This window comes from Ailuropoda melanoleuca, chromosome 17, assembly GCF_002007445.2.
Source record: "Ailuropoda melanoleuca isolate Jingjing chromosome 17, ASM200744v2, whole genome shotgun sequence".
Lineage (NCBI taxonomy): Eukaryota > Metazoa > Chordata > Mammalia > Carnivora > Ursidae > Ailuropoda > Ailuropoda melanoleuca.
This window is the reverse complement of record NC_048234.1, coordinates 9,366,711-9,433,238: the sequence shown is the minus strand read 5'-3', so window position 1 is coordinate 9,433,238 and position 66,528 is coordinate 9,366,711. Positions and strand designations below refer to the sequence as shown.

Below are 66,528 nucleotides of genomic sequence, written 5' to 3'. Positions count from 1 at the left end.
ATAGACCGTATCAGCATCTTTGGCGGAAAAAGGAAATTGGATTATATGATGTGTATGGCAGCATTGTGACGAAGTGTGAATGTTCTGCGAAGGCCAAAGTCAGGGTACAAGATAGCACGGGGTACAGGGCGTGGGCTCTGTGGCTGGGATGCCTGCTTCACATCTGGCCTTTGCGGTTTCCTCGTGGGGTGGGGTGTCCTGAGAAAGACACTCAAGGTCTTGGTGTGCCTCAGTTTCCCCTCACATGGAAAAAGGATGATCAGAATGCCTGTTCATAAGATTGTTATAAAGAGGGGCGCCTGGGGGGCTCCATCAGTGAAGCTTCTGCCTTTGGTTCAGGTCACGATCCTGGGGTCCTGGGATCGAGCCCCGCATCGGGCTCCCAGTCTGCCTGACTCTCATCGTCCTTATTTATAAAATGGGCAGAAATAATAATAGAAGTGAAATACCCCTGGGGGATATTCTCCATGGCCCTGAGGATGCACTGGTCAACACAGAGGGACTGGGGTTTCCTTTGGCCGAGGAGGGCCTCCAGAACAGGGGAGAGAGAGGCCCAAGAGGAGGCAGAGAGCCTGGCGTAGGGACAGGTGTCTTGGTGCCTGATGGATCGGCCGGTGGGGGAGCACAGCAGGGGCCCGCTCTGCTGCCACGAAGCCTGAAGGAGCTCCTCCAACAGGTCTTAGCCAAAGCCCGCGAGTTTTCAGGGCTTGGTTGCAGGCAATGGGCGTGGTCGAAAGAGACAGAGGGCCAAGAGAGCTGGTCCTGGAACATGGAGCTCTTGGAAGAATGGAGGGCTGATCAGATTGGCGCCATCCAGCCAGAAGAAAAAGCCATGCGTCCCGCCCTCACCCTGCCCTATGCTTCTGTCTCTGAATTCTTAGCCCTTGGAGAGAAATGACGTCAGATGTCTCAGGCTTAGTCCAGCCTGAGGGACAGCAACCTCGTCCTGTGGCCTTCAGGTAAGATCATGGGGGACATCCAGGAAGGGGGGTGTCTGGGGAAGCCCAAAGTCATTCTCATTGGGCCCCCCCTCACCCTCTATGTTGGAAAGGATTGAGGGAGCTCCTCTTTCTTTCTCTCTCTCACACACACATAGAACATACACACATGCACACACACGCACACCCCAGATATACACACACGACCCTGTGTTACCTGGTAAGACTGAACCATAACTTGTCTAACCCTGCAGCCCATGCTGGGCCTTACTTCCATCTGGGCTCCACGACAGAAGGCAGCTAGAAGGAAACCAGGGGCCATGTGACGCCTTGTGACAATTTGGCTGGACCCTGGAGCATCTCGAGAAATGTTAAAAATTACCCACACCTGACCTGCATCCCAGACCACTGAGTCAGCCACTCGGCACACAGGCCCAGGCCAGCGGTATGCAAAGCTCTCTGTCGTTTTAACGAGCAGTCAGATCTAATGAGACCCAAGGCCCGGTTACACTGTTTCACTGGAGCTGGAAAGATCCAGGCTGGGAGCAGAACAGAGAGAGGGCCTTTGGGACCCCCTTCTGCCTGTGGAGCAGAAGAAACTTTGTGGCAGAGAGACTTCCCCAGACTCTACAGAGAACTACAGTCCTCCCCGCCCGGCCCCGACATAAGAAGTTGGGGAAATTGCCAAAATTCCAAGGGACTCCTTCAATAAAACCAAGTGCCCTTGTCTTGGCGCTTCACCCAGGAGAACTTGCTAGAGATAGAGGACCCTTTCTGAGAGCTTGAAGGAGCATAGAGGGCAAAGAGCCTGAAGAAGACGGCATCTTCGTTTGTCTGCCTCTCCATAACTCTCGCCATTGCTCCCCTAGTCTGTCCTNCAAGGTCTTGGTGTGCCTCAGTTTCCCCTCACATGGAAAAAGGATGATCAGAATGCCTGTTCATAAGATTGTTATAAAGAGGGGCGCCTGGGGGGCTCCATCAGTGAAGCTTCTGCCTTTGGTTCAGGTCACGATCCTGGGGTCCTGGGATCGAGCCCCGCATCGGGCTCCCAGTCTGCCTGACTCTCATCGTCCTTATTTATAAAATGGGCAGAAATAATAATAGAAGTGAAATACCCCTGGGGGATATTCTCCATGGCCCTGAGGATGCACTGGTCAACACAGAGGGACTGGGGTTTCCTTTGGCCGAGGAGGGCCTCCAGAACAGGGGAGAGAGAGGCCCAAGAGGAGGCAGAGAGCCTGGCGTAGGGACAGGTGTCTTGGTGCCTGATGGATCGGCCGGTGGGGGAGCACAGCAGGGGCCCGCTCTGCTGCCACGAAGCCTGAAGGAGCTCCTCCAACAGGTCTTAGCCAAAGCCCGCGAGTTTTCAGGGCTTGGTTGCAGGCAATGGGCGTGGTCGAAAGAGACAGAGGGCCAAGAGAGCTGGTCCTGGAACATGGAGCTCTTGGAAGAATGGAGGGCTGATCAGATTGGCGCCATCCAGCCAGAAGAAAAAGCCATGCGTCCCGCCCTCACCCTGCCCTATGCTTCTGTCTCTGAATTCTTAGCCCTTGGAGAGAAATGACGTCAGATGTCTCAGGCTTAGTCCAGCCTGAGGGACAGCAACCTCGTCCTGTGGCCTTCAGGTAAGATCATGGGGGACATCCAGGAAGGGGGGTGTCTGGGGAAGCCCAAAGTCATTCTCATTGGGCCCCCCCTCACCCTCTATGTTGGAAAGGATTGAGGGAGCTCCTCTTTCTTTCTCTCTCTCACACACACATAGAACATACACACATGCACACACACGCACACCCCAGATATACACACACGACCCTGTGTTACCTGGTAAGACTGAACCATAACTTGTCTAACCCTGCAGCCCATGCTGGGCCTTACTTCCATCTGGGCTCCACGACAGAAGGCAGCTAGAAGGAAACCAGGGGCCATGTGACGCCTTGTGACAATTTGGCTGGACCCTGGAGCATCTCGAGAAATGTTAAAAATTACCCACACCTGACCTGCATCCCAGACCACTGAGTCAGCCACTCGGCACACAGGCCCAGGCCAGCGGTATGCAAAGCTCTCTGTCGTTTTAACGAGCAGTCAGATCTAATGAGACCCAAGGCCCGGTTACACTGTTTCACTGGGGCTGGAAAGATCCAGGCTGGGAGCAGAACAGAGAGAGGGCCTTTGGGACCCCCTTCTGCCTGTGGAGCAGAAGAAACTTTGTGGCAGAGAGACTTCCCCAGACTCTACAGAGAACTACAGTCCTCCCCGCCCGGCCCCCACATAAGAAGTTGGGGAAATTGCCAAAATTCCAAGGGACTCCTTCAATAAAACCAAGTGCCCTTGTCTTGGCGCTTCACCCAGGAGAACTTGCTAGAGATAGAGGACCCTTTCTGAGAGCTTGAAGGAGCATAGAGGGCAAAGAGCCTGAAGAAGACGGCATCTTCGTTTGTCTGCCTCTCCATAACTCTCGCCATTGCTCCCCTAGTCTGTCCTGCCTGACGGGTTGGAATGTCTTCAACAGAGCCTTGTTTATTTGAATTGGCTCATCTCGTGGAGGTCAATGTTATCCGTGCAACGTCGGAGCTCCTTAAAACGACAATGTCGATTCAAAATGAGACTCAGTCTGCAGGTAACACATGTGACATGACGCGCACAGACCCTTCGTACAGTACATTTCCTCCTTGTGGAATTCCCTGGAGGGTGAGAGGTGGGGTGCTGGGACCTGGGGGCTCTCAGCCATCACATAGGCTGCCACAGTGGGAATAGGCTTGGCTTCCGAGGCTGCAGATGTACCCCAAGTCCCTTCCCTGTTGATCCCAGGTTCTCCATGCTCCGAAGGGCCCCTTGGGATCATTGTACCCTGGCAAGTACACAAAGCAAGGCGCTGTCTCTTTAAGTAGTAAAGGCTGAGATGCTCTCAGGCCACCATGACATATCCCAGCATTGGACCAGCCCCTGAATAAACTGGAAAGGCGCCTGGTCTGGCTTCAGTTACAGGGAGCACCACCAGGGAACATCTCAGGGAGCCTGGTTGCAAGCAGTGGGGCTTAGAGTCTGCCTGCTGGTCTCTCCGCCGCCCTGTGGGGAGGGCCTTGCCTTGGCATCCCTTGCGTGTGACTGCAAAGAAATCCGCGTGGAGGAAGGGGTTACGCCGTTTGGCCGGGTGAGTCTTCTTGGCAAACTGTCCCTCTGGGTAGTGTGTGCTTAGGCTTCTGGGAGAGCTGCCCGATGCCCCACTCCCTGCAAATCATGACTGGAAGGGATTGGGGTTTCTTTTGGCCGAGGAGAGACGGTGTGCTGTGTTGCAATTGACAAGAGTCAGAGGATGCTTTAAATCCCTGATGAAGAACTGGCTGTATGGTCTGGCTGGGGAGGTGAGAAGGACTGACTATCTGAGAGCATCTAGGAAGCCCAGCACCTCCAGATTTGAAGGGAATAAGGGGACCGACCTGCAGCTGTTTCCCATCCGCACACACGCCTGGCAGGGGACCTCAGGTTGGGAAGCAGGTCAGGGAGAAGTTTCCACCTGTAGCAAAGCGCTGGCCGGGCTCCGGGTGTGGCCAAGCCTGGTCCACACTGCCCTGGGCAGTGTTTTCTTTTCTACCCTGGGAACCGGGCAGGTGGGAGGTAGGCGAGAGGCAGTGAGGGCTGAACCAAAGGGTTTAGGTTCACGTGTTCGAAACCCACAGCGCAGTGTCATTGACTAAAATAGTGAGTTCAAGGCAGAGGAAGAAACAAGCTATGCTTTACAATGCGTGTGCTTTTCTAGATGTATTTACTTCATTAAAAAGGTTACTCGGAGCAAAAAAGAAAGAAGAGAAAGAAAATCCCGAGTTCAGTATGCTAATATTTGTGAAGTGCTTAGAATAGTCCTGGGGACATAGTGACCACATAAATGTTGGTTAAATAAATACAATTAAAGTCTGATTGGTATAAGGTCAGGCCATGAATCCTGGGGCACTGCTGACCTGTAAAATGACCCAGGAGGAGAGAACACAGCCCTATTCCTCTGGTTGGTTTTTCTACTTGCATGTGAACATTAGACCTGTGGGATTTCTAAGCTATTTTAGGTCAGGGGAATCTCTCTTGCCTTGAGGGCTAAAGATGATAGAATAATAACCATGGTGACAATTTACTGAGTCCTGGTCCCTATGTTCTAGGCACTATGCTAACTTCTTCACACACTTCAATCCCTTTACTCACCACCATAAAATAGGCATTACCAGTCCTGCTTGCCTGCTTGCTTCGACGAGAAAATGGAAGCTCATTGAACTTCAGCTGCTCACCCAAGTTCATAACCCTGAGTAATCAGGTTTGTCTGAGCCCAGAGCCAGAGTGCCCAAGCGTTGCCCCATCCCCCCTCTCCCAGAACATGAAAAAGTTCTGCTAAAGTGCTTGCCACACAAGAGGCATTGAGTGAAGGTTTTACACATCATCTTTTTAAATCTCATAATACAAGAATTTTTAAAAGACCATTCATTATTCGAGGAATATTTCAGATGCTGTGCTTTCACTTAAAGATAAGAATATGCAATTGGCTACCCTAAGCAGCTACTTTCAAAGAGTATAATCCTACAGAATCGATGGACTCATTTAGAGCGATAAAGTTTTATGACACAGGACACTAGCAGGAGGCGGGAGTGTGCCTGTGGGTGCGAACGTGCGGCATTAGTAAGCAGAGACATTCAGAATCCACACGAAGGCTCCTTGTTTCCATCAAGGCTCTGCCATCGGACAGCCTTCCTCGGGCCCACCTGTGCCACGCCCAGAAGGGCTAGCCTCTCTCCCTGTGACGCTGCGCGGACCGCGTTCAGGCGACTATGAATCAGCGGATTTCCCTGGCTGTTCTTCCCCGACCTCCAAAGGCCAGCTCCCCACCCTATGGCCGGGGGACGCCAGCGAAGGCCGGGAGCCAGGCCAGGCGAACTTCGCCTGGAGCTTCCCCGGTCGTGGTCTGGTTTTGACCAGGCTAGGAGGAGCCAGACCACCCCCCGCCCCCCAACCTCACCGGGCACGCCGTTCTGTAGTCGGCGGGACTCTCTCCTCCCGCTGATTCTCACCCAAGCAGGGCCCTCCAGTGGGTCCCCTCGAGTCCCGGGAACCCGGCACACGGCCTAGGTGCAGACACTGACAGCGCGGGGCGGGCGCGGGGCAGGGGTGCCCAGGGGAAATGCCGGGGCAGGCCAGGCGCCCCGGGACCCTAGAGGAGAGGGACGTCTTTCGGCGCTTAAGTGCCAGCTCTCCCCTTCCCGGAGGAGAGGAATCCAGCCTTGGCCCCCGCGTGGGCGCAGTCCGCGTGCGTGCGCCCCAAAGCCCAGCTCTGGGCACCGGCGGGGGCGACCTCGGGAGGGTTTTTCCCACGTGGCCGAGGGGGCGGAGGGACCAGTTTATTGGCCAGCACTTGGTCTCCAGGAACTTGGGGAGCCGGAGGAAGCGGAGGTGACAAAGCTCAGCGGCCGCCTAGTTTCGAGTAAAAGTCGCAGCGGTTTTGCAGTGATCGACTTTCTCCCGGGGCGGATTGAAGGCCGAGTAACTGTCTCCTGCCCTCCCTCCCTCCTGTCCTCTCTCCGCCCTGAGGCCCGCCCCCCTGCACAAGCTGACCCAGGGACACACCCTATTGCAGCGACGCAGACAGGGCGTTGTTCCCGTTAAAGGGGAACGCCGGGAGCCTCCCTCTGGCCCCTCGCTTCGCGCGCGCAGCCTGGCACCGCAGCTGTCTTCGCGGACGCCAGCAGCCGAGCAAACGCACCGAGCTTGTTCCGGAGGCCACACTGAGGATCGGGGACAACCATCCCTTTGGGCTGTAAGTGCTTTGGTAGGGAAAGTGGAGGAGATGGAGGAGAAACGTGGGCATCTTCCGTCCATGGTGCCAGCAAGCGCAGAGCAGGCGCGGGCTTTGGGCTGGCCAGTTCTCCGAGCTGTCTTTCTGAGCTCAGACAGACCACGATCTGTCTAGTATAGTTCTTACACGGCTTGTAGGGGTACGGCGTGGCCTGCTTTATGGTCCCTAAGTCGTAAAGGGCGCGGGTGGTGGTGTCGGGATATGGGGCAGGGGCCGCGCAGTTTTCGTTTCGCTGGAGAAGCGCCTACTTGGAGAGTCATTGGCAAATTGGTCCCTGCGGTGGACACCTTGGGGGAGGGCTACTGGACCTCGGTAGTCCCCCAATTTCTAGCCACATAACCTATCTCCGATTATCCTTCTCTATCCCTCCCTGGCTCTAGGAGCCACTGGATTTAATTTAAACCTTCTGGGAGACATCGGAAAACCGGGCTTACTTCTTCCCGTACATTCCAGGGTTCTTTTGAATGTGTTGCTTATGGAAAGCAACAGAGGGGCCTGGTACTGGGTAGTTTTAAAGCTGAGTTATTGAAACGTCGTCTCCCTGGCCCAGGGCCCTGTACTGAAACAGTCCCCCCAAGTGCAGCCGGGTTTTCACAGTCATAGGTATCCTCTAACGGGTCACCCGGCTCTTCAGTTCCCCAATGGCTGTAAAATGAGGGGCTAGGACAGCACAACTGCGGAGGGAAGATGTCCTGCGGGCTCTGGCGGGCTGCAGTTCTCCTGGGACCTAGCCCTTCATCTTCCGCCTCTCTTTCCCACCGGACGTCTGGCCCCCTCCATGCAGGCTCCCGGGCGCGCGTCCCGGAGCGCAGAGGCTGGACCGGGTTGCGTCTCGGCTGTGCGTGCGGGGGGCGCGGCCGGGACCCCGGCGATNATAGACCGTATCAGCATCTTTGGCGGAAAAAGGAAATTGGATTATATGATGTGTATGGCAGCATTGTGACGAAGTGTGAATGTTCTGCGAAGGCCAAAGTCAGGGTACAAGATAGCACGGGGTACAGGGCGTGGGCTCTGTGGCTGGGATGCCTGCTTCACATCTGGCCTTTGCGGTTTCCTCGTGGGGTGGGGTGTCCTGAGAAAGACACTCAAGGTCTTGGTGTGCCTCAGTTTCCCCTCACATGGAAAAAGGATGATCAGAATGCCTGTTCATAAGATTGTTATAAAGAGGGGCGCCTGGGGGGCTCCATCAGTGAAGCTTCTGCCTTTGGTTCAGGTCACGATCCTGGGGTCCTGGGATCGAGCCCCGCATCGGGCTCCCAGTCTGCCTGACTCTCATCGTCCTTATTTATAAAATGGGCAGAAATAATAATAGAAGTGAAATACCCCTGGGGGATATTCTCCATGGCCCTGAGGATGCACTGGTCAACACAGAGGGACTGGGGTTTCCTTTGGCCGAGGAGGGCCTCCAGAACAGGGGAGAGAGAGGCCCAAGAGGAGGCAGAGAGCCTGGCGTAGGGACAGGTGTCTTGGTGCCTGATGGATCGGCCGGTGGGGGAGCACAGCAGGGGCCCGCTCTGCTGCCACGAAGCCTGAAGGAGCTCCTCCAACAGGTCTTAGCCAAAGCCCGCGAGTTTTCAGGGCTTGGTTGCAGGCAATGGGCGTGGTCGAAAGAGACAGAGGGCCAAGAGAGCTGGTCCTGGAACATGGAGCTCTTGGAAGAATGGAGGGCTGATCAGATTGGCGCCATCCAGCCAGAAGAAAAAGCCATGCGTCCCGCCCTCACCCTGCCCTATGCTTCTGTCTCTGAATTCTTAGCCCTTGGAGAGAAATGACGTCAGATGTCTCAGGCTTAGTCCAGCCTGAGGGACAGCAACCTCGTCCTGTGGCCTTCAGGTAAGATCATGGGGGACATCCAGGAAGGGGGGTGTCTGGGGAAGCCCAAAGTCATTCTCATTGGGCCCCCCCTCACCCTCTATGTTGGAAAGGATTGAGGGAGCTCCTCTTTCTTTCTCTCTCTCACACACACATAGAACATACACACATGCACACACACGCACACCCCAGATATACACACACGACCCTGTGTTACCTGGTAAGACTGAACCATAACTTGTCTAACCCTGCAGCCCATGCTGGGCCTTACTTCCATCTGGGCTCCACGACAGAAGGCAGCTAGAAGGAAACCAGGGGCCATGTGACGCCTTGTGACAATTTGGCTGGACCCTGGAGCATCTCGAGAAATGTTAAAAATTACCCACACCTGACCTGCATCCCAGACCACTGAGTCAGCCACTCGGCACACAGGCCCAGGCCAGCGGTATGCAAAGCTCTCTGTCATTTTAACGAGCAGTCAGATCTAATGAGACCCAAGGCCCGGTTACACTGTTTCACTGGGGCTGGAAAGATCCAGGCTGGGAGCAGAACAGAGAGAGGGCCTTTGGGACCCCCTTCTGCCTGTGGAGCAGAAGAAACTTTGTGGCAGAGAGACTTCCCCAGACTCTACAGAGAACTACAGTCCTCCCCGCCCGGCCCCGACATAAGAAGTTGGGGAAATTGCCAAAATTCCAAGGGACTCCTTCAATAAAACCAAGTGCCCTTGTCTTGGCGCTTCACCCAGGAGAACTTGCTAGAGATAGAGGACCCTTTCTGAGAGCTTGAAGGAGCATAGAGGGCAAAGAGCCTGAAGAAGACGGCATCTTCGTTTGTCTGCCTCTCCATAACTCTCGCCATTGCTCTCCTAGCCTGTCCGNTGCCCTTGTCTTGGCGCTTCACCCAGGAGAACTTGCTAGAGATAGAGGACCCTTTCTGAGAGCTTGAAGGAGCATAGAGGGCAAAGAGCCTGAAGAAGACGGCATCTTCGTTTGTCTGCCTCTCCATAACTCTCGCCATTGCTCCCCTAGTCTGTCCTGCCTGACGGGTTGGAATGTCTTCAACAGAGCCTTGTTTATTTGAATTGGCTCATCTCGTGGAGGTCAATGTTATCCGTGCAACGTCGGAGCTCCTTAAAACGACAATGTCGATTCAAAATGAGACTCAGTCTGCAGGTAACACATGTGACATGACGCGCACAGACCCTTCGTACAGTACATTTCCTCCTTGTGGAATTCCCTGGAGGGTGAGAGGTGGGGTGCTGGGACCTGGGGGCTCTCAGCCATCACATAGGCTGCCACAGTGGGAATAGGCTTGGCTTCCGAGGCTGCAGATGTACCCCAAGTCCCTTCCCTGTTGATCCCAGGTTCTCCATGCTCCGAAGGGCCCCTTGGGATCATTGTACCCTGGCAAGTACACAAAGCAAGGCGCTGTCTCTTTAAGTAGTAAAGGCTGAGATGCTCTCAGGCCACCATGACATATCCCAGCATTGGACCAGCCCCTGAATAAACTGGAAAGGCGCCTGGTCTGGCTTCAGTTACAGGGAGCACCACCAGGGAACATCTCAGGGAGCCTGGTTGCAAGCAGTGGGGCTTAGAGTCTGCCTGCTGGTCTCTCCGCCGCCCTGTGGGGAGGGCCTTGCCTTGGCATCCTTTGCGTGTGACTGCAAAGAAATCCGCGTGGAGGAAGGGGTTACACCGTTTGGCCGGGTGAGTTTTCTTGGCAAACTGTCCCTCTGGGTAGTGTGTGCTTAGGCTTCTGGGAGAGCTGCCCGATGCCCCACTCCCTGCAAATCATGACTGGAAGGGATTGGGGTTTCTTTTGGCCGAGGAGAGACGGTGTGCTGTGTTGCAATTGACAAGAGTCAGAGGATGCTTTAAATCCCTGATGAAGAACTGGCTGTATGGTCTGGCTGGGGAGGTGAGAAGGACTGACTATCTGAGAGCATCTAGGAAGCCCAGCACCTCCAGATTTGAAGGGAATAAGGGGACCGACCTGCAGCTGTTTCCCATCCGCACACACGCCTGGCAGGGGACCTCAGGTTGGGAAGCAGGTCAGGGAGAAGTTTCCACCTGTAGCAAAGCGCTGGCCGGGCTCCGGGTGTGGCCAAGCCTGGTCCACACTGCCCTGGGCAGTGTTTTCTTTTCTACCCTGGGAACCGGGCAGGTGGGAGGTAGGCGAGAGGCAGTGAGGGCTGAACCAAAGGGTTTAGGTTCACGTGTTCGAAACCCACAGCGCAGTGTCATTGACTAAAATAGTGAGTTCAAGGCAGAGGAAGAAACAAGCTATGCTTTACAATGCGTGTGCTTTTCTAGATGTATTTACTTCATTAAAAAGGTTACTCGGAGCAAAAAAGAAAGAAGAGAAAGAAAATCCCGAGTTCAGTATGCTAATATTTGTGAAGTGCTTAGAATAGTCCTGGGGACATAGTGACCACATAAATGTTGGTTAAATAAATACAATTAAAGTCTGATTGGTATAAGGTCAGGCCATGAATCCTGGGGCACTGCTGACCTGTAAAATGACCCAGGAGGAGAGAACACAGCCCTATTCCTCTGGTTGGTTTTTCTACTTGCATGTGAACATTAAACCTGTGGGATTTCTAAGCTATTTTAGGTCAGGGTAATCTGCCTTGCCTTGAGGGCTAAAGATGATAGAATAATAACCATGGTGACAATTTATTGAGTCCTGGTCCCTATGTTCTAGGCACTATGCTAACTTCTTCACACACTTCAATCCCTTTACTCACCACCATAAAATAGGCATTACCAGTCCTGCTTGCCTGCTTGCTTCGACGAGAAAATGGAAGCTCATTGAACTTCAGCTGCTCACCCAAGTTCATAACCCTGAGTAATCAGGTTTGTCTGAGCCCAGAGCCAGAGTGCCCAAGCGTTGCCCCATCCCCCCTCTCCCAGAACATGAAAAAGTTCTGCTAAAGTGCTTGCCACACAAGAGGCATTGAGTGAAGGTTTTACACATCATCTTTTTAAATCTCATAATACAAGAATTTTTAAAAGACCATTCATTATTCGAGGAATATTTCAGATGCTGTGCTTTCACTTAAAGATAAGAATATGCAATTGGCTACCCTAAGCAGCTACTTTCAAAGAGTATAATCCTACAGAATCGATGGACTCATTTAGAGCGATAAAGTTTTATGACACAGGACACTAGCAGGAGGCGGGAGTGTGCCTGTGGGTGCGAACGTGCGGCATTAGTAAGCAGAGACATTCAGAATCCACACGAAGGCTCCTTGTTTCCATCAAGGCTCTGCCATCGGACAGCCTTCCTCGGGCCCACCTGTGCCACGCCCAGAAGGGCTAGCCTCTCTCCCTGTGACGCTGCGCGGACCGCGTTCAGGCGACTATGAATCAGCGGATTTCCCTGGCTGTTCTTCCCCGACCTCCAAAGGCCAGCTCCCCACCCTATGGCCGGGGGACGCCAGCGAAGGCCGGGAGCCAGGCCAGGCGAACTTCGCCTGGAGCTTCCCCGGTCGTGGTCTGGTTTTGACCAGGCTAGGAGGAGCCAGACCACCCCCCGCCCCCCAACCTCACCGGGCACGCCGTTCTGTAGTCGGCGGGACTCTCTCCTCCCGCTGATTCTCACCCAAGCAGGGCCCTCCAGTGGGTCCCCTCGAGTCCCGGGAACCCGGCACACGGCCTAGGTGCAGACACTGACAGCGCGGGGCGGGCGCGGGGCAGGGGTGCCCAGGGGAAATGCCGGGGCAGGCCAGGCGCCCCGGGACCCTAGAGGAGAGGGACGTCTTTCGGCGCTTAAGTGCCAGCTCCCCCCTTCCCGGAGGAGAGGAATCCAGCCTTGGCCCCCGCGTGGGCGCAGTCCGCGTGCGTGCGCCCCAAAGCCCAGCTCTGGGCACCGGCGGGGGCGACCTCGGGAGGGTTTTTCCCACGTGGCCGAGGGGGCGGAGGGACCAGTTTATTGGCCAGCACTTGGTCTCCAGGAACTTGGGGAGCCGGAGGAAGCGGAGGTGACAAAGCTCAGCGGCCGCCTAGTTTCGAGTAAAAGTCGCAGCGGTTTTGCAGTGATCGACTTTCTCCCGGGGCGGATTGAAGGCCGAGTAACTGTCTCCTGCCCTCCCTCCCTCCTGTCCTCTCTCCGCCCTGAGGCCCGCCCCCCTGCACAAGCTGACCCAGGGACACACCCTATTGCAGCGACGCAGACAGGGCGTTGTTCCCGTTAAAGGGGAACGCCGGGAGCCTCCCTCTGGCCCCTCGCTTCGCGCGCGCAGCCTGGCACCGCAGCTGTCTTCGCGGACGCCAGCAGCCGAGCAAACGCACCGAGCTTGTTCCGGAGGCCACACTGAGGATCGGGGACAACCATTCCTTTGGGCTGTAAGTGCTTTGGTAGGGAAAGTGGAGGAGATGGAGGAGAAACGTGGGCATCTTCCGTCCATGGTGCCAGCAAGCGCAGAGCAGGCGCGGGCTTTGGGCTGGCCAGTTCTCCGAGCTGTCTTTCTGAGCTCAGACAGACCACGATCTGTCTAGTATAGTTCTTACACGGCTTGTAGGGGTACGGCGTGGCCTGCTTTATGGTCCCTAAGTCGTAAAGGGCGCGGGTGGTGGTGTCGGGATATGGGGCAGGGGCCGCGCAGTTTTCCTTTCGCTGGAGAAGCGCCTACTTGGAGAGTCATTGGCAAATTGGTCCCTGCGGTGGACACCTTGGGGGAGGGCTACTGGACCTCGGTAGTCCCCCAATTTCTAGCCACATAACCTATCTCCGATTATCCTTCTCTATCCCTCCCTGGCTCTAGGAGCCACTGGATTTAATTTAAACCTTCTGGGAGACATCGGAAAACCGGGCTTACTTCTTCCCGTACATTCCAGGGTTCTTTTGAATGTGTTGCTTATGGAAAGCAACAGAGGGGCCTGGTACTGGGTAGTTTTAAAGCTGAGTTATTGAAACGTCGTCTCCCTGGCCCAGGGCCCTGTACTGAAACAGTCCCCCCAAGTGCAGCCGGGTTTTCACAGTCATAGGTATCCTCTAACGGGTCACCCGGCTCTTCAGTTCCCCAATGGCTGTAAAATGAGGGGCTAGGACCGCACAACTGCGGAGGGAAGATGTCCTGCGGGCTCTGGCGGGCTGCAGTTCTCCTGGGACCTAGCCCTTCATCCTCCGCCTCTCCTTCCCACCGGACGTCTGGCCCCCTCCATGCAGGCTCCGGGCGCGCGTTCCGGAGCGCAGAGGCTGGACCGGGTTGCGTCTCGGCTGTGCGTGCGGGGGGCGCGGCCGGGACCCCGGCGATCCGGCTAGGAGCCAGCTCCGGAGCGCAAGGCCCCACCCGCCGGAGCCTCCTGGGGAAGCGCGCGGTGGGCAGGAAGCGCAGGGTCGGGCCGCTCTCTGGGCCACTCTTCCTGCCCACACTCCTCCGGCTCTGCGCCTCCTCTCCGGAGCCGCCCGGGTCGATGCCAGGCCGAGCTGGGGCCAGGACGGCTCCCCAGCGCTTGCTGAAGCGGGTGGAAACTCGGAGACTAACGGAATGCGGAGCGCACCCGGTCTGGGAAACCAGCTCGCAGCCGCGCGCTCCCCCTCATAGCGTGCCGCTGGTGTCCCCGGGCCTCTGGCAGAAATCTGGGCGCCTACCCCCTGACCCCCCCATCTCCCCCTCCATAGGGGAAGGGGCACACTCTCCCCCTTCTGCCCCCTTCCCCACGTGAGGCTGGGCTTGGAGGCAACCCCGGGTGGGTGGAGGTGTGCCGTGGCCTCCGCTCGTCCTTTTGGAGAAACCTCTCCTCTGGGGGTGACTTAGACGTGCGTACCCCTTGTTTTGTTCCCAAAGCAAAGGATGGTCTGTCGCAGGCGGGCCCAGCGGCTGCGGGGCGGGGATGCTGCGGTCGGCTGCTGCCCTCTCTCGGCCGGCCGCCGGGAGGCGTGCAGGCGCCCGGGGCCTGGTCGGGCCAGGCCCGCGGGCGGGCGGGCGCGGTGCCAGCCCCCTGCATTCCGCCGGCGCGGGGACCCTCCCTCCGCGCGCTCCTCCTCCCTCGCTCGCTCGCGCCGGTTGGTCCGGCCTCACGTCCAGCTTCGGCTGTCTTTCCCGGCAGGCAGGAACTCCGCCGAGCACAACTCGCCGCCAGAATGCTCCTCCTGTTGCTGGGTATCATCGTCCTCCACGTCGCAGTGCTGGTGCTGCTGTTCGTCTCCACGATTGTCAGCGTGAGTGGCCCGTGGGCGGCGGGGGGCGGGCGGGGCACCCCGAGCTCCCCGAGTTCCCTCCCAAGTGCTCCGGTCTCCCCGGGGCGACGATTCCGGCCGCGCTCCCTCTAGTTCCCGGCCGCGGTGTTACTTTGCAGACAGCGTGAAGTCTCAGACTGCTTTCTGGCAATCTGCCCCCTTCCAGTTGTTTTGAGAAAACTGGAGCAGATTCAGGGGTAGGAAGGAAGCAATCGCTGGACTGGGTTAGCTGCGCAGGCCTCCGTTTANAACTGGAGCAGATTCAGGGGTAGGAAGGAAGCAATCGCTGGACTGGGTTAGCTGCGCAGGCCTCCGTTTACGCCAGATAATTTCAGTGCAGAGCCAGGGTTCCCCGACCTTCATTTGATGAGATTGCTCAGCATTTTTTTTGTTTGTTTTTAATTTCTCGCTGTAGATTCGTTGAGGAAGGAAGCGGAGTATTTATGGAGTTTTGTTTTTCTGCACATGTCATAGGTCAGATGGGCGGCTTAGTTCATACAACACCCCTGGAGGGCTGGATATTGGAAGGTTAACATGGGCTCTTCCAGAAAAGAGTTCACAGTCCTGGGACTGCTTTAGGAAGGGGACCCAGCGCCTTCACTGCAAGAGCAGGTCATTAGGGTAATTTGGGTCACAGAACCATCAAACATCAGCACATTCGATTTGAAACTTCAGGCAGTTATGTGACTATGGCTTTCACTTCTTAATGTAAGGCAAATTCCAGACACACTATTCCCCTCTGTTTCAAAGGTTGAGAGATAATTATTGGAACAAGAAATACTGATGTTGGGGGCTTGTGGGTCGTTGTATCATTTATAAACGTCTTTACAACGTCTTAATTAATCTTGTTGGATTAATAGGAATTATGGGTAAGGAGAGAGGCTCAGAACAACACTCAGGAGATCAGGGAGGGGAGGGGCTTGAATACAGGTGTCCCAGGCTGAGTGCGAGGCTCCTTCTATTATATGTACTTCTGCACATATTAGCTTACACGTGTGTGCTGCTTTTCTAATAACAAAGTGCATTTCACTTGCAAACACTTCCCCCCCCCGCCCCCCGCAACACCATGTCTGAGCCAGACCCCCACCTCTCTCCTTTTNACAGAGATAGAGACAGCCAGCGAGAGAGGGAACACAAGCAGGGGGAGTGGGAGAGGAAGAAGCAGGCTCACAGCAGAGGAGCCTGACGTGGGGCTCGATCCCATAACGGCGGGATCACGCCCTGAGCCGAAGGCAGACGCTTAACCGCTGTGCCACCCAGGCGCCCCGTGTGCTGCTTTTCTAATAACAAAGTGCATTTCACTTGCAAACACTTCCCCCCCCCCGCCCCCCGCAACACCATGTCTGAGCCAGACCCCCACCTCTCTCCTTTTTCCCGCATGACTGTGGCCTCTGGCCAGGTGACACTGGGCAGGGCAGGGGCAAGCCGGCTAGATGGGTGGATGAGGTTGCCCTTGCCTTCCCTTCGTTCTTCTTCACTCTTCCCTTCCCTTCGCTCCTCCGCACCTTGTCTGATTTAAGATGTCTGGTTCTTTCTAGCAATGGATCGTGGGCAATGGACACAGCACTGACCTCTGGCAAAACTGTAGCGTTTTGTCTTCGAGCAACGTCCTCCACTGTTACTCGTCATCCACGAACGGTGAGACTGGGTTTTTGCGCCACACGCTTGTCCTGGTCTGTGGGTGCCGTGTTTCTCAGTCCAGACCTGGAAACACCTGTTCTTGGAAGGACACAGCTCCAACCTTGTTGCTGGGGTGGGGTGGGGTGGAATGCAACGGGGGGACTAGGAATCCAAGACAAAAGGAGAGGGGCAGAAGTTTCCCTGGGTATCGCTGTACATTATCTGGATCTGGAAAGATGTCCTAGAAGTCCCCCTTATCACCTGATGTGACACTCTTTGTGAGCAAAGAAACTCAGGTGCAGATAAGCAGTGAAGGTCATTCAATGGCAAGACTTCAGGCTGACCCCATTGGGACTTTGGATCCAACTAGTATCTTTGTTCCCGTGGCTGTCTCCATCCAGAAATGTCCTGCCTCTGCCTGTTTCAGGGACGGTCCCAAGGGTAGTTTTTGGTCCAGCTTTTGCCCCCCCGCCCATTTACAAGACTGCTTTTCTAGGTCGTGGGCCCCCCTGCTGCTGTTTAGCATCAAAAGCTTTGAGTATTTCCTTGTGGCACGATGGGGACTCGAAGCTGTTTGCAGAACGCTAAGCCGAGCCTGGGAGGGTCCTCCATCCAGAGGATTGTGTTTCTCCCCTGTCCTCCGTGTCTTTGCTTGTGAGATATTTGAAACCAGGCTTATTTGGACTCGAGTGAAGGGGATAATTGGCAGTGAATCACCCACTAGACAACTCAAGTGCTCAGAGAGAGCAGTACAAGGGAGCAGGGAGTCCTGTGTCTTTGGATATGGAGAGGCCAAGGTAAAGAGAGTGCCTTGTTTTGGGTGGTTGGGTGTTTCGTGGCCTCATGGTCCCTGGGAGGGGCCACAGTGCTTGGCGTTGAGGACATAGTCGGCTTGGCTTGGCACGGTCTCGCGTTTCAAAGGATATGTCCTCAGCCTGGAGAGGGAAGTTGTTGTAGGATGGGCAGAGAGAGGTTTCTTGACATCCTGGGTTTTAAAAGACCAAAAGAGTATGGCTTTCATTGTTGCTGAAGCAATTCATGATCCAGTTATCTCTGTTGAAGATGCTACAACCAACAAGAGAGACCAGTTTAGACCCAGTGCAATAAAGCAGGCCATGAAGGGACCCTTCGTTCTGGCTTTGCACAATGCAGTTTCTTTGCTGGGCTTTGCCTCCCGTGGGCTCGGCACCCGGTAATACCCAAACTGTCACCGAAACATTACAAACCAAACATCTCGAACCTCAGTATAAAGAGACAGTGCTAGAATGATGATTTGGTATTTTTTGTGGGGAGGATAGGCAAGGAGTAGAAAATCCTGCTTTATGTTGTCACTTTCCTGGGGGGAAGAAAAGAAAGGCCTCTGTCCTTATTGACAGGAGCAGTCCTGATTCTTTGCTCAGAGTGCGTGAAAGATACTGAATTAAAAACATCCCAGAGGGCGCACCGTGAGTTTGCATGGTGAGCTGGCAACCGGGCAAATGGAATGAAGTACTCATGCGTGCCTGAGAATGTGGCCATAGCCCTGCTTGTCCCCATAGCCGCAGCTTCCGGTGTCTCCCCCCTTCAGGGTCTGGCTCGAGTTCCGTGAAGCCCTGGGATGGGAGGCGCACCGCTCGCTACTGACACCTGGTGGTCACAAGCGGTGACGCGGCCCGAGAGGGTGGCTCTCCCTGAGGCGGGGCGGTGTCCACAGGCGTCCTTCCCAAGTGGCATTTGGCCGTGTGGGGTTGGCACGGAATCCTGGACTCTTAGGTCCAGAAGGGGGCACAGGAGCAGCCGTCTAAACTGTGCTCAAACCGAGAAGAGGAGCGGTCTTCACCTCGGGGCCTGTTATGGACCCTTTATGCTGCACCTGCTGTGAATGTAAATGGCTGTTCTCCCATCTCATAGAGGGACCAGTGTTGCTTTCATCAGGAAACCTCTAGTCCCTTAATTGGCTCTTTATGTGCCAAGCTCTTTCCTTGGCTTCATTGACAATGACTTCGGGGTCTTTCTTGTGGGCTCCAAATCCATATGGTTTCTTTGCGGGGTGGGGGGAGGGAGACCCCAGAGCATGGGTTCTCTTCCCCATCTGCCTTCTCAGATGTTTTGAGGGAATCTGGACACGCCCTTAAGTCAGCTGGCTTTGTTTGGATTTGACCTTCTTCGAAGTCAGAAGTTTCCATGGAAGCTTCCCCAGTTAACTCTGCTGACGTCTCCCTGGTGGGTCAGCTCTGATGGAGGGGGGAGTGGAATCCTCTGAGTCTCCTTGGCCTTGCTGATCCAGTCGAACAATTTCCGTGGCAAACAGTGGGCGCAAAAATATGTAATTACAAAAATTAGACGAATGAAACTATATTAAGGGGAGAGCCACCGACTTTGGTCCGCGATTGCCCTCAGGATATTCCAAACATACTTTTTATCGACGGAATCAAAAGGAACTCACTATTGATAACCATTTGCGAAGAGCACGTTAAAAGCGTGTTATGTGAACTGATGCTGGTTGATCTGACTTGCTGGTTTTTTCTGAAGGGGCTTGTGTTTGAAGGTGTGGGGCCAGGGCCCGGCGCCTCTCCGTGCACTTTGTCTTCTGGATGAACGGTGCCCCTTGCTCGCCACATTAACCTCATGTTAACTGCTGTGTGACGTAGTTGGAAGGCGATGTCTCTGATCTTCCGCCCAACTACCCTTTGATATTAGATTGATGTTAGTTTCAGATTTCTTACGAGCTGACCTCAACTCTGCCTGCCTTCTTATTTTCTGAATGTATTTACATGCCTTCTGCGTCCATCCTCTACCTGACTGTAGGTGAAGGTGAAAGAGCCTTCGCGGGGCCTATGCATCATGACCTGGCATTGAATGCCTCTCGGACCCAGGGAACACGAGGCCTTGGAAACTGTGGACCTTGCCCTTGGGGATCCCAAGCCTCTTTGAGGAGCCAGGGGATAAGTGAGGAGGGATGAATCACTGTGAAGGCAGCCAAGGCCAGATGCCCAAGGAGTGGGGGCAGGCAGGCAGCGCCAGAGTTCAGGGGAGGAAGTGGAAGGGAAGTCTCGTGTGGGAGGTGGAATTTGAGCCATCCTCCAGAGGATGGGCAGGATTTAAATAAATACAGGCAAGGAGGAGGCTGCTCCCTGTCCAGGGAATGACGTGACCGCCAGCAAGGGGACAGCAATTCAGGGGACGTGTCAGACCAGTTGGCTAGTAGTCCGGTTAGGATTAAGATTGACTGCATGTAACAGAACATCTTCAAGAGGCAGTGGCTGAAATAAGATTGTTTATGGCACTTGTATGAAATTGTCAGAGACCCAGGCACTTTCCAGAGCTCCTTTCTTTACCATCTCTTAGATTTGCTCCTCACCCTCATGGACTAAAGGGCTGCTGGAGCTCCAGCCATCTCATCCACACTTCAGGCAGCAGGGTGGAGGAAAGAGGGGCAGAAGAATGTGTGCCCTTCCTTTTCATGAAATGTCTCCAGATAGACCACACACTTTTGTTTCTTGCTTTTACAGGAACTTAGTCACACAGCCACACCTAGTTAACAAGGGAAGCCGAGAATGTAGTCATTTGGCCTCGTGGGAAGCGTGGCTTCTCAATTCCTAGAAATTTCATAGCAAGCACCTCCCAGTAAGCCTGGCTTGAGACACTTCTCTCTGGGGCTTTGGCCTTCCCCCCACCCCGTACCTGTTCATACGGTTTTACCATGGCTCTGCTGGGTCCTAAGCAGTTTCTGAGCAAAGCCCCATTATTTTAGGATTATTCAAATATTTCATCTCTCCTGTGTCCTGGGCTCCATCTGCTGCCCTGCCGTTCTGACTGAGCCCCATATCAGCAGGTGTCTAACCCTTAGACTTGCCTCTGTGTCTCTCCATCTCCAGTCATTAAGTCTTGTTTAAGTCTTATTGTTTTGTGATATCTTTGGGATCTTTGTTTTCTTCCAGCCTCTAACTCTCTTCTGAACTCCAGGCTTGCATATCCAGCCATCTACTAGACATTTCCCCGGGGACGCCTCAGAGGCACCCCCGAGCTAGTCATTCTGCATCTTCCCCCACCAAACCTACCTCTTTGACAGTTTCGAGGATTTCAGGGAATGCTGCTCGTGTCGGCAGCCTGCCTGGTGTGTTTCCTCCTCGCTCCTTGTACCTTCATCGGTTCCCCCGACCCCCTCCGCCTCCCGCCGCCGTGCCCTGACCATTGGCCATTCCCTTGTGTGTTGCCATGCCTGCAGGACTTATCAGGGCCATGGAGGCGGCCCGCTAAGCCCTCACCTTGCCTGTTTCTTTGTAACTCATGTTTCACATTGAATTCAGGGTGATGTTTTTAAAAATACAAAGCCAGGCCTATGACTCTGGATTTGAAGCCTTTCAGAGGCCTCTCCTTGGTCTTAATCTTTGGATGGAGATCTTTACCAAATCCCATAGGAATCTACCTGAATGATCTGTTCTCATGAAACCTCATCTCCCATCTCTTCTCCCCCCTCATCTTGGAAGGTTAGCCTCCTCTTACTTCCCTGACCACGAACTTCCCATCTCAAGGTCCCCCGTCTCTCCCTCTCTCCCTTCCTCTGTTCTTTGGTGCACAGCTACTCCAGACGGTGGGAAGACAGAAGGCAAGGGATAGAATAGCACACTGGCCTGTAGATCTTTCTAGACCCCAGTCAGCAGTTTGGTGCATATGGGTGCATTTCTACATTTTACAGTCTCGTTCAGACCTGCTGCGTTTTATACGCATCTCTGTTCATTCTATTCCAAGTTGGAGCAGCAGTCCGGATCATTTGTAAGGCAGAACACATCAGAAATCTTACACAGTAGAAATGCACTGATGTATGTCCGGTCAATGTCCCGAGACATGGGATTCTTACCCCTTTCCTCATTGCTTTCTTTTCCTCTGCCACTTTGCCCATCTTCCTCATTGAGATCTTTTGTTTCCACGCAAAATCCCATAGGAATCCACCTATTTCACATTCAGTTTTCCAAATAGCCATAAATGTTATTTCCTGGTAGGAAATTAGTATTGAGTAACAAGTAGGTTCTTTCTGCCTTGAGTAAGAAAGTGGAGCCTCAGGGCTTGGCAGGCGGGACTGCGGGGCCGCGTCCATACAAACAGACATCCGTCCAGAGACAGAGGAGGCCAGTTCCCGAGCCTTGGTTTTTCAATCTAATGAGATCTGAGCGGCTCCGGCTGGGATCTGGGGAGCAGGGGGGAAGCACCAAGCTTTCTCCCCAAGTCCTTAAGGCACCTGTCTCCTTAGAGCCCTTAGGCCATGAGTGAGTTTAAAATCTACTGACCCAGAAGGTTCGGCAAAACACGTGCCTTGCATTGACTGAACTAATGCTTTTTGTTTTGAATTCTCTATATTCTGCACATTTTAGGTCCAAATACACACAGGCTTTCTCCCAACTCTGTTTTATTGCATGGACCTGGTGGGGAACAGAATGGGTCAGAATTCCGGAGTCGGGCTGCGGGCTGCTTGGGACCCCGGGAGCTGGAAGGGCTCGTTTTTTTCAAAAGGGGGCCCATACTGAACACAAAAGCATGAAGGAAAAAACCGGGCCGTGCTCCAGTCTGTCCCCAGAGCACCCAGGGCCACCTCTGGTGTATCAGGGTAGCAGCATATAGGCACCCCCATTTCCCAGTGACACCAGGAAGGTCTGCCGTGCCAGAGTGGGCTGGAGCCAGGATCTCAAGCCAAGAAAGTAAGCAGGCGATGCTTTTCCTCTCCATTCTAAGCAACGATGGCAACAAACCCATGGCAATCAGGTGGGGGATATTGGATTGAGGGTTTGGATTAAAAATCAGAAAAATACAAATGTTGCCAGTCTCGGAATCTCCAAGCTTGAGCCTCGGTGGTCACTTGTTGTCTGTGTCTTCCCTGATTCCAGATTTCTCTCTCTCTCTCTCTTTTTTTTTTTTTTTTTTTTATCCATTTGGTGGCCTTGTCATTTCGGCAAGGGTATCAGACCATTTCCTCGTCTGTGGCTCAACTCTTGGTCAGACTGTAGAGAACACAGGAGGCCCTCTGCATTTATGGGTTCGTGTTTTGCAATTTAAAATCTTCCTGGCTCTCTGGGCCAACCCACAATCTCTGTCCAAGTAACGGCCCTTGATGTTACAGGCCCTTGTGGGTTGCGGAGGCCCTGGCAGGCGAGGGAGGTGCAGGGGGTGGGATGTGGTGTCAGAAGGCTAATGTTTCAACCCGTGAAGTTTCTCATCGGACGCCAACATCCAGGAGTTAATTCTGCATGCTTGTTCAAACCTGGGTCTGAACCACATGGTCCTTGAAGCTCCCAGTCTTGGCTTTTTCAGAAATTTAAATTGCATTCCCAGGATTCCAGCAGAGTCAAGAAAGCATCTCTTGTATTTCAGGAGCGGGGATTGGGTGTCATGAGGCCTGAGGTTGTGGGCGTTGGTTTTCAGGGCAGGAGAGAAGGATGTCTGGCACGAAGCCTCCTGAGTGTGTCATCATGGACACACACGTAGACTGCCAATGTTGGCAGAGACCTGGGAGGTCACCAAGTCCATCCCTCTCCCTCTGCACCTTGCGTCAGACCCCTCTCCACTATGCCCACCCCATGTTCATCCTACCAGTGATGGGGAGCTCACTACCTGTCATGAGAGCCTTTTTCATTTTCCAAGAGCTAACAGCATGGTCCCTTCATTTATATTCCTCAAATATATTGAGCGCATCCACAAACCGGCCACACAGAGCTGAACAAGAAAGACCGAGTCTCTGCTCTAGTGGGGCTCATGGTGACTTGGGGGGAGACCCAGAATATACAATAAATACTCAAGTGCGGAGAGTGGACAGGCCTCTGAAGGAGACAGAGTGATGACATAGAAAGTCGCGAGGGTCGGGGGAGCTGGGTTCGGAAGGCCTCTTCCTTCCCGGTCTTGTGGCTGGAGACCGGAGGGACCGGTCACAGGAAGAATCACAAGAAGACTATTCTAGGAGGTGATGGAAAGAGTCCAGTGTGGCTGAGTGTGCTGGCTGGAGGAAGGGGTGCGAGGTGAGCTGGCAGAGGGGAGGGCAGGAAGAAAGGCATGGGGTTCAGAGTTGAGTGTTGGGATACCCCAGTGAATAAACGGGGTGTGGGAAGAAGGCAGCAGAAGGGACTGGGAAAGAGTGGCCAGTGATATGGGAGGGCTGCGTGATGTATTGTCATGAAGCGTTGTCTCGTGTTAGACCCAAGTCTGTCCCCTCTTAGATCTGCTCATTTCTGATGGCTTCTTTCCTGTCTGATGTGCTAGACTGGGGTTTGCCCAGGTTGCCCGGTTCAAACTTCTCAAGGGTCCCTAGGCTGACCTCAAATATTCAGAGACCCCAGTTTAGTCTTTGAGGCTCTCCCCTTGTTTGGGTGATGCCTCCTTCCTTCGGTGGCTTCTCTGGGGTTGGCCAGATTCCTCTGAGGTCCCAGCTGTGTCACGTTCTGCCTCTCGAGAGCGGGCACGAGCCTCTTCTTGCCCCTCTGGGGCTAGGCCGGTGGTTTCGCTTTGGCGGGTTGATGGACAGAGAGTGGGGGACCTCGTTTCCTCACCACACCATTCTCTCTCCTCCCTCCCTAGCTTCTGTGAATTTTAACCCTAAAGAAAGGCGGTAGGATCGTTTAATTCAATAGATTTCGAACGCATTATTGAACCTCTCAACACGGGGGTGTGTTGCAGGGAAAAACCCAGTAGACCTCAGGAGACCTTGCTTTTTTGCCCCCTTTTTTTTTGGCCTCTGAGCTGAGTGTTGGAAATTAGGTAGAATTTCAGTAGCCATGCAGGGGAGAGTAGGGCATTGTGGTAGGGGAGGGGAAGGGGGGTTACTGTGCCTGGTGGGGTAGGGGCTCCATTCTAGCTCTTCATTGCCACGATGCTTGGCCTTTTTGAAAATACTTTCAGGATTACAAGGAAAGGGGGCTTCTGATGATTATTCTATGGAGAATGCCTTTCAAACCCAAAGATCCTGAAAATAACACAGGCAGCCCCCCTCATCCGCTGAACTCTCCCAGATAATACAGCTCATAAACAATGCCTTTCTGTCCTCGACTGCCGTTTTTCTGGCCAAACCCAGCGGTTCCAAGAGGTCCGTTCCTAAAACAAGAAGGTTGTCTGATGAATCAATTTGAAATACATGAAAATTTGAAAGTGAAGAAGGCTTCTTCTTTGGCAAGAATTCTCTTAGCCTTTAATAGTTCATTGCAAGTTATAATTAACATCCAAGGAGGGAGGTTAATGGACTTGACCGTGGAACCCATCCCTTCTGTTTTTGTTTTTGTTTTTTTTAATCAGCCAGTGGGTTGAGTGGTCCCACAGCAATTCTTTGAGAAACACAGCCCAGCCTAACCGGATCCTCTAGTTACTAGAGTTTTCCAACCGGAAAATAAGGGCAGCCTCCAACAGCTCCCCAGTTTCAGGTGCCTTCTGTGCTATATCTATATTACATTCCCTTTTCAAGCCCCAGGACTAGTTAGGAGAATAAGACTGTTGGTGTCAAACCACAAGTTAGGCTCTGAAAGACTCCTTCCATCGCACCTGTTAACTAGGAGCTCAGTTAATTGACTGACTGTGTCAGGTTTAGCGGACACGCTTGGATGTGACGTTTCTCTCCATGGGTTGTGCTCTGGTTAACAGGCCCCCCCATGGTTCTGTGTTGGAAGAGCCCCCTGCCATGTGGCTTTCCTCCTGTCTGTGAGCTCCAGGCCGCGGGCTGTGGGCTGAGAACCCACACTCAGCTTTCCCCTCTGGCTTGCATCCAGCCTGAGACCTGAACCTCCTTTCAAAGCTGTCAGCGGGTCTGGTTGGGGATGACAGTGAAGCCACCGGGGCGGGGGACCCACGCTGGGCCCTGCACGCGCTCCAGCTGGTGGGCGAAGCATTAAGTGCAAAGGCCACATTGTTGGGGACGGAGGCCTCATGGCAAGTCAGCTCTTCCCGGAATGACATTCATACTGAGAAGTAAGGAAAATGGCACTTTGTGATGGTAGGTGGGTGGGGATGTTTGGTCTCGTGCTTTTTTTTTTTTAACTTTTATTTTTTAAAATCATCACCGTCATCATCATGATTATTATTTTGGTCACGTGCTTTTGCAAGCAGTCCAGCGTTACACTACTGTGCGATCTGATCGATCGATGTCTTGCAGTTGGGATTCATTCCCTCTGATGGCCTCTTTCTTCGAGGCTGTGTTCTCTCTTGGCCTCCCTCTCCTCTGATTCTCCCGCACCTGTCGTTCCTCTCCCTTCCAAGAAAACCCGTTCTCCTGATGGAGTCAGAAAGCTTTTAGGAGCAGCTCAGGGAGGGGCAGGTGGCTCGGTGCTGGTAATGAAAGATGCGGAAGGGCCCGGATGATCTGGCATATTTCAAAGTGCTTCATCCTCTCTGAGCCCCTGACGCACTGGACTGCAGGCCCCGGGCTAAGAATACAGCTGTGGGGGCAGATGTCCTTCCTTCACTGCTTAGCTGCCACGGCAGCAGGACTCTGACCTTGAGGCGAGCTTTGATCATTGAGTAACTCAAGCTTGCCTTTATCTGCTGGGGGAGTTGGGTCTGCCTGCAGCCGTGGCCCGCGTCAGAAAGCTGTCAGCAGCTCCTGGACCTGGCACTCTCATTTCAATCAAGCCTGCGGAGGGTTTTAGGGCGTTTAATTCCCATGCTCTGCACCAGGTTTGGAGATTAAAACGTTGCACGGGAATTCCACAAATATTTACCCAGGCATCCACCTGGGGCCAGCCACTGAGCGGGGCCCAGAGAATGACCGTGGGTGCTCGTTACAGGCCCAGCGAATGATTGTGAACTTGCAATTGGAGAGAAAGTGTCTCCCTGCCCTTGGGGCTTGGATAGGAGCTCAGATTTGGCCCTTGGAGTGTTGGTGTCATGTTAGGTTTGCTCCGCATAAAACAGGGTTGTCATTGATGGTGCTGTCCCTTATATCAGATGTCTCTCTACCCTAATAATGACATCTTGACTTGCTTTGCGATAGCACAGGTTGACCACTACACCCTGCAGGCCACACCTGGCCCACCGCCTGATTTTGTAAGTCAGGTGTTATCGGATGAGTGGACCTCACCCTTTTGTTTACATATTGACTAAGACCGATTTTGCACAAAGATGCTAAAACCGAGGAGTGGCCATGGAGACCCTACCTGGGCCCTGCAAAGCCTAAAATGGTGACAATCTGCCTCTTTCCAGATAATTTGCAAATACTTGCAAATGCTTTTGGAGTCCTGGCTGGTGCCCTAATCCTACGGCTTGCACGAACACTGTAGTCCCCGTTTCACATTACCCACGTGACCCAGCTGGAGCTACCCCAGAAACCGTACCCTGGAACGGTCTGTAAATGCTTACTTGCCCTAGTCCTCGACATCAGCCTTTTAAACGGGGTGACTCGTATCATGCTTTGACAGAGCTTTCCTATCAGCTTGTTTGATCATTGCAATAGCCCCACGAGATAGTTGGTCGGGCATGTCAGAGAAGAGAAATTCAAGGCCAAACACGTGGTAAGTGGCAAGTTAAGCTGCGGATCGGCAGAAATAGGTGGCAGAGCCATCCCCTGGGCTGCGGTAACTGGAGAGCACGGCTGCCCAGCAGTCGGGCTTGGCGCGTCCTCATTCGGGGTCAAACACCTGCCATGCCCTGAGCGGGGATGTCTGCTCTCCTGCTCGAGTCCAATCCAGAGAAAGGATTCTGGCTCTGAAGCCATGTCCTCTGCACTTCAGAATCCTCAGGGCATTGTGGGCTTCCTCCTGAATAATCCCGACAGGCCTTTGGAGCATTTAGCCAGCCTGTCGGGGCTGGAACAGGGGCTGCTCCCTCCTGGCCGGTTCTTTATCTCCCCGCCCTTCCCATAGGCCACTTCAGATCTGATGGCATTTGAAGGAAGGAAATATCCCTTTACTCTCTGTAAGTGCAAGACCAGTCCTGTGCAGATTCCAACTGTTCTTTGAGTCTTGGAATCCTTCTCGGGGGTGCCTGTCTACTTTGCCTTGCGATCTTTTAAGTTCATTTTAATTATTCAAATGTTACAGGAAAGTATTCTCCTTATTAAAAATAAATCTGATGGTATAGATATTGACCAAAGACCAAACTCTCCTCCGTTCTAGCTCCAGCTCCTGGGGGCAGCTGTGGATATCAGTGGGCATGTCTGGCTCTTTTTCCAATGAACACACACACACACACGCACACACGCACACACACACACACATATCCATGCGTGTGTATACATTTTCACACATATTTATATAGGTTTTTTGATGCGTATTTACATAATGACATCCTGTTGTGTGGACACTTTAGTCTTTTCGTTGTCTTGGAGATCTTTCAAAGGCTCTTCATTTTCTAACTCATGATTTTTTTGAACTGTTGCAAAAATATTCCATTGTAGGGATTTACCCTAATTTATTTCCACTCATAGGAGTGGTGGTATAGTGAGCGATCCTTATTCGTTCTCTTTGAGGCTCTGTTTAAGTATTTATCCCGGATACAGTGATTAAATTGTGGACTCAGGTTATTGACATTTAACGATTTAAATGTATTCTGCCAAATTGCCAGTCACAGAAAGATGATTATATTATCATTCCTCTGAACGGTGTTCGGAGATATCTCTCATTCATGTACGCTGTTGACATTATCAACCTTTTCGATTTTTGCCAATTTGATAGGTAAACATTGGCATCACATTTCTTCTGGATTTCACTTGCCTTTTCCTGGATACTAGTGAGGTTGAACACCGTTAAAGAGGTTTATTGGCTCTTCCTGTTTCTCCTTTGTGAATCACGGGTCTATATGGCTTTATAATTCTACACTGAGTTTTTGTTGCATCTGCAATTGAACTTTGTGGATGATGTGAGCTAGAGATCTTTTATCTTTTGACAAATGGGTATAGCCATCCCCACTCGGTATCTGCTGTATTCTTTCTCTACTGATTTATATGTTAATTTATATGTTAATTCCAGGTATACTCCCAAAGTCTCAGTTCTGTGCCATTGCTTTCTTTTTCTTTCATGGCTAATGCCACACTGTTTGAACTGCTGAAACTTGATACTATAAATACATGCTTTGCCTATCTATATTTTGATATCTGGTACGTGACGTTCTGTCTCTTTGTTTTTGTTTGTGGATTTTTGTTTTTTCTTCTTGTTGTGTTTGGTTCAATTTTTTTTTTGGGGGCTACTATTGCTTATTGTCTTTCAGATAAGTTTTTATTATTTTATTTTATTTTTTTAAAGATTTTATTTACTTTTTTTGAGAGAGAGAGAGAGAGAATGGACAAGGGGAGGAGCAGAGAGAGAGGGAGAAGCAGGCTCCCTGCTGAGCAGGGAACCCACTCGGAGGCTCCATCCCAGGACCCTGAGATCACGACCTGAGCCGAAGGTAGATGCTTCACTGATTGAACCACCCAGGCTCCCCTAAGATAAGTTTTTAAAGCGTTTGTCAAGTTCCATTTGGGATATTTAGGATAGCATCGAATTTGTACATTACTTTGGGGGAAAGTGGCATATTTACAACTTCGAGTGTTTCTATCTGGAAACGTAGTGTGTTTCTGTGTCTTTGGCCCTTTTATGTGCTTTAATAAAATTTGTCTGCCTTATGGACCCCCCCACCAAAGAACATGATTCTTTAATTAATTGTATTTTTGTGCTTTTTAAATTTTATTTATTTATTATTATTAAATTTTAAAGATTTTATTTATTTATTCGACAGAGATAGAGACAGCCAGGGAGAGAGGGAACACAAGCAGGGGGAGCGGGAGAGGAAGAAGCAGGCTCATAGCGGAGGAGCCTGATGTGGAGCTCGATCCCATAACGCTGGGATCACGCCCTGAGCCGAAGGCAGAGGCTTAACTGCTGTGCCACCCAGGCGCCCCTGTGCTTTTTAAATTTTATTAAAAATTTCTCTCATCAGTACTGAGTCAATTCATTTTGGATTTGATTAATTATTCCTTTTCTAACGTCTTAAGTGGGAGGTTTAGTTCATTCTTTGCCAATACTTGTAGTTTTTAGTAAATGCTGTAAGGACGTACGTTTTCCACTAAGTACTGCTTGGACCACTGCCCATAGATTTGACATTTACTATCTACTCTCTCAATCCCAATCCCTGCTGAAGAAAGTTTTTGTTCTCATCTTGTTTTCTTTGCCCAAATACTATTTTTACATTTCCGATCTTATTTTGGCCAGTTTGTTTTTCATTCCTACTTTCTGTTCACCTCGATTTGTGCCTGTATCACTCTTGCTTCCTTTGACATTTATGGAGATTTTCTTGTCGCCGAACACGTAGCGTGTAAGACTGCTCCTTGTGTGTTTGAAAATAATTCATGGTCTTTGTTATGGGGACACACATTTTCTGCGTATCTCATAATCGAAGTGGCTGATCCCGTCATCAACAATCTCTCTGCTACTGTATTTTTTAAGTTACTTGATTTGTCTATCCTGAGAGACGAATGCGAAAGTCTTTCACTGTGATCGTGACTGTGTCAGTTTCTTCTTGTCTCCCAGTCATCTTTTACTTTTATACCTTTTCTGGGCTGTGTTATCTTATAGGCATAAATGTTTACGACTATCATGTCTTCGTGGTCAACTGGGTCTTTCCTCACTATGAAGTATTCCTCTTCGGCGTCTTTCGTCTTTTTCAGTTTAAATTCCGTGTCGTCTGACGCTATTATTACTATGCTTTCTTTTTGTTAATATTCGTGTGGCTCCTCTTTTTAAAATATTTCGATTTTCCACTGGTGTTTGTTTTAGGTGTGTCTCTTATATCACAGTATCAATGGGAAATATGTAATTCTAGGTGAAATTATTCACCTTTGAACGAGTGACTTGAACCCATTTTCATATATTGTGGTTGATGATGTGGTTGGACCAACTATCTTCATGTCTGTGTTTTATTTATTGTACTTATGGTTGAAAACCTTCTTCAACGTTGTATCCCCAGAGCAAACCAGAGATCTGGCCTCAAAACAGTAGGTGTTCAGTGAATAAATGCCCATGGAATAAAAACTTCCTTGACCCCCCCAATTCTGATCTGGTTTGACAGCTTATGGCAAAATAACTCCATTGTAATGGGGTTGGGACTGAAGTTCAAATTGTTGGTAAAAGAAGTTTCTAGAAGGCTTTCGTTACATTTCTAAGTCTGAGGGATTTTTCCTATTCCTGTAGATATAGCATCAAAGATTTTGAGCTTTCTCTAAATGTGAGGTCTGTTGTTTGTGGTAGGGGAGGTAAAGAGTAAGGTAAAGGTTTTAGAACTGGAGGAGGAAGTCCAGGGGGTCATCTGCTCCAGCCACACTGCCTGGGAGGGTGCACCTAGAAGAACGTTTCCCAGCCAAAAAACTCAGTTACTGTTTTCGTTCTGGATTTGGGTCTCACGTATCTTTACATTTCCAGCCTCACCTACCAGAGCGCCGGATAATTGGTTTACTTTTGAGAAAATAGCATTACGGCAACATTACCTTTATTGCAGACTGCTCCCCTAGAGGAATGACTAGGCTGGGGAAAGACAAACGGATTTAATTAAGAGGCATATAAAAAATGAAGTCAGGATGGCTCACAACCTGGGACATCATTTTCTTACCTTAATTGACAAAGACATTGAAAACATAAAAGGAGCAGATGTTCTGTTATGGTGGAAAGACTACTAGACTGGAATCAAGGACCTCCCAGCGTTGGCCATGCCAGTTGGGCTCATTAGAACATCTCCAGAAATCTCTCTGAGTACAAAGGAGCTGGGTTAGGGATCTCTGACATTTCTTCAGTTAACCCCGCCAGCGCCCTTAAAATTCTGCTGTGATCTCCTTGAATGTCCAAAGGACATTCATTGTATTCAGTGATTGATTAGAAGCCATGCAGATTTCATAGCTTTGAGTACGTGTTGGGCATTGATGTGTTTCTCGAAGCTTTTACACAGTAGCCAGTTACTGGGATGAGAGGATAAAGCCCTGTGGCTTCTCCAGGTCTTTGCCTTGTTCAGAGCAGTACCCACCCCAATGATTCTTTGGCTCTTGGAGGACAGGACACGGGTGACAGGTGGGCAAAGCCACACGCAGGTCTCCTAGGCGGACACCATAGGTTCCCTCTGTAGTGCTGAGCCCAGGCTGTGTCCTCTGCTCTCTTCCCTCCCGAGACGACATTCCTTTGCAGTAGACACTGAGCTACGGGATTTTCTTTTCTGCCTGAATTTCAGTTGGAAGCTTGGGGATTTGATCCAAGCTTGGGGTGGGGGGTGTTCAACAAAGCCGCAGAAGTAGAATCCAGCTTCCCACCCGGTGAGCGCAGACCGCTCTGTGCTGAGGCTCGTGACTAGGGTTGAGATTAATCAAGATGCAAGCTTGGCTGAGCAATTGGATTTTCATAGCGCACTCTTCTCCATTAGCATCGTCTTCCAATTTACTGCAAAATTGGTTTTGGCAACAATACTGTTTGTGCTTCCCAGCCAGCCTCACGATCCCTACCTCTCCTTGGGGGATGCTGATATTTTGAACAGTGGTTTTAAATTATTCTCGGAATATAGGGGTTGCAATAAGCAAGCCCTTGAAAACCCCTGGAGGGCAAGAAGAGAGAAGGCAGTGGGCGGGGCTCAGACCCCCTTTAACATGTGGACTTAACATTTGGCAAAAAGACTGGGAAGGAGTTCAGTATATTTTAACTTGAGTTTAACTCCTCGTAGAGGGACTAGAGCTGTTTTCGTACAGCCCTTTCTTAAAAGGGCCACAATTGAGTAGATATTAGAAAAGTGAATGGTCTGCGTTCTGCTCATAAAAGAGGGCTTCTGCCACCTGGGAGGACTGTGGTTTCCAGGGGTCACGGTGTGCCGGGCGCCATGTTCCTCCTGGCACAGCCCCTCCCCCGGCCCTGGCTGGCTTGTCCTAACCTGGTGTCTCTCCCCTCCCAGAATGGCTGCAGTCTGTCCAGGCCACCATGATCCTGTCCGTCATCTTCAGTGTTCTGTCCCTGTTCCTGTTCTTCTGCCAGCTCTTCACCCTCACCAAAGGGGGCCGGTTTTACATCACTGGAATCTTCCAAGTCCTTGCCGGTAAGTTGGAGAAGATACCAAGTTCATGTGGAGACTGTGCCTGTCCAAGGCTGGGGAATGATCAGTCAGTAGAGGGACAGGGCCCCGGAAGGACTGAGGTTTCTGAGGCTGTACCTTGGATGGTTTTGTAAAGTACAGGTGTGTGTGTGTGTGTGAGTGTGTGTGTGTGTGTGAGTGTGTGTACCTCACCTTAGACTTTGGGACTCTCCACTACGCCATGGAACGAGAGCCATAAGAAATAGGACTTCGGGGCTCTGGAAGGAAGGTCCCTAACCCAGCCAGGCCTATCACCAGGATATATATATCTGGTGTGAACTCCAGTTCACGAAGCTATAATCTGGACACATAATCGGGTGTGTGAATGCAAAGAATATCAGTAGAGTCATGGCCAGTCTTGAGGGCATATCCCTGTACATTATGTTATGCCCCAAGGAGTCGTCCTTGGCACTTCGGCATGGAAAGTGGCCCCAATGTGCTGCTGAGTTTGTTCCCAGGTATGTGTCTCATCCCTCTAAGCAGTGATGAAGCCGTGGTGAATTATTACCCTCCTTTACTCCCCCTCCAGAGTTCCGGTGGGCTTTGATTTACTGTTGTCATCCTTGGGTGTCTTCATTTTGGCACCCCTGTGTCATGTGCCATCATTTCCAAGCATGCGGCCGTGACAACCCACGAGAAGTCTCCTCCATCTCCTCCTTAAACTACCTTCACGTTCCCCCACTGGACAGGTTATCCATACGTACAATATGCAGAGTCCAAGAGGCTTCCATTATAGAGGGTGACATCTTCCAACTTTGTCTCTAGATTCTCACCCATGTCTTCCTTCATTGACTCTTATCCTTCTGTCTATTGTCTATCCGTTGGCTGAGTCAGCAAACACTGGACAGAAGTCAGAGGCAGATGGGGTGGTAGCTCCTAGAGTCCATGTTAATAAGTCACAAACTCCATATATACCAGAGTACATCTATGTACTGTGAGATGTTCTAGTGTCTGGCTGAGTAGACAAAGGGCTATGCTATCTCTTAGTTGGCTGTTGGAATGTCCATGGTGCTGAACCACCCTGTCCTGGGAGCATCACTGGAGGGTTGAAAACAGCCCACATGTCCCTGATGGATGGATGGATGGATGGATGGATGGATGGATGGATGTGGGGATATAATGGCTTACACATGGCTGTATGGTAAGGCACAGCCTGAGTTTGAATGTTGATGACCTTTTCTGGAAGCCAGAGAGTTATCCTTTCCCGGAAGAAGGAATTAGACCGGACAGCTACTACTCATTAAATCCTGAAACACAGCATTTCAATAGGTACCATTTGAGGATATCAACCGGACAGTGCTTTGCCACTTGTATGGTTTTATTACACCAAGCCAGGCTCCTGGAGTGTTGCCAATTTTGTTAAATCGTGAATTATGGAGTGAGATATTATTTCCTAGGTATGTTAGAAGCAGAGCTATCATTAGTCACTCCGCTTCCAGAAATAATACACAAAACTAGAATGTATTCTGGGATTTCTTTTTTGGCTCTCCATTTACAGTTTGATATCAAGTCAAATGATGATCGTATCTGTTGCACCAATGGTTGTATCCTCGAGATAAAACAATCCAGACTTAAGAACCAGAACGTTCATCAAATGTTTGTATTTGACCCATACCAGCGTGTTATTTTGCTGATAAATAAACTGAGACCAGGAGAGGACCATGAGTACCCAAGGTCACCCAGCTCATGCAAGAACGACAGAACGCCTCCAGTTCCCCTCGTTCCACATGGGCTCAATATTGAGTTAGGAACCGCAAAATCCACCAAAATTGCCACAGAACCCAAAATCCAAGGCAGAAACTCTGCTTTTCCAACAGGCATTTGCTAACCCGTCCTGTTCTGAACGTCCTCTGGACTCAATTCAAGCCTGTTAGAATTCTGGTATAAAAAACCCACTAAATCTAGGGGCGCCTGGGTGGCGCAGTCATTAAGCGGCTGCCTTCGGCTCAGGGCGTGATCCTGGCGTTCTGGGATCGAGCCCCACATCAGGCTCCTCCACTAAGTGCCTGCTTCTTCCTCTCCCACTCCCCCTGCTTGTGTTCCCTCTCTCGCTGGCTGTCTGTATCTCTGTCGAATAAATAAAATCTTAAAAAAAAAACCCACTAAATCTAAAAGCACATGATTTGTTCTTCGTTCTTCCCCTTCAAATGTAGCTTCTTATCTCTCATGGGACCCAATTTTCGGTTTATCAGTTCGTCAGCCTGGCAGCCCCTATTTCAATAGGAAGTTGTCTTGAATTAGCCACATCCAGCCACAGGAGTAGTTGTAATTTTAAGTCCGAAGAATGTTCTGTTCCTAGCTGTGAGCTCCAGTTCACGTGAGCTGAAAGGAGTCCTCCGGCAACCACGGGCTCTCCAGAATGGTGCATTTGAGTCGGGTCTTGCCACTCAAGTTGATGACTAAAAGAGGAAGGGGCTTCCCTTAATAGATTCCCATGCTTCTTCAAAGCACCAAACCATTTTATTTTTTATGATCTTTTTAAAAGATTTTATTTATTTGAGAGAGAGAGAGACAAAGAGGACAAGCAGGGAGGAGAAGAAGCAGGCTCCCTGCCAAGCAGGGAGCCCGATGCGGGGCTCGATCCCAAGACCTGGGATTATGACCTGAGCCGAAGGCAGATGCTTAACCGACTGAGCCACCCAGGTGCCCTGCACCATAGCATTTTAAATGGAAGCCACTGGAAGATCTCTGGAGTCTGGGCGGGGGGCGCTGTTTCGGGCTGCACAGTCACTACCCAGCTTCCCTTGGGAGGGCCCAGCTTCGGTCTTTAGATCACACACCTGAGCGTGTGGGAAAGGCAGGTACCAGGTGTGGGGGGCTTTTGGGGCTGATTGTAGCTTTAAGAGCTGTCTCTGCTTTCTCTAGATTACACCTCTGCGGGTGCTTATCGGTCCGTCTGCTTCGCTGCCTCACCCCCTTCTGCTTTTCATAATAAGCCACACGTCTCACATTGAAGAGCTGTCTTCCCTTGATTACATACTTAGGTTGGCCGCCTCCTGGAGACGTGTCGAGAGATTCCAGCCACTTCTTTGCTTTTCTGTCTTAGCTGCACATCCGAATCACCTTTTTAGGGGCACCTGGGTGGCTCAGTCGGTTGAGCGTCTGACTCTTGGTTTCGGCTCAGGTCCTGATCTCCGTGTGGTGGGATCGAGCCCCCGTGGTGGGTTCTGCGCACTGCTTGGGATTCTCTCTCCTGCTCCCTCTGCCCTTCCCCCTGCTCGTGCACACACTCTCTTTCTCTTGCTGTCTCTCAAATAAATAATTCAATCTTAAAAAAAAAAAATCACGTTTTTAAAAAGAGGATGCTTTAAAAAAATGCCAGTGCTCAGCTTTCATGCCTGGAGAGCTCGTGGGTGGGACTACTCCCTGGGTGGTTCTGATGTTCAGCCAGGGTTGGGAGCTGCTGGTGTAGCCATCACGCTGTCCCTAATCCCACTATGAGTTCTTCTAGAAATTTCTCTGCCGACAACTTGTCCCATTCCTGAACCATAGATTCTTCTAAACCCCTTTCTTAGAGAAGAGCCTTTCTGATCCTCTCTCTGGATTTTGGAGCCTTTTTTTATTTTCAGAAATGGTACCATCTGTTTTCAGACAGTAACCCTGACCCTAAGCCCGCCGGGCTGGGCTGCCCTCCATGAGAAAGCATTGAGAAATTCGTAGAGAAACAGACCTGAAAGACAGAGCCCCATGTTTGGCTTTTTATTTCACTACTTAACACCCAGCACCGAACTCCGGGCACGCCACATAGAAGGCCCTGAATAACCCACTTGTTGGATGACTGGATAATTGTCTTCCCTTGGCAGAATCAAACGCGGGTCACATGTGTAGTAACTATTTATTGTGATTACGAAGAACAGAGAAGACAGTAAAAGGAGATTCCTGAGTGAGTTTGGCTGTTTGTTCCGTTTCTTCTATCAAACAGACCGATATGGTCGTAGGGCTTTGGAACCAAAGACTTTGGGGGATGAATAGAAAAGCACAGCGCCCTCCCTCTTCCGAGTGGCTCCAAGGTGGTGGTAGCCAGATGTCACATTTAGGAACCGTTCCAGATGTTGCGCTCCCTCACCCCAGATCCAATCCACCCCTGCGTGGATATCGTGTCCATTTCTGTTCTCTCTTGGCCTCACTAACCCCACTACAGTTGTGCAAAAGCCAGCTCAGGCGCCTTCCCGTCCCGTCTTGTCGCCACCCCGAAATCCATTTCCCACGCTGCTGCCAGAACAATCTTTCTAAACACACCCCAGATCATGTTTCCCCTCTGCTGAAAATGTGCTTCCCACCACAACTTCCTCAGCATGCCACTCAGGGCCCTCCCGCCTCCCCTCACGCTGCCCTCCCCCTGTCAGGGGAGATTCTTGTCAGGACCCGCTTCCCCTGGCTATCGCTTCCACACCCTGTACACTCAGACCAAGCACCACGTCCCCTGCCAGGCTTCCCCAGACCTCCCAGTTTGGACTCCGAGCCTGTCCATCCTCTCAGGGCATCATCGCGTTGTTTCTCTCTCCCACTCTTGAAATCATGTCAGACCACACTGGAAGTTTCTACGGGCATGTCTGCTTCTGAAAGACACTCTCCCCCGAAGCTAGGAGGCTTGTGTTATCCATCTTGGTGCCCTCAGCAGCCGGAACAGGGTCGGCACATACTAGGCGCTCATTACCTGTGTTCTGAGCCAAACAGAATGCAGATAAGGAAGTTTCGAGACTTCCCTCCATTTCTTGCTTTGCCTTTGGCCCCTTGGTTGCTCCCTTCCAAAGGTTCTAGGCTCTGATTGCTCACTTGTGGTTGCTACTGCTGTGAACGGGGCTTGAGGGCTCCTCTTCAAGGGGCCTTTAGGGGGCTGGTTAGAGATCCAGCCGTCCTGACAGGGAGAAACTCTCGAATGTTGTCTGGACAGCGTCTGTGGCCGCCACTGACAGCTGACTGCCCTCCTGGACTCAGGCCCCTGCCGGGGCGTCCCCGTCACTCCCAAAGCACAGACTGCTTGTCGGTGGGGAAGGAAGGCATAAGGCTGCCCTTACGGCAGCACCCTCACTCCCCTTCCCCGTGGGGGACCTTCTTCACCGCGCCCCCACCTACTGGTGGGTGAGGAAGCGAGTTATGACCCACGTATGGGGACAAATGCTTGACATTGCGGGACTACGGTGTGACATCAGCTACCCTATATCCCAGGCCACTTCTGCTGTACAGACAGACAGCCTTGTAATAACATATTCCCCAAAACATCAGTTTCCCGACAACAGTAATTACAAAGCACGTATCGACTTTTGGGCTTTGTAAGTATCTCAGCTCATTGCAGGTCGGGGCGAAGCTCAAATTCATTTCCTTCTGAGCAGCTCCTCGGGCAAATTTCGTATAATCTAGGCCATCTGGTCAGTCACCACACTTGTGAATCCTGCCTCCCTCTGTCCCTCTTGGTCCCAGATAGAATGTTCGCTCTCTGCCAGTGAAATCTGGGCATGGCTGGTCTACACAGCTCTCAGGGCCCTTTTCTCATGCGGTGGCCGGTGAGACACATGGCCCATTTGGAAGCCTTGCCAGCATGACGGGCATTGGCCTGGCCTTTTCGCATGCTGTTCCCTAGGTCACATTTCACTTTTCATAACCCTGACCTCATTAGGTAGGTCAGTATCGCCCAAGAGAAAACCACAATCTTTTCTTTCTTTTTTTTTTTTTTTTTACTATTTTTTAATTATGTTCGGTTAGCCACTGTATTGTACATAATTGGTTTTTGATGTAGTGACCAGTGATTCATTAGTTAAGTATAACACCCAGTGCTCATCCCAACACGTGCCCTCCTCAATACCCATCACCCTGTTACCCCCTCCCCCCACTCTCCTCCCCTCCGAACCCCCGAGATTCTTTCCTGGGGTTCACAGTCTGTCATGGCTCCTCTCCCTCTCTGCTTTCTCCCCCTTTGGATTTCCCTCCCTTTCCCTATGGTCCTCCATGCTATTCCTTATGTTCCACGTATGAATGAAACCATATGATAATTGTCTTTCTCTGCTTGACTTACTTCACTTAACATAATCCCCTCCAGTTCCATCCATGTCGATGCGAATGCTGGGTAATCGTTCTTTCTGATGGCTGAGTAATATTCCATTGTCTGTATGGACCACATCTTCTTAATCCATTTGTCTGTTGAAGGGCATCTCAGCTCCTTCCACAGTTTGGCTCTTGTGGACGTTGCTGCTACGAACATTGGGGTGCACGTGGCCCTTCTCTTCACTACGCCTGTATCTTTGGGGTAAATACCCAGTAGTGCATTGCTGGATCATAGGGTAGCTCAATTTTTAATATCTTGAGGAACCTCCATACTGTTTTCAGATTGGCTGTACCAACTTGCATTCCCACCAGCAGTGTAAGAGGGATCCCCTTTCTCCATATCCTCGCCAACATTTGTTGTTTCCTGTTTTGCTAATTTTTGTAGTTCTGACCGGTACAAGGTGGTAGCTCATTGTGGTTTTGACTTGTATTTCCCTGATGCCAAGTCACATGGAGCATTTTTTCATGTATCTGTTAGCCATTTATAGACAACCGCAATCTTTCTTAAAGACACGAATTTGTACTTTGCCAAGGTGAGCCATGGGGGGCTTTCGGGGAAGAGAATTGGGGATCCCGGGCCTCAGGGCTAGTAAAGCGTGTTCCAGGCAGATCAAAACGGCTTTCTTCCCCGAACGACGGTTTGCCAGCTCTGGTTTCCCCTCTCACACCGGGCGTCTTTGCTGTCTCCCGAACTTTCTGTAGGTAGCAGGCCCTGGATCCGATCCCACAGTAGTTCCAGGACCATTGTGCGGCTTTCTCAGCGGGGGCCAACCGAGTGGGAGTTTTCTCCTCTGACTTGGAGAAGGACGGTCTTATCAGGGTGGCGAATGTAACGTATTCCCACTTCTGCACTTTGCCAAACAAAGTTGCAGTGTCCCGCAGAACAGCAGCCCAAATAGCAGTGAGGTTAGATGTAGGTGGTCCGGGGCATTGGGAGGTTTGGAACCACAGGAATCCCACAGAACATGCTGGATTTACAATAGAGTCACACAGAGCCTCTCACAGACCCTGTTTTCAGGAGGGAACAGAGGGAACAGAGCAGGCTTTGTATAGCTCCGGGCTGGGGTGCTGACATCACTGGACCCCTCCCTGCAGGGGGACGCCGACTGCCATTGTGGGCAGGGACCATCACTCTTGAACTTGCCTGCTTCAAGTGCCCCTCGCTGGAGGGTGTCTTGTCCTTCCCACACCAAAGAGCTGCAGAGGTGGGCGGGGGAAGGATCACCTGATTTATCTGTGTGTCCAGTAACCTTCCTCTCTTCGTTGGGCTTCAGCCCCAACCTTGGGGGCACCAAGGAACCATTGGAAGGGACCAAGTGCAATGATAGTTTCCTCCCACTGCTTCCCACTCATATCGAGGCCTTCCTCCTCTTCTTTTTCCTCCCTCTCTATTCCTTTGTACGCCTAGCGATGCCCATAGGCATTGCTCGCTTGATCTGTTACGTGGCAGTCCTGCTAAGGGACCCCTGGCTCTGCCTGGAGCCCAGTGCCCTGGCCCTCGCGTGACTCAGAGACTGGCAAAATGTCATTTCACTTTGCTGGTTCAGATGACACCGCCACTCATTTGTAGAGCTATTCATGGGTTTCCAGGGGCTCCCACACCCAACCCTCCTTGGAAAGAGCTAGGCAGGTTTAGCTTGCAACCCAAATTCTTGCAGTCAGCTAGGAATTGGTGACAGTTAAAGGAACAGAGATGGGGCAAAAAAGATGACAAGGGACCACGGAGATGCTGGTCTGGGTCACAGAGATCAGAGCCAGAGAGCAGATCACTTCCCGTGTGTCTAGATCTTTGAGACCCCCCTCCTAACCTGGCAGCTGATTCTTCCAGAGTCGGATATGCTCGTCTTGAACCAGCGTTGTCCGCCACAGACTGGGCAACTGGGGTGTGTTTGTGAGTGTGTGTGTGTCAAGAGCTGTGAGTGGTGTGGGCAGGTACCCACGGTCCTGTGGCATCCGCACTGGGGGTGGTGGATGGGGACCCCTTGCTGTGCCCTCTCCCTCACCCTGCTTGTCCCTCTCTCCCCAGGTTTATGTGTGATGAGTGCAGCATCGATCTACACGGTGAGGCACCCGGAATGGCATTTCGTCACTGAATACTCCTATGGCTTTGCCTACATCCTGGCCTGGGTGTCCTTCCCCCTGGCCCTTCTCAGCGGCGTCGTATATGTGATCTTGCGGAAACGCGAATGAGGCGCCCAGACAGCTGGTCTGAGGCACCGAGCATACCTAGGGGAAGGGAGGAAGGAAACCAGAAACCAGGAAAAAAAGAAAAAAAAAAAAAAGAGCTAGCCAAAAAACCCAAACTCAAACCAAACCAAACAGAAAGCAGTTGAAGGGGGGGGTTAGTGTTGACTGAAGATGTATATAATATCTACGGTTTATAAAACCTATTTATAACACTTTTTACATATATGTACATAGTAGTGTTTGCTTTTTATGTTGACCATCAGCCCTGTGTTGAATCTTAAAGAAGTAACTAAAGAACTTTACATCCTAACCGTATAATCGAGCTCAGTATTTTTGTTCTGTTTTTCATTCTTTTTGTTTTGCCCGGACATGAAATAACTCCGTCTTGCCCCTTCCCTTTTTATTGGAAAGAAGATACCTCCCTTCCACTCCACCTCATTTAGGAAACCAAAGTGTGGGTAGAAACCCCGAAAGGCCAAAAGCCCTTAAATTGTGGGTGACCCAGAGACGGGCGCCGCCCACACCTCCGTGCGAAGCCTCACGCTCACATGGATGAAACCCCCAGACTGGAGCCCTCGGCAAAAACACGGCTTGTGGCTTTGGGATACTTGCCCTTGACGGTGGGTGTCTCAGTCCCACGTCTCGATGAGAAATCGGTGACAAGCCTACGAAATGGTGCTATGTATTTACCATTCTTGATTATCACTAATCATCTAAACTACTCACTGGAAATTCAATTAACGATTTTACGACGTAAAGTAGAACGGAGACCTGAATAATTCTCTGTAATATAAATGGTTTATAACTGCTTTTGTACCTAGCCAGGCTGCAGGTATTACAATAATACATCAATAATAAACACAGCCTTTAGCGCTCCCACATTCTTCCCGCGGTCGGAGCATCGGGACCAGCCTCTAGACCCCACCCCCTGCCCGGGACTGTGCGTTCCCAGGGCTCAGCTGGGTCTAGACTGTTCTCTGCCTCCAAGGACTGTCTGGCAATGACTTGTACTGGCCACCAACTGTAGATTATATACGGTGCCCTTCTGATGCTAAGACTCCAGACCTTTTTGTTTTTGTTTTTTGTTTTTTTTGTTTTTGCTTTGCTTTTTCTGATTTTATACCAATTGTGTGGACTAAGATGCATTAAAATAAACATCAGAGTAACTCACTGATCTCTCTTGGGATTTTGTGGCGATCTCGGCGTGGGTGGGGGGTGCCTTTCAGAGCGGAGGGAAGCGCTTCGGCGGAGAGCAAGGTTGAGCTCCTGGTGTAGGGTGCATTTTGGCTTTCTTGCAGGTGACAGGGAGCACATTGTGCCTTGCATGAGCCTGAGGAGATGTCTGCTCATTGGGGAGGGAGGGCCAGGAATTGCAGCTGAAACAGAAACTGTAAATGGGCTGGAAGGGACTTGAGTGTTCGTTTAGCTCAACCCTCTCTCTCATGCTCTCTTCTCTGGTGAACCACATGGGGGACCTCGGAGGCATGTCATGTGGTCGCCTAACATGTGGGGAATGTTGGCGTGAGCAGCACAGACCCTTAACCTGTAAAAGAAGAGGGAGGTCAGATGAAGGAATCATCTGATGATGACTGGAGGCCAGACTTTCAGATAAAACACTGGTAAACATCAACTAAGTTCCTGATGGGGTATTGAGGGAGGGCATGGGCCGAGCATGTCATCTAGCTCCAGGGTTCTGGGCTGTGTCTCACCTGAAGATATTTTTACCCATTGACGTTATATTGAACACGTGCAAAACATTGAGCTCACAACGCACTGACATTGCTCCAATTCTCATTGAGCACCTACACTGAACTGGGCACCAGGGATCAAGAAGTGATCACATACTTTTTTTTTTTAAGATTTAATTTATTTATTTGAGAGAGAGAGAGAGAGATAGCACGAGTGGAGACGGGCAGAGGGGGAGAGAGAGAGAGAGAGCGTCTCAAGCAGACTCCTCGCTGAGCACTGAGCCCATCCCAGGGCTCCATCCCAGGACCCTGAGATCATGACCTGAGCTAAAATCAAGAGTCGGCCACTTAACCGACTGAGCCATCCGGGTGTCCCTAGGATCACATACTTCTTAATCACAAAGGGTAATACTTTAGTGAGAGGCACAGGCAAACAACTATATTAGGCTCTTTGAGTTTGAACCTGCCCTCTTCCCTTTACCAGCTGCAGGAGGCTGGACAGGTTATTCAAACTCTAAGATTGCATTTTCTCATCTGTAAGATGAACATGGCAATGCCCAGTTTATGGGCTTGTAGAGATTAAAAAAGACATGGAATGTATACAGTGCTTAGTATCGTGAGCAGTAGATAGAAAACCCACTGTAAATCCGTGGTTATCACAGATGCGATGTTTGAGGTGTATTGCAAGGAGGTATTGGTTGTTCTGGGGGAATTCGCAATCCCAGGCCCAACATTAGAATCTCCCCTGCAAGGGCCACCCCAGAGCTGTGGATTCCTTCTGTCTGTGCTGGGACCCACCCTGCCTTGGTGGGTTTAAAGGACCCTGCAGGTGATGACAGTGGAAAGTGGGGGGAATGAGAAGATGGGAGCCTGTCCAAAGACTTTTCAGACTTCAGTGTGCTAATGAATCAGGTGGGAAGCCTCTAAAATGCAGATCTGGTTCAGTAGGTCTGGGGTGGGGACTGACGTTCTTCATTTCCAAGTCATGCCTAAGTTGACGTTGATGCTGCTGGTCCACGGACCACACTTCGAGGAGCAGGGGCTGGAGTAAAGCCATCTTCACTCACCTCATGCCTTTGTGTCTCTGCACAGCTGTGACAGGAGGGCTTCCCCCTTTCTAGGTTTTCAACAGTGATCGGCTAACTCTGCTTATGACTTGGCAAGATGGCCACCAGGTGCACATGACACGGAGGTGATTGGGAAAACTAGGAACTTCACTTCACAAGCTTGTACTTAAGTACACTTTCATTCCACAAACCTTCCTCTAGAACCTTGACCTAACAATTAAAAATTTCTATATGTAGGAATAAAGAAGAAAACCAAAAGTGGCCCAAATCTCCCCACCTAGGTTAATGCTTTTGGCATTAAAAAAAAAAAAAAGTAATATATATCTAGGATTTTAGCATCCTAAAGACATCTACGGGGAAAAATAACACACAAAAGCTTCTTTACAAACTCCCCATAGTCTCTTGCCCAAGATAACCCATAAGACATAGCTTACGATGTCCTCCACAAAGAAAGACAATGCCGGCTTATATGCACCCATTTAAGTAGTTGAAAAGTGTGCACCAAAGGGATCAAACTACTCACACTGGTCTGCACCATGCTGTTCTTTTCATTTAATAATATAAACTGGAGATCTTTCTACATCAGCACATACCTCATTATTTTCAATGAGCTTGGTCATTCTTTCAAAATTCTGCATTGAATTTCACTGGGTAGGTATACCCACCTCACTGAGCCCTGGCTCAGAGATTTTTGCATGGGTGGAGAAACGCCGACAAAACAGATAGCTTCTACTCTCTTTCCCAGGAAGAGACCACACCTGCACCAGAGAGTGAAGAATTTCAAGCCTCAAGGTGCTCTCAAGAATGGCGGAGGTGCTGGGGGAAGGCAGCTGAGAGATTCAAGACACCTGCTAAACTGTAGGCTGGCTGGTTTGCAGGAGAGCACAAGGGAATAGTACAGGTGGGAGGAACCCTCCTGGGATCTGGACAAAAAATCAGACCCTGGCTTGAGAAACTATCCCTTCCAAGGAGTTAGAATTTGACTGGATTAATTGGTAGATCAATTTATGACCCAGGGCATTGTTAAAAACTATAGAGAAACCAGCAGTAAATCACTGGGGTCTAATAGTGGGATGTGGTCTGGAAGAGAGGAAGAGAAGCCTACTGAATCCCCTGTCACCCTGGGGTGACAGCGAGCATTCCAAAGCTGAGCCTCCTTGAGGAACAACATCAGAGGCCGAGCACTGTCATGAAGAAAGAGACCTCACTAAAATAATCTAGTCAGTTACTAAATACAAGCATACCTCATTTTACGAGTTTTTTACAAATTGAAGGTTTGTGGCATTGAGCATTGACCAAGTCTATCAGCGCCTTGAGCAAGTCTATTGGCGCCATTGACCAAGTCTATCAGCGCCATTTTCCCAGCAGTATTTGCTCACTTTGTGTCTTTGAGTCCCATTTTTGTAATTTTAGCAATATTTCAAAATTTTCATGATTGTATTTATTATGGTGATCAGTGACCAGTGATTACGACTTGCCGAAAGCTCAGATGATAGCGTGTTTTAGCAATAAAGTATTTTATTTTATTTATTTTTAAAGATTTTATTTATTTATTTGACAGAGAGAGACAGCGAGAGAGGGAACACAAGCAAGGGGAGTGTGAAAGGGAGAAGCAGGCTTCCTACCCAGCAGGGAGCCTGATGCGGGGCTCGATCCCAGGACCCTGGGATCATGACCTGAGCCAAAGGCAGACGCTTAATGGCTGAGCCACCCAGGTGCCCCAGCAATAAAGTATTTTAAATTCAAGTATATACATTAGATTTTTTATACATGATGCCATTGCACACTTAGTAGACTACAGAACAGTGTAAACACAATTTTTATATGCACAGGGAAACAAAGAAAAAACATTTGACTTGCTTTATTGTGATATTTGTTTTATTGTGGTGGTCTGGAACTGAACCCATCATATCTCTGAGGTGTGCGTGTAATTAAACAAACAAATAACAGTAACAAACTCCAGAGTAGGGACAATATATTATCTAAAATATCTAGTTGCTACAATATATTATCTAAAATATCTAGTTTCCAACAAAAAAATTATGAGGCATGCAAAAAAACAGGAAGTATGACCCATACACTAGAAAAAAGCAGAAAAACTATCTATGAGAGAGACCAGATGTCAGATTTATCACAAAAAGGCTTTAAAGCAATCATTGTAAACATTTTCACACAACTAAAGGAAATCATGATTAAAAAAGTAATTGAAGGTATGATAACAATGTTGCATCAGATAAAGAATATCAATAAAGAGATGGAAATTATGAAAAAGGGACAAATGGAAATTATGTTGTTGAAAAGAACAATAAGGGGGCACCTGGGTGGCTCAGGTCGTGATCCCGGAGTTCTGGGATCGAGCCCCACATCGGGCTCCTCCACTGGGAGCCTGCTTCTTCCTCTCCCACTCCCCCTGCCTATGTTCCCTGTCTCTCTGGCTGTCTCTCTCTCTGTCAAATAAATAAAATCTTAAAAAAAAAAAAAGAAAAGAAAAGAACAATAAGGCAAAAATCATGACATCCCAATCAATAGACTCAGAAAATGCATTTGACAAAATCCAATGCTCCTTTATGATAAAAATACCCAACAAACTAGGAATAAGAGAATATCCACAGCCTAATAAAGGACATCTGTAAAAAACCCACACCTAACATCATATTTATGGGTAAAATACTGAATGCTTTCTCTCTAAAATCAGGAACAAGACAATGGTATCTGTCTGTGCTTATAACCTCAATTTAACATTATCTTGGAGGTTCTAGCTAGGACGACTAGGTAAATTAGGTTAAAAGAAAGGCATCAAGATTAAAATGGAAGACTAAAACTATCTCTATTCACAGAAAAATGATCTTGTATATAGGAAATCCTAAGTAATCCAATAAAAAAATTCTTATAAATGAATTTAGCAAAGAGGCAGGATACAGTATCGATGTATAAAAATCAATTGTATTTCTGTATTTGCGATGAACAATTAAACAGTGAAAATAAGAAAACAATTCCACTTAGAAGAGCATCCAAAAAAAGGATAAAATACTTAGGAATAAATTTAACCACAAAAAAATGCAAAATTTATAGCTTGAGAATCATAGAACATGGATGAAGACATTAAAGAAGATGTAAATAATTGGAAAAATATCTCATGTTCATGGATCAGATAATTTAACATTGTTAAGATGGGAATGCTCCTAAATTGTTCTACATTTTCTGGGCAATTTCCATCAAAATCCCAGCTGACTTAGAAATTCAAATGCTGTTTCTAAAATTCAAATGGAATGATTGGAAATCCAAAATAACCAAAACAATCTTGCAAAAGAACACAGCAGGAGGAATTCCCACTTCCTGATTTCAAAACTTGCTATAAAAAGCAATGGTAATCAGGACAGCATGGTGGTACTGGCCAAATAATAGACATATGGATCTGTGGAATCAGGTTGAAAGTCTAGAAGTAAACCCACATATCCATGATCATGTGTCATAAGCCCACACTTATTTGATCCTGTTCCATGATCAACTGAATTTTGACAAGGGTGCTAAGACCATCTACTGGGAAAAAGAATAGTCTTTTCAACAAATGGGCGTTGGACCAACTAACTATTCACACGCAAAAAAATTAGGTTGGACTTTTATTTAACAGCACATAAAAAATTAACTCAAAATGGATCAAAGACCTAAATTTAAGAGCTAAAACTATAAAACTCTTAGAAGAACACTTAGGAGTAATCTCCATGACCTTGGGCTTGCCAAAGATTCTTAGAGATGACACCAAAGTCACCAGCAACAACAGAAAAAAAATCAATAAATTGGACATCATCAAAATGAAAAGCTATTGTGTTACAAAGGACACTATTAAGAGAGTGAAAAGACAAACCACTGAATAGAAGAAAATATTTGCAAATCATATATCTGATATGGAATATATTAATAAAGAATGCTTATACTCAATAATACGAAAGACAAATAACCCAATTAAAATATGGGTAAAGGATTTGAACAGACATTTGTTTAAGGAATGAATATAAATGGCAAGTAAACACTCCCCTCCCACAAATGCTCACATTGAGGAAATGAAAATCAAAACCACAAGGAGATACGAGTTCACACCTACTAGATTAGCTAGAATCAAAAAGTCTGATAATTATATGCGTTGGTGAGCACGTAAAGAAATTTTAGCCCTCATACACTGATGGGGGCAATGTGAATGGTGCAAATGGTCTGGAAAACATTCTCTCAGTTCTTCAAAGGATTAAACGTAGAGTTACCGTATGACCTAGCCATTTCTGTCCTAGGAATATACCTGAGAGACACGAACACACAAAACGCAGAAACTTGTACCTGGGTGTTATTATTCATAACAGCCAAAAGGTGGAAACAACCAAATGTCCATCGACTGATGAACGGATAAACAAAATGTTGTATATCCACCTGCCAGAATATATTTGTCCACAAAAAGCTACGTTCCGCTATATGCTACAACACGGGTGAACCTGGGCGACCTTACGTGGAATGAAAGAAATCAGGGACAAAAGACTGCATACTACGTAAGTCAATTTCTTTGAAAGTCCAGAATGGGGAACGCTACAGAGACAGAAAGCTGATCAGTGGCTATTGAGGCTGGGGAAGAGGGGATGGGAAGGTAGGGCTGTAATAGCTCAATGGTACCAAGTTTCCTTCTGAGGTCATGAGAGTGTTCTAAAATTGTCATGGTGTTTGCACATCTTTTCACACAAGTGACTATACTAAAAACCAAAGAATTGTACACTTGAGTGGGTCAGTTGTAGCCTATGATAATTATATCCCAATAAAGCTGCTGATAAAAAAGAAAAGAGACCGCCATCTGTTCCAGCTGTTGGTAGTTCTCTCATTGAGTCTGTTCTCTCTGTTTGAAAAGTAATACACCTTTTATTTTTGTGGTTTTGGTGATTTTTTTTTTTTGAAGGGACAAGATTCTTATTCCTTCTGAGCACTAAAAAGCAAGGCAGGATGTTGAAGATGAACAGTTAACATATTTCTTCACTCACAGAATCTCGGGTTTCCCAGGGGATTGTTTGGATGACATTTATTTTCCATCCTGGAGCTCTTCTGAGAAATAGTTCAATCTTGGGAATTTATACAAATGGAGTTTTGATTAGAAACCCCTCTTAGCAGCTGCTTTCTGCCAGGGGTTCAAGCTCAGGGAGGGGACCATGGGGTGGGGGTGGGGTGGGGTGGGGGGCGGATGGCCCTGAGCTCAGGCAGCATGCGTCCTTCTTCCCATTTCTTTTCTCTGCAGGATCTTGTCACCTCCTGGCTTAGTAAACTCTAAGCTTCAATTGTCTGCAATTCTTCAAAATGCTGAGAACGGCTTAGTCTTTCTGCCCTTAGCAATCTGCTTTTATTTTTATTTTAATTAATTAATTTTTTATGGTCAATTAATTTATTTTTATTTTTTAAATTACGTGCAGTTAGCCACTGTATAGTCCATCATTAGTTCTTGATGTAGCATTCAGTGATTCATTAGTTAAGTATAACACCCAGTGTTCATCCCAACACGTGCCCTCCTTCACACCCATCACCCTGTTACCCCATCCCCTCCCCCCCCCGAAACCCTCAGATTTGTTTCCCGGGGTCCATAGTCTCTCATGGTTCATCTCCCTCTCTGATTTCTCCCACTTCAGATTTCCCTCCCTTCCCCTATGGTCCTCCGTGCTATTCCTGATGTTCCATATATGAGTGAAACCATATGATAATTGTCTTTCTCTGCTTGACTTATTTCACTTAGCATAATTCCCTCCAGTTCCATCCTTGTTGATGCAAATGGTGGGTAATCATTCTTTCTGATGGCTGAGTAATATTCCATCGTCTATATGGACCACATCTTCTTTATCCATTCATCTGTTGAAGGGCATCTCGGCTCCTTCCATAGTTTGCCATTGTGGACATCGCTGCTGTGAACATTGGGGTGCATGTGCCCCTTCTTTTCACTACATCTATATTTTTGGGGTCAATACCTAGCTTTTTGACAGCTTTTTAATCTCTTAGTCTGCTGCTTATTAATTGGCAAACCCCTTAANTTGGCATTAAAAAAAAAAAAAGTAATATATATCTAGGATTTTAGCATCCTAAAGACATCTACGGGGAAAAATAACACACAAAAGCTTCTTTACAACCTCCCCATAGTCTCTTGCCCAAGATAACCCATAAGACATAGCTTACGATGTCCTCCACAAAGAAAGACAATGCTGGCCTATATGCACCCATTTAAGTAGTTGAAAAATGTGCACCAAAGGGATCAAACTACTCACACTCGTCTGCACCATGCTGTTCTTTTCATTTAATAATATAAACAGGAGATCTTTCTATATCAGCACATACCTCGTTATTTTCAATGAGCTTGGTCATTCTTTCAAAATTCTGCATTGAATTTCACTGGGTAGCTATACCCACCTCACTGAGCCCTGGCTCAGAGATTTTTGCATGGGTGGAGAAACGCCGACAAAACAGATAGCTTCTACTCTCTTTCCCAGGAAGAGACCACACCTGCACCAGAGAGTGAAGAATTTCAAGCCTCAAGGTGCTCTCAAGAATGGCGGAGGTGCTGGGGGAAGGCAGCTGAGAGATTCAAGACACCTGCTAAACTGTAGGCTGGCTGGTTTGCAGGAGAGCACAAGGGAATAGTACGGGTGGGAGGAACCCTCCTGGGATCAGGACAAAAAATCAGACCCTGGCTTGAGAAACTATCCCTTCCAAGGAGTTAGAATTTGACTGGATTAATTGGTAGATCAATTTATGACCCAGGGCATTGTTAAAAACTATAGAGAAACCAGCAGTAAATCCCTGGGGTCTAATAGTGGGATGTGGTCTGGAAGAGACGAAGAGAAGGCTACTGAAGCCCCTTTCACCCTGGGGTGACAGCGAGCATTCCAAAGCTGAGCCTCCTTGAGGAACAACATCAGAGGCCGAGCACTGTCATGAAGAAAGAGACCTCACTAAAATAATCTAGTCAGTTACTAAATACAAGCATACCTCATTTTACGAGTTTTTTACAAATTGAAGGTTTGTGGCATTGAGCATTGACCAAGTCTATCAGCGCCTTGAGCAAGTCTATTGGCGCCATTGACCAAGTCTATCAGCGCCATTTTCCCAGCAGTATTTGCTCACTTTGTGTCTTTGAGTCCCATTTTTGTAATTTTAGCAATATTTCAAAATTTTCATGATTGTATTTATTATGGTGATCAGTGACCAGTGATTACGACTTGCCGAAAGCTCAGATGATAGCGTGTTTTAGCAATAAAGTATTTTATTTTATTTATTTTTAAAGATTTTATTTATTTATTTGACAGAGAGAGACAGCGAGAGAGGGAACACAAGCAAGGGGAGTGTGAAAGGGAGAAGCAGGCTTCCTACCCAGCAGGGAGCCTGATGCGGGGCTCGATCCCAGGACCCTGGGATCATGACCTGAGCCAAAGGCAGACGCTTAATGGCTGAGCCACCCAGGTGCCCCAGCAATAAAGTATTTTAAATTCAAGTATATACATTAGATTTTTTATACATGATGCCATTGCACACTTAGTAGACTACAGAACAGTGTAAACACAATTTTTATATGCACAGGGAAACAAAGAAAAAACATTTGACTTGCTTTATTGTGATATTTGTTTTATTGTGGTGGTCTGGAACTGAACCCATCATATCTCTGAGGTGTGCGTGTAATTAAACAAACAAATAACAGTAACAAACTCCAGAGTAGGGACAACATATTATCTAAAATATCTAGTTGCTACAATATATTATCTAAAATATCTAGTTTCCAACAAAAAAATTATGAGGCATGCAAAAAAACAGGAAGTATGACCCATACACTAGAAAAAAGCAGAAAAACTATCTATGAGAGAGACCAGATGTCAGATTTATCACAAAAAGGCTTTAAAGCAATCATTGTAAACATTTTCACACAACTAAAGGAAATCATGATTAAAAAAGTAATTGAAGGTATGATAACAATGTTGCATCAGATAAAGAATATCAATAAAGAGATGGAAATTATGAAAAAGGGACAAATGGAAATTATGTTGTTGAAAAGAACAATAAGGGGGCACCTGGGTGGCTCAGGTCGTGATCCCGGAGTTCTGGGATCGAGCCCCACATCGGGCTCCTCCACTGGGAGCCTGCTTCTTCCTCTCCCACTCCCCCTGCCTATGTTCCCTGTCTCTCTGGCTGTCTCTCTCTCTGTCAAATAAATAAAATCTTAAAAAAAAAAAAAGAAAAGAAAAGAACAATAAGGCAAAAATCATGACATCCCAATCAATAGACTCAGAAAATGCATTTGACAAAATCCAATGCTCCTTTATGATAAAAATACCCAACAAACTAGGAATAAGAGAATATCCACAGCCTAATAAAGGACATCTGTAAAAAACCCACACCTAACATCATATTTATGGGTAAAATACTGAATGCTTTCTCTCTAAAATCAGGAACAAGACAATGGTATCTGTCTGTGCTTATAACCTCAATTTAACATTATCTTGGAGGTTCTAGCTAGGACGACTAGGTAAATTAGGTTAAAAGAAAGGCATCAAGATTAAAATGGAAGACTAAAACTATCTCTATTCACAGAAAAATGATCTTGTATATAGGAAATCCTAAGTAATCCAATAAAAAAATTCTTATAAATGAATTTAGCAAAGAGGCAGGATACAGTATCGATGTATAAAAATCAATTGTATTTCTGTATTTGCGATGAACAATTAAACAGTGAAAATAAGAAAACAATTCCACTTAGAAGAGCATCCAAAAAAAGGATAAAATACTTAGGAATAAATTTAACCACAAAAAAATGCAAAATTTATAGCTTGAGAATCATAGAACATGGATGAAGACATTAAAGAAGATGTAAATAATTGGAAAAATATCTCATGTTCATGGATCAGATAATTTAACATTGTTAAGATGGGAATGCTCCTAAATTGTTCTACATTTTCTGGGCAATTTCCATCAAAATCCCAGCTGACTTAGAAATTCAAATGCTGTTTCTAAAATTCAAATGGAATGATTGGAAATCCAAAATAACCAAAACAATCTTGCAAAAGAACACAGCAGGAGGAATTCCCACTTCCTGATTTCAAAACTTGCTATAAAAAGCAATGGTAATCAGGACAGCATGGTGGTACTGGCCAAATAATAGACATATGGATCTGTGGAATCAGGTTGAAAGTCTAGAAGTAAACCCACATATCCATGATCATGTGTCATAAGCCCACACTTATTTGATCCTGTTCCATGATCAACTGAATTTTGACAAGGGTGCTAAGACCATCTACTGGGAAAAAGAATAGTCTTTTCAACAAATGGGCGTTGGACCAACTAACTATTCACACGCAAAAAAATTAGGTTGGACTTTTATTTAACAGCACATAAAAAATTAACTCAAAATGGATCAAAGACCTAAATTTAAGAGCTAAAACTATAAAACTCTTAGAAGAACACTTAGGAGTAATCTCCATGACCTTGGGCTTGCCAAAGATTCTTAGAGATGACACCAAAGTCACCAGCAACAACAGAAAAAAAATCAATAAATTGGACATCATCAAAATGAAAAGCTATTGTGTTACAAAGGACACTATTAAGAGAGTGAAAAGACAAACCACTGAATAGAAGAAAATATTTGCAAATCATATATCTGATATGGAATATATTAATAAAGAATGCTTATACTCAATAATACGAAAGACAAATAACCCAATTAAAATATGGGTAAAGGATTTGAACAGACATTTGTTTAAGGAATGAATATAAATGGCAAGTAAACACTCCCCTCCCACAAATGCTCACATTGAGGAAATGAAAATCAAAACCACAAGGAGATACGAGTTCACACCTACTAGATTAGCTAGAATCAAAAAGTCTGATAATTATATGCGTTGGTGAGCACGTAAAGAAATTTTAGCCCTCATACACTGATGGGGGCAATGTGAATGGTGCAAATGGTCTGGAAAACATTCTCTCAGTTCTTCAAAGGATTAAACGTAGAGTTACCGTATGACCTAGCCATTTCTGTCCTAGGAATATACCTGAGAGACACGAACACACAAAACGCAGAAACTTGTACCTGGGTGTTATTATTCATAACAGCCAAAAGGTGGAAACAACCAAATGTCCATCGACTGATGAACGGATAAACAAAATGTTGTATATCCACCTGCCAGAATATATTTGTCCACAAAAAGCTACGTTCCGCTATATGCTACAACACGGGTGAACCTGGGCGACCTTACGTGGAATGAAAGAAATCAGGGACAAAAGACTGCATACTACGTAAGTCAATTTCTTTGAAAGTCCAGAATGGGGAACGCTACAGAGACAGAAAGCTGATCAGTGGCTATTGAGGCTGGGGAAGAGGGGATGGGAAGGTAGGGCTGTAATAGCTCAATGGTACCAAGTTTCCTTCTGAGGTCATGAGAGTGTTCTAAAATTGTCATGGTGTTTGCACATCTTTTCACACAAGTGACTATACTAAAAACCAAAGAATTGTACACTTGAGTGGGTCAGTTGTAGCCTATGATAATTATATCCCAATAAAGCTGCTGATAAAAAAGAAAAGAGACCGCCATCTGTTCCAGCTGTTGGTAGTTCTCTCATTGAGTCTGTTCTCTCTGTTTGAAAAGTAATACACCTTTTATTTTTGTGGTTTTGGTGATTTTTTTTTTTTGAAGGGACAAGATTCTTATTCCTTCTGAGCACTAAAAAGCAAGGCAGGATGTTGAAGATGAACAGTTAACATATTTCTTCACTCACAGAATCTCGGGTTTCCCAGGGGATTGTTTGGATGACATTTATTTTCCATCCTGGAGCTCTTCTGAGAAATAGTTCAATCTTGGGAATTTATACAAATGGAGTTTTGATTAGAAACCCCTCTTAGCAGCTGCTTTCTGCCAGGGGTTCAAGCTCAGGGAGGGGACCATGGGGTGGGGGTGGGGTGGGGTGGGGGGCATGGCCCTGAGCTCAGGCAGCATGCGTCCTTCTTCCCATTTCTTTTCTCTGCAGGATCTTGTCACCTCCTGGCTTAGTAAACTCTAAGCTTCAATTGTCTGCAATTCTTCAAAATGCTGAGAACGGCTTAGTCTTTCTGCCCTTAGCAATCTGCTTTTATTTTTATTTTAATTAATTAATTTTTTATGGTCAATTAATTTATTTTTATTTTTTAAATTACGTGCAGTTAGCCACTGTATAGTCCATCATTAGTTCTTGATGTAGCATTCAGTGATTCATTAGTTAAGTATAACACCCAGTGTTCATCCCAACACGTGCCCTCCTTCACACCCATCACCCTGTTACCCCATCCCCTCCCCCCCCCGAAACCCTCAGATTTGTTTCCCGGGGTCCATAGTCTCTCATGGTTCATCTCCCTCTCTGATTTCTCCCACTTCAGATTTCCCTCCCTTCCCCTATGGTCCTCCGTGCTATTCCTGATGTTCCATATATGAGTGAAACCATATGATAATTGTCTTTCTCTGCTTGACTTATTTCACTTAGCATAATTCCCTCCAGTTCCATCCTTGTTGATGCAAATGGTGGGTAATCATTCTTTCTGATGGCTGAGTAATATTCCATCGTCTATATGGACCACATCTTCTTTATCCATTCATCTGTTGAAGGGCATCTCGGCTCCTTCCATAGTTTGCCATTGTGGACATCGCTGCTGTGAACATTGGGGTGCATGTGCCCCTTCTTTTCACTACATCTATATTTTTGGGGTCAATACCTAGCTTTTTGACAGCTTTTTAATCTCTTAGTCTGCTGCTTATTAATTGGCAAACCCCTTAAGGGGAAATTCGGAATTAGTGGTGGACGCACCTCACTGGGTTTCCTTTTCGCTGTTCTACTGGCTCAAATGCTGGTGGCCTTGGTGTCACAATGATGCTTTCAAACAGATTTTGAAAAATTTTATCCAGATTTTTCAGTAGCTCGTAGCCAGGAGAATGGATCTGCTGGAAGCTGCTGTACACGGAGCCCCTTTTATTTTAAAAACAGAAATTCTTCATTTACTTTGAAAGAGTCTATGTTAAATGTATAAATTTTAGTTGGGAGAAAATCGGTATCTTCCCATGCAGGTTGTAGGGGCCAAGGCCAGGCTGCCCCAAAATGTGCCACTTTGTCATATCGATTCTTTTATTTTATGGTTTTAAATATTTATTTATTTATTTGAGGGAGAGAGAGCACACAAGCAGGAGGGGCAGAGGGAGAGGGAGAGAGAATCTCAAGCAGACTCCGTGCCGAGCGTGGAGCCCGACATGGGGCTGGATTATCAGGACCCTGAGATCCGACCTGAGCCGAGATCAAGAGTCAGACGCTTAACGGACTTTGCCACCCGGGTACCCTGGCTTATTGATTATTTTAAATAGAAGTTACTTAAGAGCCCATGTAGGAAGGACACTCAGGCCCTCCTCCATCCCCCTGAAAGCAGGAAATAAATCTCCAGTGTGAAAAGCTCCCTCCCTCTATCAAGAAGTAAAAAGACATCCTTAACACCAGGAATAGGGACTTTAAAAGCTGAGAAAGCTGTAAAAACAAACCTTGCTACTTTTTTGCTAATATGCTAACTCAGCCCAAATTCTGCTTTAGAATTCCTTACTAATTAAAACTTCCAAACACCTGTTTTCCTTATCCTGTACATTTCTTTCTTTTTTTTCTCAAGATTTTATTTATTTATTTATTTATTTATTTATTTATTTATTAATTAATTTATTTATTTGATAGAGAGAGAGACACAGGCAGCGAGAGAGGGAACACAAGCAGGGAGAGTGGGAGAGGAAGAAGCAGGCTCCCAGCGGAGCATGGACCCCAATGCCGGGCTCGATCCCAGGACGCTGGTATTACGCCCCGAGCCGAAGGCAGATGTTTAAGGACCGAGCCACCCAGGCGCCCCCTTCTCTTGTACATTTCTCACAAATTTACTGTCTCTTTGCCTAAAATGTATAAAAACTGCCTGCCTTTGTCATTTCTTTGTGTGTCCATTTCATTATTGGACCTCCATGCTCGTGTAATACAACTTGGGATTTTTCTTCTGTTGCTAACCGGTCTTGTCTAAATTTCGTTCTTAGTTCAGCGGGAAGACCTCGGTTAGAGGGAGAATTTTCTCTCCCTGACAATGTAGAGAGTATGAAGGAAGGCGAATCATTTAGTTCGTTTCCTAATTTAGGAACATATCTCGCTTTCTTTTTACTGATCCTACAGTTTTATATGAATTCTATTTTTAGACATTTATGTGTTTTCTGACTTTTGTGAATAATTTTAATTCCACTGTATTTTACTGTTGCTTATTGTGGACATGCTGGAAAACTACGGACTTTTGTTAACCAGATCTATACTTGGTTCCCTCGCAGAATTGTCTGATTATTTTCAATATTTCTCCAATTGATTATATAGACTTTTCACACAGATAATCAACGCATGGGCAAAAACAGAAAAATGAGGTAATGTGCCTCTTTTTCCCTTCCCATATTTCAGTTCTTAATTTTTTGATCACGTTATCGATTATCTAAAACTTTCAAAACATGCCAGATAAGAGCTGTGGTAGTAGATGTCATTTTAGTTTTTCTGAATTTAATGACAATGCTAGTTCTTATTATTAATTTATTTAAAAATACTTTATTTCAGTATGTCCATATTTCTTAATTCTCAATAGGAATTTTGACCAAGAATTTATATTAAATGTGAACAAATTTTTTCAGTCTTTATCAAGAATCCTGTTTTTTTTTTCCTACCTTTAATTACTAGGATAAATCCTATCAATAGTTTTCTTAATATTGACTTGCCCCTTTTGTTTTGTTTTGTTTTTTAAAGATTTTATTTATTTATTTGACAGAGATAGAAACAGCCAGCGAGAGAGGGAACACAAGCAGGGGGAATGGGAGAGGAAGAAGCAGGCTTATAGTGAAAGAGCCTGATGTGGGGTTCGATCCCATAACGCCGGGATCACGCCCTGAGCCGAAGGCAGACGCTTAACCGCTGTGCCACCCAGGCGCCCCGACTTGGCCCTTTTGTTAATGGAATAAAAGTTACCTTGTCACTATTCTTTTGACAAATTGTTTTGACAGATTTTAATAGCATTTTATTGAGGCTTTTTGGGGGTTCATATTTATAAATTAAATTGATTTTTAAGTTTCTTATGTGCTATCTTTAATAAGTTTTAATCTTAGGGCTATGTAAGGGCTGTCACAGGAATGAAGATTATGTTTATTATGTTTCCTTATGGGACTTCTTAATATGGGCATTATTGGTTTTTTTGAAGATGAAATAGTACTCAGCAGTGGAAATTCTCTGGCTGTACAAAAGTAATCCTACCAGCTACAGAATAGCACTCTGGTATCTTCCTCAAATTTCTGTTTCCTGATTTGTTTCCTATTTCAGTGTTTGAACTCTTCGTTTATTTTAACGATTTGTATATTTTCTAGGAAATTATCTATTTTCTTCAGATTTTCTAATTTACTTTTTAAAGTGACACAGGCTCTTCTAATAATAATTTAAAAACCTCCGTATCAACTTTCTTGTTCTTAGTTTTGCACATTTGTGTTTTCTTTTTCTTGATTAGTCGTGTGGGTGGTTTCCCTCTCTGATTTTCTTAAAAAAATTATTTTTTATCAATTTCACGTCTTTTTTTCTAATTCACAAGGACTCCTATTTTTCTTGCTTTTCCCTTCCTGCTTTCATTCGCTCCATTTCTTTTTTATTTTTTGCCAATTCTTCCTCGGATCTCTTATAATTTCTTGCTTTATGAACATTGATATGATAACATTTGCTATATAAAGAAATATTACGGTTCTATCTCTGTCTGAATTATTCTCTTTAGAATATAACATGGCCCTGTTTGTCTTAATCAATTTTTTTTCTTTTGCATTGGATTTTATTTGGTATGAATAAAGCATTGTCAGCCCACTTCCTTTTTGTTTATAGCTCTTTAAAATGCCTTTGCACATGGCTTTACTTGACTTTTAACATCTAGCATTTTTTTTATACAGATTTTTTATTTATTTGAGAGAGAAAGCACGCACGAGCGTGTGGGTGCATGTGCGTGTGCAAGCAGGGTAGGGGGGCGTGGGGAGGGGTGGAGGGAGAGGGAGAGAGAGAATCCCAAGCAGACTCTGTGCTCAGTGGGGAGCCTCATATGGGGCTCAATCCCACTACCCCAAGATCATGACTTGAGCCAACATCAAGAGGTGGTCACTTAACGGACTGAGCCACCTGGACACCCCACATTTAGCATCTTTTAATACCCTTCTTGGCACATACCATGTACTTTTTACTATGATCTCTTCCTAAGTGTCGGGATGCTTTATTTTGCTTATTATTTTTAGCCATTATTGCACTGGAGATTTTTTTTAAGTTTATTTTTGTAGTTTTGTAACTGTATCAGCAATTATGTTACTGTGCTCATGCCTTTTGGAGCTCATCCCATATTTTTATACCGTGCCTTCCCCATTCTTGAATTCTTTTTTTTTTTAAAGATTTATTTATTTATTTGACAGAGAGAGAGAGAGAGACAGTCAGCGAGAGAGGGAACACAAGCAGGGGGAGTGGGAAAGGAAGAAGCAGGCCCCCAGGGGAGGAGCCTGATAAGGGGCTCGATCCCAGAACGCCAGGATCACGCCCTGAGCCGAAGGCAGACGCTTAACGACTGAGCCACCAGGCGCCCCCCATTCTTGAATTCTTAAATGAGCTTCATTTTTATAGTTTGTTGGAGGATATCTTCAACTAATTTGTCAAGAACACATGGGCACAGTGTTTTCTGAATCTGTGACTCACTGAGAATGAATTTCTGTCACCTGAATACATAAACTGGTTGGATTGAGAGTGCCTGGCTCACAGATTTCTCCCCACAATGTTAGATACAATATTGTCTGTGGGTGTTCATTCTGCCATCTTGGGAGTCTATGAGCAGGCATACTTTTCATCCTTTAAAGACCACCTGATTTTTTTCTCATTTTGCTTATGGGGTTTATCTTTGCACGTACTAGGTACTTAATAAATATTTGTTGTATGAGTAAATGAATGGGAAAATGTTTCTAACACGTATCAGTGAGTTCTTATTTTTCATGCTGCATATAAAAATGTCTTGCCAATAAATAAAAAATAATAAGCATACCGATAGAAAACGGGTGAATGATATAATCAGGCAATTTATGAATAAAAAACAATAAAAGGTGCTAAATACGAATCAAAAAATAAAAATTAGGGGCACCTGGGTGGCTCAGTCAATTAAGTGTCCAACTCTTGATTTCGGCTCAGGTCATGATCTCAGGGTCATGAGATCGAGCCCTGTGTGGGGCTCTGCGCTGGCCATGGAGCCTGCTGAAGATTCCCTCTGCCCCTCCCCCTTCTCTCCCTCTCCAAAAAGAAATAAATAAATAAATAAATAAACAAGATGCCCCCGTCCTTTTTTTGGTCTACTAAACTGGAAAATAGAAGTTATATAGAATTATAAACTGGTAGAACTTTTCTGGGAGGCTATTTGTTAATATACATCAAAATTATTACATATGAAAATATCCTTTGCCTTAGTATTTCTACATTACGGATTTTACTCTAAAAGAATCATCAAAGCTGTGTGCAGATTCGGCTTCAAAGATATTAATTTCGGACTTATTTATAACAGAAAACTTGGAAAAATAAGAAACTGTTTAAATAAATTGTGATACATCCATAAAATGGAATATCAGCTATTACAAATGAAATGCTGTAATAAAAGAATATTTATAAAAATGGACAATCAGAATGCACTGTAAAATGAAAAAAAAGTTGGCTGTAAAACAGTGTTTTAATATAACTCTATTCATTTCAACTTCACACATTTTTATTGATTATCCACTATGTTCTAACAGATGTAGCAGATTAAGGCTATCTTCTTTGTGAGGGAGAACTTTTCTCTACAACAAAACTGGGTTGTAACAAAAAATCAAAGTGTTAATAGAGTCATGGATCTCCAGTTCAATGTGAAAGTGAATAAACTCCTTAACTCACACTCAAAAAAGTTATTATCTGTGAACACTTCTTACCCTCTTTCCACTGATAGTCTTTTAGACTTTGCTCATGCTGACAAATTTCGCATGGAGTTGACCGAAGGTATTCAGTGACTGTTATTGAATTGCATTGTGATTCTTTACTTTGGGATGTTCCAGTTTGTTCAACTGGTCAGATTGCATGTGTGTTATTAGGGTGTGTGTGTGTGTGTGTGTGTGTGTGTGTGTAGGATGAAAATGCTACGAATTCAGTCCGTCCAGAGAGAACGTCAGTTTGTTTTCTTGGCCGCTATATGGGAAAACTGGCTTTCCATGCATTTTGCAGTTTTCACGTGGTGTACATTTCTGTGCAAATGACTGCTGGGAATTATAAGACAATTCACAACTGATTGACCTATTGATTTGACACAATCGGTAATGCCTCTTAGACTGGGTCATTCACGATCTAATACGTGGATTCCAAACTTTGACTCTACATGTTTAGAATTTCAAATGGATATTGTTTGGAATTTATATTCGCCCTTTAAAAAAATATTCCAAATAGAGCCAAGAAGAAGGCAATATAAGATTTTAAAAATGCCCGAGCGTTATGACTACATCAGCGACTTCGTATATAAAATCTTCAGTGTGCCGATCCGATCCGTATTGGGCGGGCATGTAGGTTTAAAAGCTGGAGAGGTATAGCAATCACCTTGGGGGCGCCCACACCATTAGTCAAGACCTAAATCTCTGAGAACTATACAGTGAGTCCACATCTCAGATGGATGGCAGCCAAAAAACATTTCCTTCATTGCCCATCAGGGTGTTGAGGGAAAAATCATGCCCTTCACTCTTTTTGTTCCTTTGGGTTCCATTAGGTATTTCCCAGGATAATTTTATAGCTCTGCTAAATTAAGAATGGCAACAACAACAAAAAAGCATTCTTTTAGGAGCATTTTCCTAAGATTTATAGCGTCTTTCTATATTCCTCTTATTCATCCTAAAACAAATGAATATTCTTCTAGTAAATCAGTACCTTGGCTTCAAAGGAATTTGAAAGGCTATCATTACCTAGGTAGACAGGTGATGTCAGTCTTCAAAGTTTAAATTATGGTGCTTTTCTTGTTCCACTACGAAATAGGCATTTCAAGGAATCAATTACAATTCACGGGTTTCAATGCAGATTTCCAGTAGAGGGAGCCCTTGCTTGGGTAATACTATGGAGGGACCATTTTCTTCCTAGTTCCTTTTCCCTTCTTTAAAACTCATACCCGAAAGATTTTGAACAGGATTCGTTTTCATATTTTTTCCAACCCAGCTCTATTTGCACATTAAACACAAGATTTTTTTGTTTTTTGTTTTGGTTGAAATGAGCCACATTTCTGTTTCTATGGCTAGACCCCAGAGCAAGAAGTTCCCAGCGTTCAGGATTCTGGATTTGGTGTCTGGTGATTGACCATAAAGCATGGAGTATTCAGGACCTGTCCATCTGTCCTGGGGACTTGGTCTTACTGCACTCATTTTGCAGTTAAATGATACATACTTATTATGTTTTAAAGACTTATTTATTTATTTCAGAAAGAGTGAGAGGGTGCACAAGCAGGGGAGAGATAGAGGAGAGGGAGAGAGAGAGAATCCCAAGCAGACTTCCTTCCAGCCTGGAGTTCAGTACAAACCTCGATTCCACTACCCTGAGATCATGACCTGAGCCGAAACTAAGAGTTGGTTGCTCAACGGACTGAGCCACTCAGGAGTCTGGATATATACTTATTAACACACCCAGGGGCTTTGAATGGGTGGTTGGTATGTCCCTTGGAATCACAGCCACCTACATCTTAATCATCGTACAGTTTTCAGACAAAGCCTCAGATGAGTAAAGTGAAGGGTGGGATCCATCCTTGGTGAGGATTGGCGGTGATGCCTCAGCTTGGGGTTCATCCTTTCTCTTGCGGAATGAAGCATTCTGAGTGCTGTCTGGGGAATGGAATCGAAGTGGCTTCTTAGGGATTTCTCTGAGTTAGGGGGAGAAGGATGCCTACTCATCATAGATTCAATCCTGTGGTTGTCTCCCTAATGCCAAATAATGGTGTTTACTTGTTCTTTTCGTTCTCGAAACAACCAGTTTTAGGGACTGATTGGAGTTGCCATTAAGAGCTATGGAGACTCAGAGACAGCACAAATGAGGTGGGGTTAAGATCCTGGGGTTCAGATTCAGGCACCATATCTTCAGACCCCAGGTCTTGCACTTACTCATTGTGTAAGTGGGACATATTGTCCAACCTTTCCGAGACAGTAACAGTATTTACGTGGGAGGGTTGAGCTCAAGTGACATAATGCTGGCAGATAACACGCACTGAATGTATGTTAGGTGTTATTGTCATTGTTGATTTTATTAGATGTGGTGTGTCTTTGGTGTCCTAAATTCCTTCATTTAAGACCTCTAATTCCTTCCCAAATTCCCACCAGCTCTGCTTCACCCTCAGCAGCTTATTGGCAATGGCGGGGCACGTAAGTAGGCAATTGTTATACTTGAAACATGTATAATTTTTGCCCATTTCATAGCCTGGGCATATTTTTATTATGTAGTATCAGTGGGAATTAAGGAGTACCATACCATTTTCTCCTCTTCCCCAAAGCCTTGAGGGCTTTGTGTGTCTCGGGGGTGGGAACGGACATGGTTGGGAGAGTGGACACAAAAATCTACTTTCAGTTGTTGAAGAAAATGTCTTAGAAAATGAAGCCCACGTTGACAGTCCCCTTGACCAAGCCAACAAAGCAGCTCCAATGATTGTTCTCATTTCAAGGCATGAGAAACTTTTTTTTTTTTAATTAGGGAAAAACGAGAGGGAAAAAACCCCTGTCGTGGTGTGTACCACAATGTAATCTTATCAGTATTTGTCTAATACAAACTAGAGAAATTAGCATAACCCTCAACATCAAGGTTCAGATTTTAATTCATGTGCTCTGGGCTTAATGGATTATCTGACATTGGATTTCTCCAGAGAGTCACTCAGCTCCTGATTCTGCAAGAGAAAAGTTTGCTGTTGTAAAACCTTATTTTTTAAAAATTGACTTTGCCCTTTTTCTCCCATAACCTTTTATATAGTCTGCCCTTTAGGGGGAAGGAAGTTCTAGACGTCTGCAGTGAAGAGAATAAAACAGGGTTTGCGAGAGGAAGGATTGTTGAGTTATGAGATATTTCTTAAAGATCTTATTTATTATTTGAGAGAGAGAGAGAGAGAGAGAGAAAGAGAGAGCATGAGTAGGGGAGGGGCAGAAGGACAAGCAGACTCCATGCTGAGTGTAGAGTCCAGCTCAAGGCCCGATCCCAGGACCCTGAGATCATGACCTGAGCCAAAGTCAGATGCTTAACCAACCCCGGCGCCCCAAGATATTTTTTGTAGATATTTTTGCACCCCTCTTAGGATGAGAGGTGGGGAGGCTGGGGGAACATGAGGTTGCAAAAATAAATGACTATTTTCGGGGAACTTGGAGGCTTACAGGGATGAGGGAGAATGGGTCCAAAGGACTATGACCAATTGAACACATCCAGCTGTTCTCAAAATGACATTTGCATCTCTTTCTAAAAATGGAGTGTTAAGTCATGGAGAGGAGAAAAGAGATAACTATCTGCCTTTTTGTGCTATATATGGAAGCTCCAGTCATTTGTTGTAGGTGGGTTGCATGTATTTGAAGGATCAAGTTGACCTTTGGTTTTTGCATAGGTACTGACCACAGAGAAACTTTAGAATATTCTCAAGTGGTCTAGACCTGCACTCTCCTTACAATAGCCATCAGCCCCTGGTGGCTACTGAGCGCTTGAAATGTGCCTAGTGAGATGAGGACGTGAAGTTTTAACTTTATTTAGTTATAATTAATTTACATGGGCTTTAACCACTGTGTTTATATATATTTATCATACGTTGAAATGAGAACATTTTAGATATATTGGGTTAAATATAATACATTTTTGAAATTAATTTCATCTGTCTCATTGTACACTTTTGAAAGTATTTTAAAATATATTTGTTGAGTGTACCAAGAATTCATTCCTTTTCATTGTGGACAAGGAAGTATTCTATTGTATGACTAATGCATTTTGTTCATCCATTCAATTGTTAGTGGACATTAAGTTGATTCCATTTTGGGACTATCAGAAATAAAGCCGCTAGGGACATTTGTGTACAAGTCTTTGAATGAACATATGTTTCTTTTTCTCTTGGGCAAATATCTAGGAATACAATGACTGATTCCTTTGGTCGTTGTATGTTTAACTTTTTAAGAAACTGCCACACTGGGTTGCAAAATGGAACAATTGATCAATGGGGCTTTACCAAAATTAAAAACTTCTGCTCTTTACAAGACACTGTTAGGAGAATGGAAAGGCAAACCACAGACTGGGAGCAAATATTTACAGATTCTATAGAGATGTTGACGAGGGTGCAGAGAAGGGGGAAACTTCTTCCCTGATGGTGGGAATGCAAACTGGTGCGGCCACTCTGGAGAACAGTATGGAGGTTAAAAATAGTTAAAAAGTTAAAAAGAGAACTACCTTATAACCCAGCAATTGCACTACTAGGTATTTACCCAAAGAATACAAAAATACTGATTCGAAGGGCTGCATGCACCCCAATGTTTATAGCAGCATTATCAACAATAGCCAAATTATGAAAAGAGCCCAAATGTCCATCAACAGATGAATGGATAAGGAAGTTGTGGTGTGTATGTGTATATATATATACAATGGAATATTACTCAGCCATCAAAAAGAATGAAATCTTGCCATTTATAACAACATGGATGTAGCTAGGGTATTATGCTAAGCGAAATAAATCAGTCAGAGAAAGACAAATACCATATGATTCCACTCATAAGTGGAATTTAAGAAACAAAACATATGAGCAGGAGGGAAAAAAGGAAAGAGGCAAACCATAAACAGACTTTTAACTATAGAGAACAACCGAGAGTTCCTGGCGGGGGGGGGGGATGGGTTAAATGGATGACGAGTATTAAGGAGGCACTTGTGACGAGCACTGAATGTAGCATGTAAGTGATGAATCACTAAATTCTACTCCTGAAACTAATATCACCCTGTATGTCTACCTACTGGAATTTAAATAAAAACTTGAAACTACCAGAAAAAAAAAAAAGGGTATACTGGTTGAAAACCAGCATATCAAGAAATTGAGTCTCCTGGGGCGCCTGGGTGGCACCAGCGGTTAAGCGTTTGCCTTCGGCTCAGGGCGTGATCCCGGAGTTGTGGGATCGAGCCCCACATCAGGCTCTTTCACTATGAGCCTGCTTCTTCCTCTCCCACTCCCCCCTGCTTGTGTTCCCTCTCTCGCTGGCTCTCTATCTCTGTCGAATAAATAAATACAATCTTTAAAAAAAGAAAAAAGAAACTGAGTCTTCTAACTCACGCACAAACACCCCTCTCTATTTGCTCCTTATTTTCCCTCAATGATGCTTTGAGTTTAGTACACATGTTCTCAGAGTTTTCCCTAGGTGTTTCACGTTTTTGATGTTGTTGTAAATGGTAGTAGTTTTTAGTTTCAATTTCCAAAGATTTGTTGTTAGTGTATGAAAATATAATTGAATTATTTGTTGCATATATTCTACAACCTTGCTAAGCTCACTAATTAATTCTAGCAGTTTTTCTGGTTTCCATCAGGTTTTCTGTGTGAGCAATCATGATATCTGTGAATAAATGCTTTTTTACTTCTTCATTTCTGACCTCGATGCCCTGTATTTCTTTTTCTGGTCTTAGTGCACTGGCTAGAACCTCTGGGACAATATCAAATAGAAGTGGTGAGAGCACCCATTCTTGGCTCATTATTCATCATAGGGGAGAAGAATTCAGTCTGTCACCATTAAGTATGATGATAGTTATACATGGTTCTTTGATGTCCTTTATCAGGTTAAGGAAATTTCCTTCAGTTCTTACTTTGCTAAGAGTTTTGTTTTGTGTCGTTTTGTTTGGTGGTGGTACTAGTTGGTTTTGCTTTTATTTTTTTATTTTTAATTTTTTTAAAGATTTTATTTATTTATTTGACAGAGAGAGAGAGATAGCCAGTGAGAGAGGGAACACAAGCAGGGGGAGTGGGAGAGAAAGAAGCAGGCTCCCAGTGGAGCAGGGAGCCCGATGTGGGGCTCGACCCCAGGACCCTGGGA

At 46.9% G+C, this 66,528-nt stretch overlaps 1 protein-coding gene across 3 annotated transcripts; it reads left to right on the top strand.

Annotated features, from left to right (window-relative positions):
• Positions 1 to 6,429: 6,429 nt before the first annotated feature.
• On the top strand, positions 6,430 to 40,727 carry PMP22 (peripheral myelin protein 22). Of its 3 annotated transcripts, none has more exons than XM_034646965.1 (5): positions 6,430 to 6,729; positions 14,634 to 14,745; positions 16,302 to 16,401; positions 32,227 to 32,367; positions 40,472 to 40,727. In XM_034646965.1, exons 2-5 carry the CDS (start codon positions 14,668 to 14,670, stop codon positions 40,633 to 40,635), a joined length of 483 nt encoding a protein of 160 aa, XP_034502856.1. In that variant the 5' UTR covers positions 6,430 to 6,729; positions 14,634 to 14,667; the 3' UTR covers positions 40,636 to 40,727. The 3 variants fall into 3 exon arrangements, with proteins under 3 accessions (XP_034502856.1, XP_002927938.1, XP_019664175.1); XM_002927892.4 differs by lacking the exon at positions 6,430 to 6,729 and adding an exon at positions 10,212 to 10,286; XM_019808616.2 differs by lacking the exon at positions 6,430 to 6,729 and adding an exon at positions 12,624 to 12,926.
• The last annotated feature ends 25,801 nt before the right edge of the window (positions 40,728 to 66,528 follow it).

Coding starts and splice junctions, on each gene's coding strand:
- PMP22 (XM_034646965.1), top strand. CDS start 14,668: ATGCTCCTCCTGTTGCTGGGTATCATCGTCCTCCACGTCGCAGTGCTG. Junction 14,746..16,301: donor TCGTCTCCACGATTGTCAGC/GTGAGTGGCCCG, acceptor GGTTCTTTCTAG/CAATGGATCGTGGGCAATGG. Junction 16,402..32,226: donor TTACTCGTCATCCACGAACG/GTGAGACTGGGT, acceptor CTCCCCTCCCAG/AATGGCTGCAGTCTGTCCAG.